This window comes from Lactuca sativa, chromosome 6 (genome assembly GCF_002870075.4).
Source record: "Lactuca sativa cultivar Salinas chromosome 6, Lsat_Salinas_v11, whole genome shotgun sequence".
NCBI lineage: Eukaryota > Viridiplantae > Streptophyta > Magnoliopsida > Asterales > Asteraceae > Lactuca > Lactuca sativa.
In genome coordinates this window covers 163,130,481-163,202,569 of record NC_056628.2, presented here as the reverse complement: position 1 = coordinate 163,202,569, position 72,089 = coordinate 163,130,481, and the positions used below count along the sequence as shown (strand labels likewise).

At 35.5% G+C, this 72,089-nt stretch overlaps 4 protein-coding genes and 1 long non-coding RNA gene across 5 annotated transcripts; 2 read left to right on the top strand and 3 right to left on the bottom strand.

The window, feature by feature from the left end:
• Window positions 1-34,844: 34,844 nt before the first annotated feature.
• LOC128126915 (protodermal factor 1-like) lies at window positions 34,845-37,195 on the top strand. The gene is made up of 2 exons (XM_052765088.1): window positions 34,845-35,395; window positions 37,183-37,195. Exons 1-2 carry the CDS (start codon window positions 34,845-34,847, stop codon window positions 37,193-37,195), a joined length of 564 nt encoding a protein of 187 aa, XP_052621048.1.
• Window positions 37,196-46,615: 9,420 nt separating this feature from the next.
• Window positions 46,616-50,071, bottom strand: LOC111921783 (uncharacterized). Its single transcript, XM_052765087.1, has 3 exons — window positions 49,675-50,071; window positions 48,376-49,593; window positions 46,616-48,273 (listed from the first exon to the last, which is right to left on the bottom strand). The coding sequence occupies exons 1-3, from the start codon at window positions 50,069-50,071 to the stop codon at window positions 46,616-46,618; spliced, it is 3,273 nt and encodes a 1,090-aa protein (XP_052621047.1).
• Window positions 50,072-53,513: 3,442 nt separating this feature from the next.
• LOC122194629 (uncharacterized) lies at window positions 53,514-54,730 on the top strand. Its single transcript, XR_006183988.2, has 3 exons — window positions 53,514-53,750; window positions 54,196-54,413; window positions 54,500-54,730. It is a non-coding gene; the product is annotated as an uncharacterized LOC122194629 (long non-coding RNA).
• A 990-nt stretch (window positions 54,731-55,720) lies between these two features.
• On the bottom strand, window positions 55,721-57,431 carry LOC122194628 (uncharacterized). Its single transcript, XM_052764494.1, has 3 exons — window positions 57,300-57,431; window positions 56,359-57,220; window positions 55,721-56,225 (listed from the first exon to the last, which is right to left on the bottom strand). Exons 2-3 carry the CDS (start codon window positions 56,422-56,424, stop codon window positions 55,974-55,976), a joined length of 318 nt encoding a protein of 105 aa, XP_052620454.1. The 5' UTR covers window positions 56,425-57,220; window positions 57,300-57,431; the 3' UTR covers window positions 55,721-55,973.
• Window positions 57,432-57,433: 2 nt separating this feature from the next.
• Window positions 57,434-60,245, bottom strand: LOC111921782 (uncharacterized). The gene is made up of 6 exons (XM_042895599.2): window positions 59,991-60,245; window positions 58,494-58,626; window positions 58,111-58,378; window positions 57,915-58,005; window positions 57,719-57,840; window positions 57,434-57,617 (listed from the first exon to the last, which is right to left on the bottom strand). Exons 2-6 carry the CDS (start codon window positions 58,620-58,622, stop codon window positions 57,511-57,513), a joined length of 717 nt encoding a protein of 238 aa, XP_042751533.1. The 5' UTR covers window positions 58,623-58,626; window positions 59,991-60,245; the 3' UTR covers window positions 57,434-57,510.
• Between the last annotated feature and the right edge of the window lie 11,844 nt (window positions 60,246-72,089).

The following is a 72,089-nucleotide window of genomic DNA, read 5'->3' as shown; positions in this document are numbered from 1 at the left end:
ATCGGGAAACAAACTGCTAGATAATGAGTAAGACATTGTTCCATGTAATTGTCTGGCTGATATCTAGAACAGAGGATTATATGATCACTTATCTGAAATGGCGTATCAACATCTTCTTAGTTCCGAGAGACCTTGAAAGAGCTACGATTGCCGATTGGTTCCTAAAGTAATGCAGTTATAGTTATTAGACTTATCCAAGTGGGAGACTGTTGGATAAGGTGTCTAAGTCCATAACTATTTCTGGTAAGTACTTGACCCGACCCGGCATGGTCCATTTGGGTTGCATGGCACCATGCAATTAGATAAACTAAATGAGAGAAATAACACATATGGATTATTAATATATTATAAGTTCTAATATATTAATAATATTATTTAATTAGTTTTGTTCAAGAATTAATTTAGAATTAATTAAGTGATCAAAAGATAACTAATTAAATATATGGGTAGATTATGTAAATCTTCCATATCTTATATAGTGGGCTAAGAGGCTCCATGGATTATCAAGTTGGGCTCCAACTATAAGATGCTCCATGGATGCTCCATGGAGTTAACCCATGGATCAAGAAATGAAGAGTCATGGAACATTAGGGTTTACCTAATGTCACACACTATATAAGCAATGTAACTCTCCCCAAAATCGGCTACACAAAAGAAATAAGAGGGCTTGGCCGATTTTGCATGTGTTAGAGTATTCTCTCAAGTTTATTCTTTGGATTTGGTGTTGTGTGAAGCATTTGAGGCATCACACTTGAGGTGCTAGGCTCACAAGGTTTCAAGGAACACTTTCACCAACAAGGGATGTAGTTCTATCTTTTATACAAAGAAAATTGTACCCCATGTATGCTAGATAGGTTCATAACTTTGGAAAACAACTTTGCATGATTATTAGACAAACATATATCCAAGGTTATTAGGGTTGCATGTACACTTAGGAAGTGTTAGAATGCTCAAAACCCATCATGTCGGCCCACTAGTTCATTATGTAGTATGATGATTGTCTTCGTGACAACTGTCAGTTAGGCCTGTATTTGCTTGATGACTTTGCGATTCTTTGTTATGATATTTTATGGTAGTAGTAAGGGGAGAAATAGACATGGTGTCTAGTTGAAATAGACCGAAGGGGATTGCAAGCACCCAGATATGCTTGATAGTATCCGCTTGAAATAGACCAAATGGGATTGCAAGCACCCAGTAATGCTTGATATAATTCGGTTGAAAAAGACCAAAGGGGATTGCAATCACTCAGATATGCTTGATAGTATCTTGTTGAAATAGACCAAAGGGGATTCCAAGCACCCAGATATGCTTGATAGGATCCGGTTGAAATAGACCGATGGGGATTACAAGCACCCATATATGCTTGGTTGTGTGTTTGTATGGTGTGTGGTATTTTGGGGAACTCACTAAGCTTTGTGCTTACGATTTTCGGTTTATGTTTCAGGTACTTTTGTTTCGAAAAGGAAGAGCTTGGGATGACTGCATTGGACACACCACATTGTTCTGCATATTACATGACTTTGGCGTACTTAGATGTTTATTTATACACTTTGATTCACTATGGTTTTCATGATATTGTTTTGGATAATGGTTTTCTTAATTTAAAAATCAAAATTTTTAGACTTAGTTTTTGGGATGTTACAAGTTGGTATCAATGCCTTAGTTTGAGTGATTCGAGCATATTCTCAATTGTTTCTGAACACAAACTGAGGTTTTGGTAGATTTTTCAACAAGAAATGTTTTATAAAAAGGGTTTTCTAATAAAATAAAAGGGTGTGGTGCTTGCAATCAACCGAGCTCAAGTAAGTTTTCCCAATGTACCCATGCATGTTTTATGATATGATTTGACTTGTGAATCTGTGAATCAAATGCTAGTTAGGGCTAAGGATCAGCTTAGGATTTGCATGATAGAATGCTAGGAGAGATGCCTTTTTATGCCTATTATATGATCTTGTAGAATTTCATGCTAGTATTGATTAGTCAGTGATAAGATGGCATGTTTAGGTTATGCTTGTTCCGATTACTCAATGCTCGAATGCTGCTTGCTTTATGCTTTTAGGAGTTTCCATTTGAAGGGTTTTGAGCATTCTAACACTCCTAAGGTGTGCATGCAACCCTAGAAACCTTGGATCTATGTTTTCTCTATTATACATGCAAACATTCATTTTTCCAAGGTTTAATCCTAACTAGCATACCATGAAGTATATGTAATACAAAAATCTAGTAGAATGACATACCTTTTCTTGTAGCTTGATTCCTTGGACCTTTAAGAGCCTAGCACCCCAAGTGTGATGCCTCAAATGCTTCACAAAACACCACCAACAAATGGAATGACTAGAGAGAAGAATCATTGTACTCAAAATCAGCTAGCCCTCTTTTCCTATCACTTAGGTGCCAATTTTGGTAGCCTTAGGGTCTCTTATATAGTGTGGCAAACTAGGGTTACACATGTAAACCCTAATGACCTTCCATATCCCTCATGCTCCTCCATGGAGTATCCATGGGTCACCACATGGGTTTAGCCCAACATCAAGAACTATGGATCATTAGCCCACTTTATAAGAATGAATGATTTACCAAATCAGCCCCTTATATTTAATTAGTCTCTTTTGATCACAAAATTAATTCCAAACTAATTCTTGATCAATACTTATTAAATAATATGATTTCATATTAATATATTAGAACTTATAATATATTAATAAATCATCAATATCCTCTTCTTAAAAGTCCATCCTTCAGATTGTTTTGGTGTCATGCAACCCAAATGGACCATGCTACTCTCGGGTCAAGTACATACCAATTATAGTTATAGGCTTAGACACTAAATCCAACACCATTAACCTCAGCTAACTAGTGAGCGAGTATATTAAGTTACATATTTTTGAGACTAGATAATTTTAGAAGGTTAGTTTTTAACTCTATTCCACAACTCTTGTTTGAGTCTAACCATTGTAGTGTGAGACCTTCCATTCGAAGAATTATCTGGTGTCGATGATATTTAATTGTATTCGTGAGCTAGTTAGAGGATGTTAGGGGGAGTTCCTTATGTAGCTGATGGCAAGGAGTAGTGTGGTGGTTGCCTTAAGTACATCGGTCCTTTTTAGGGTTTTGGCCTGGGTGAGTCGGGTTTCTTATCGCCTGGATTTTCCCGAGTTGTTTAGTTAGATCCATAGTGCTTTTCACGTCTCTCAGTTACGGAAATGTTTGGTGGATGGATTGGCCTGATATATGATGCTTTATAGCCTAAAAGGAATTGGATGTGATGCTAGATTTGAAATCTTTCTTGGTAGGAAGTGAGATTGTAACACCCATAAAAATCATGCCAATTTTAAACTATTAAAACATTTCAAATAGTAAAAGTTAGTACAAAAACGTTTCCAAATACTTTCATATCAGATTATCCCAGAATCCAAATCAAAATATGAGGGAGTGTACAGTCACGCATTCGCCTTCCCGCAATCATCCGTTGTACCTGAAACAATAATCGACAATTGTAAGCTCGAAGGCTTATTGAGTTACCCCCAAAATACCAACCTCATACAACCATAAACATATCATATAACAAACACAGAATAGCCATGCATCTCGAGTCTTCAGTGTGACTGGACCGCCTGCACTGGGCCTTCAGTCCACCTAGTCCACTCTTTGAGTCTACAGTATGACTGGACCGCCCGCACCGGGCCTTCAGTCTATCTGGACCACTCTCCAAGCCTCGGCACGTATGGATCGCCCTCTCGGGGCCTTCAGCCTATCCGGACCGCTCGTCGGGCCTTCAGCCTAACTATGTGCCCTCCTGGGCCTATAGTCTATCCAGTCCACCCTGGGTATGTTAGCCTACAGCACGAAGCAGGATCTGCCTCAACCCAACCCCCATACCAATTAAACAATCATGTGCACATAAATATCATATGCTAGTATGTATATAATAGATAATCATATCGATCTAACAGATCACTAACACAACAACTATTCTATAACTAGGATACTGACCTAACCGGTCACTAACATAACATCATCTTATATACCAGGATACTGACCTAAACCAGGTCACTAACATAATACCATCCTAACTACCAGGATGCAGATCTAGCAAATCAATAAACATATCAATCAAATACCTGGATACAAATATGATAAAGGTTCGGCCTTGGTGCCTTAGACCCTGTTGATATAGTGAGGATAACTCACCTCGCAATGCCGGTATGAACTGAATTATCGACTCCCGAAGTGCTGTCTCACCGAAACTTCTATACTATCCAAAATAACAAATGTTGAGTCAACATATGGGCTATCAATCCTGACTAAGGGTCCATATAGTCCATTTTTTCTTTTCTCTAATTTGGGCCAAGGCCCAATACCAAAATAAAACCCAACACTAGGTAGGCTTTCCAAACCCACTAATGGCCCAATTAGCTAAATTGGGCCCAATCCCCCTAATGGGCCTTACCCTAAGCCCAAACATCTTCTTGGCCCGCATTATCTGACTTCTGATGGCCCACTAAGGCCCAAAGAACTAAAATCCCTTGCATTACCCAAACCGAAGCCCAAAACTCGCAAGGCCCATATTTGATGAGTACGTTGGGTGTACTCCTATGTACGTTGGGCGTACTAGCTAAATGGTGAGTATGATGGGTGTACCTGCATGTACGCTCAGCGTACTCCCCTATTAAGTCACTTTCCCATTTAGTACTTAATACTCCAATCCAGAAGCTATAATCACAGATCCAAGTCCTTTTCAACGTCTTAATCCATAAAGTCACTGACTTTGTGACTTTGCATGACCCTACTAAGCCCAAACTCCAAAATAGCATTCCATTCTCATAGAAATGATCTTAACTCATTCATGAATCCAATAAGACATTCAAGATGGCAAATTTCTGCCTTAGGGACTCATTTTGAACTGAGAGTGGCAACTCTAAGTCCAAAAATCGGATTTGAACCATAAAGTTCTATACTTGGGACCAAAATGACATCAAAAACACACTACACTAGATCTAAGCATTCTTGAAGAAAGTTATGAACTTTATACATCCAAAGAGTCTGAAATGATAATGCTATTCCAGATCTATGAGCTCAAACTTCCCAAGTCCTTCCTTGCCAATTTATTCTTTCCTCTTCCAAGCTTAAAAAATCACCAAGATGGGATTCTCAAGATTAAAATCACACAAGAATGAAGGGATGAGACGTTCTAGGGTTTGTCTGAGGTTGGGGAGGCTGATAAGGGGCTAGGGTTCAAGTCCTCATTTTCTTTATATAGTGTTTGACCCTAAAAATAGGGTTTAGTGTCACTGAGCATACGTTGGGCGTACGCCTCCAACACTCGCGACCATTTAGCCTTCTACGATGGGCATACCCCAGCTTATGTTGGGCGTATTCACCCAGCTGCCACCTTTCCCATGCATGGTCCTTCCTTGCCACTTCCTTCCAACCAAGGGCCAAAAATGAAATAATTAAAATCTGAGGGATGAATTTGAAGCTACTTGAAAAATGGGAAGTTATAGAGATTGATATGTCCTCTATTTGGCTGTGACTCGTAGTGTTATTACATGAATGTTGGTTGCTTTGTGCTTTGTGGGACTCATAATGATGTGAGTTAACTATTAAGTGAATATGCTAAGTCACATATGGCATAGGTTAAATAATCTCAGAGTGACGGATTTGAACCTACTACATAGCTCTCGTTTGAGTTTAACCATTGTAGGGATGAGACTTTCACTCGAAGAATTATCTAAGCTTTGATGCATGTGATTGTATTCATTAAGTAGTTAATTGACATTATTGGGAGTTCTTCAGCAGCGTGAGGTAGGGAACCTAGGATGTGTTGTAGTGGGTTAGCCTATGTTGTTTAGCGATGGTATTTATTTGAGAATGGGTGTATAAGAATGGATAGGACAGATACGTAAAGGAGTAGTTACTTAGAGGGACCGAGATGATTCTCAAGGAAAGTATGGATAAGTTTGGACGGTAGTATTAGGCCTGTACTACTACAAGCACAGGATCCATACTCGACTAGAGGAAATTTTGGGGGATTCTAAGGAACTAGTTAAGGAAGGTGGCATGGTTTGGCACCATGATTCGTTGCAGTGTATTTCCACCTTTATCGGTTTATCGGGTATGATCGTCCAGGTTGAGGATGGGTCAGATGATTGTTCGAGCCTCAGTGGCCATGTCTATTGGGTGTCAATAGTGAAGAAACGTGGAAGGTAGTTGATTTCAAGGTCTGGATGGCCTTGCTCAAGTAGTGACAGTTGAGTTGCGGGACTGAAGAAGGAAGGGAGTGTAAAGAGTGGCTCGAGGATTATAGACGGAGATTAAGTGATTGGCAGATGGATTGGAATGTCACTATCATCGACAAGGGTTATGTACTTCCAGCTTTCCGCAATAGGAGGAAAGAGAGAGTCGTCATGTGATTTTCAGGGATGGGATGTAGTCTCGACATGAGTCTAGAAGATTTTGGTTTTCAAGTCGGTGGGTATGGCAGCATAAGAATGCACAAAAAGGTTTTTATGGTGCAGTTGCTTTGAGATGCGATTTGGGTTCTGCTTTCTTGAAATTATTTAGGTCAGGTGATAGTTGATTGTTTCAGGAACAAAAGGAAGTGAATCAGCAAGAGCAACTTGTGTTGTCTCTGATGTGTCCTAACTAAGAGAATGATGCTTCTTATAATTATGAGTAATGCTTATGATAATTTTTTTGTTGGGGAATTAGGCGAGGCGTATGTAGTTCATTTATTTCTAAATGGAGAATTGGTGTCATGAGTGGACAAAATTATTGTTGGTGCATCTTCATGAGATTCTAATATTAGAGGTGGTTGTGATTGGTATGTTTTCGAGGTTTCCATCTGAGATTCGGGATAACTTTGTGTTCGATTGGTCATTAACTAGAAGATCGATTTGAAATATGGTATGTCTGCAACGTCATTTGGTGGTAGTTCGAACCCTAAGTGGGGGAGAACAGGTTATTTTGGTTGAAGGATCATTGCTATGATTGATTTTATGATTTCAGTAGAATGGGTCATAGGGATTTGCGGTTCGGGTATACGGAACATCATTTCTGGATTTGGTCAGGACGGAGGTGTGGAGCAAGTTATCATTAGATGTATGTGTTTAGGAATTCAAGAGTCATATTCGTGGAAAGAAGATGTTGGATAAGGAGCTTGTTGTAGCCAGTGGTTCCTTTAAGAAGGTCGTTGAATACATTAAGAGGCGTTTGGGATGCTCAGGTTGAGCATCGAGTGTTGATAGATTCCTCGACTTGTGTATAGATTGATATCCCTGTTCTAGGGTGGGTAGTATTGATTGGTAAATCAGCTTCTGATTTTGGTATGTTTAGTTTCACAGGGGTATTGTGCAAGCAGCGGATTGGGTTATTGGGTTAGTTGTCAATGCAGTCTCGATCGTTGGTCTTTTCGTTCATCATCAAAAGTGGAGGTTCTTCGAAAGTTTCAAGTTGTGTTAGTTGAAGTTCAATTGATGTGTCGACCTACCATCAATTTCCGTGTGTTTTATATGTTCTTTGGTTTCTAGGTATGTTTAATTGTAGTGTGGAATTTTTGTGCATGCAGGCTCAGGTTTTGGTAGCATTTATATATCACCTTGGGAGTTTTCTCGAGCTAGTTACGAATTGGTGGAATATGTTCGGTTTCAATCTAGGTGTGGGATCTTGTATCGATCGTTCATGAGGATGTTTCTATTAATGGATGAGGTTTTCCATTTCGTTAAATCTGTTAGTACCTCACCCTTTGGGTAAGGTTTTAAGGATGAGAGAATGCAGTAGATCCAGGGTTGGGTATGTATCTCCCCTTGGGGGTATATTGTAGTAGTGCCTCGATTATGGACATGAGGGGTACAAGTGGACTGAGTAAGATAACTTGAGACCTCTCGATTAGTATTGTTAGCATGGTGATTATTTGGGTTATAACCTTCAAATCAGAACAAGAGTATGACTGTCTATCTCCTCATCTGGTTGTATGCGACCATGTTTTCGTCTAGTTTTACGTTGATATCTGTTTGTTCTGTGTAAGGAATTATGCATGATAAAAGAGTATGGCACATGTTATGTTCAGATAGCATTGAGAGGGATGTTGTTTGGGTTCTTACAATTCGGTGGACTATTGGTTGGGTATCTTTAGGTCCCCGTGGAGCTGGTCGCTATCATTCAGGCTATGGATGTGGTTTCGGCAAGATCGGTTTAGTATCGTGAGCTTATCATGTTGTGGATAGTAGGTGTCATGATGTATCATGAACCAGTGGTTGTATGATTTATATGGGTAAGACCCGATGGTCATCTGATTGAGACTCTTGGGTCTCAGATTTTTAGCCATGTTGGCATGGTAGGGTGGTAAGACAATTTAGGGAGCCAGGAGACTCAATAGCCAGTTGGGTTGGACCATGCGAATAGTGATTGTTGTTTTGTTGGATGTATTAATTATTCATCAAAAGCCACTGGTTGAGTGTTGCAATTGTGGGTTGTTATTAGGGTTGGTTACCAATGTTGAGTTTTGGATTTGGAACTTCGAGTCATGAAGTTTGTTGTTATGTCTCGAATGATTTGTCAAGTGGCCATGCACTTGAGCTAATGAGGATTTAGGATGCAGCATGGGATTTTTGGTTTAACCATTATTACGCTCGTGGGAGTAGTGGGTTAGTAACCACTTGTCAGGAAGTCAAGTGGTTATTTTAATCCTTTGGAAAAAATTTCAGATTTGGGATTGGTTAAAACGCACGATTGGGATATTTTGAGTGTTCTTTCTATATGTTTTGGTGATGTTCCTAGTCAGGAACTAGGGACACGTAAGATGAATGGATGGGCATCGGTCTTAAGGTATGGTTTTTGAAGTTTAGACTGATGGGTTCCCGGTTTTGGTGAACGTTTTGGTGGATTTGGTTGTGGTTGTAGTCTTGAGAGTTCACGGTTTATGTGGTTTCCATCGAAAGTTGGTCTTACAGTTAGGAAAGCAAAGGTGGTTGTGGCGATTGAGTATTTCATGTTATGGGGTTGTTTGTCGGTAGCGGTGGTTTCTGATAGGCCTCTCAACTTCTCAGTATAGATATTTTGATTTCGAAGTGGTTAGAAGGAGCTTGAGGAATACATCGACATTGATTTTAGAGATTCTAACAAAGATAGATTTCAAGGAAGAAATCTAAATTAAGTGGGGGAGAGTTGTAACGCCCTATTTCGGATTGTGTAGTGATTCGTATTCGTGGACCGTGATTTATTTATATGTTATATTTAGGGCTTTTAAAGAAGTAAGGTTTAGGCTTTATTGAAAGATGTTATTGCTGGTAATGGGATCGAGGCCTATGAAACGTGTATTTGGAACTGAGGATGGACTGGGAAAGTTACGTGGCATGCGGCTTGCAAGGGTTAAGGTTTTATGTTGGACATGTGGCGAGCCAAAAGTATCGATATAGAAGTGTAGAGCTCTTCAAGACCTTTATGTGGATATCAAGAACGTCGAATTCGAAGTTGAAACGAAGAAGTTTTGATTGTTCGAAGTTGGAGAGGATTTGGGGGGAAACTGAGCTCACGACGTGAGCAGTTAGAGAACATGACGTGAGAAGTGATTAAAGGTAAATGTTGATTTAAACTGTGCTCACGGGGTAAGCATTAGGAGCTTACAACATGAGAATTGTGCAGCCCAAGCCCACGAGTTTTAGGGTTTTCAACATATATAAGGGTTGGTTCTGTGTTTTTTGGGCATTTTATGAGCCCCCGTCATATCTAGATCATCTTGAGAGAAACCCTAGCCTCCCTTTCACCATTTTCAGCCTCCCTTATCCTCTTCCATCCATTTATGAAGGTTTTGGTGCTTTAAAAAAGAAAATGTTCTTGGTTCTTAGATCCAACAAGCAAGTTCCCTCACCACCATAAAGGTCATACATTGGACCATGGTAAGTCCTCAAGTTCCAACATTTATGTGTTATTCTTCTAGATCTAGAATTTTATGCCTTTTTCTTAATGTTGGAGGTGGTTTGAGTGGTTGGATTCCATAAAGTTGGCAACTTTACGGATCCATGAGATCCCTTTGAGGTTTGGTGTGCTAGATCTATGGTTTAGTTGATTTTTGGTCCCAAGAAAGAGATTTGGATCTCATTTTCACCATTTTGACCTAATCAAGTTCAATACATGCATTAGACATGCATGTCCATAAACCAAAGATTTTTATGTTGCTTTTAGTTTATAAAAGCCCTCTGGAAAGTTGGAATGGATGACTTAATGGATTAAGGACTCAAGACATTAGGATTTAGCATCATACGTGGCTCACAATGTGATAGAAGGAGTGCCACGATGTAAGAGTGGTTTTTACGCGATTTTTTCGACTAACTGAGCTCGTGACGTGACCAAGGAACGTTCACGTCGTTAGGTATGCTGAGTAGGCCATCCGGGACCGATTTGAATGATTTAAAGCAAGGTTGGAATATGGTCGAGTGTGCTCTCACGACGTGACCAAGGACTGGTCACGACATGAGTGTCAAGTGATGGAAATGTTGACTTTGACTTTGACCGTTAGTTTTGAGTGTTGACTTTTAGTCAAATTTGCTAGTTTTAGAAGGTGGACTAAGGGTTTAACTTATATGGTTTGTTAGGAGGTGTATGTCACCCATTTGTTGATTGTGTGAGTTGTTAGCTGGGGATTTTGTCGACAAGATAAGTTTCCTTCACTGTATCTGTGGGTCGAAAGCACCAATGTTATCCCACTAGTTCATTATGTAGTATGATGATTTTCTTTGTGACAACTATCAGTTATGCATGTATTTTCTTGATGACTGTAACACCCTGTTTATTTATTACATAAATAAATAAAGTAATGAACGAATAGTAGCCCAAAAATATATATTTGAAAGTTTAGGGGGGTTAAAAATATAATTTTCGAATTAGTTATAATGAATTTTTGAAGTCAAGGGCTCCGTGGTAATTATTGGAACTTAAGTTGAAAAGAATGTGAGGAGGAGGGACTAAAAATGTTAACATGGCTGTATTTTGATCATTCGGACCTAATTTGTAAAGGGTTTTAGATGGTGGGGTTCAAATGGTAACTTATGGACTGATTGTGAAAGGATTTTGGATATCGGGGGGCTGCTTTGTAAATTATGGCCTAATATTGAAAGGAACTTGGAGGGGAGGGACCTATCTTGTCATTATGGAAAACTTATATGTGGGATCGGGTATAAAGCGTTATGAAACCCTAACCCTAAAAGAAAACCCTCCAGCCATCACCCCTAATACCTCTCGTTTACAGCCGCCACCTCTCCATCACCTTATGCCCCCTACGTCGTCGGTGTTGTTACCACCCAACTCCAACCCGTTTCCGACCAGCAACGATGGCAAGCAACCACGGGATGGCCGCCACCCTCATCTCCTTTCCTCCACTACTTGTAGTCTTGCTGTCGGACGTCTTGCACGAACGAAGAACCACAGAGAGCGACTTCCAGGTGGCGTTTATCCTGCTCCGCCTTCAGCCGACGTCGCTAAGGTTGTCCAACGTCGCCACTTTATAGCCGGTATCGAAGTCACAGCCTCCCTGGTCATCGACGCCGCCGCTGCCACTCTGTTGAAGACCAAGATTCGCCGCCATCACCGCCTGCTGACGTTGCTACTGCTATTTCCGTTGAAGTCGATTCGTTCCCAGTCGTGGGTTAAATGCCCGTGTGTTTTGTAGTTGCTGCTTGGTTGGGAAGCAAAAGATACCACCGCCACCACCGTGAGGTGGTAGCTTCCATCAATAAATCATTGTTGTCGCCGCCATGATCCATCAGGTGGGTGGCTGGAGTGAATAGTGCAACCTGAAGTGTGTATGAGTGTTTAGTGTAGCTGGAAGACTGAGAGCCGCCACTGCCACCACCATGAGGTGGTGACTGCCGCCATGCGCCACCGTCGGCCACCATTAGGTAGTTGTGTGTGTATGTGTTTTTAATTAGATTAGTGTATGTGTGTGTGTTAATCGGATTGGATTTGTAAATTGTAACCAAAATGGAATAAGAGAAATCTCAAACCACCACCGTAGGGTGTTGGCTGCCGCCACCAGCCGCCGTGTCGGGTGGCGGTGTGCTTGCCTCGTTGAGTTCGATCTGTTTAGGGTACTTGAAGCCCTAATGGGCGCAGTGAAGCCTAATGGGCTAAGTGAAAACCCTAATGGGCTTAATGATATCCTGGTGGGCCTAATAGGCCCAATAAAGCCCTAATTGACCTAAAAGCCCAACAAATTGATAAATGGGCTAGTATTTGGGTTGAAACCCCTAATTAGGGTTTGGAAAACCCTAATGCCAATAAAACCCTAATTTGGGGAATTAACCGGGACGCATGGAAATTATTTGATAACTTGAAATATTAAATAATAAACATTGGCAAAAATTAATCTATGTAGTATTGGAGTTAATGGATTAAGCCCTTAATGGGTTAAGTAGGAAACTTAACCCTAATCATCATTTTATGTGAAACCCTAATTTCACTTGGGCCTCAAGTTGGGCCTTTCTATTGGGACTTGATGATTAGGTTGTTAATGGGCCATCCAAAGTCAAGCACTTGGACTAGAATAATTTAATAGGCCTAGGGCAAGGCCCATGTAATGGGTTTGGGCCCAATTTGGAAAATTAGGTCATAGTTTGGGCTTTAATGATTAAATGGTATTGGGCCATTAGAGTGCCAAATGTTTGGACTGGACTAAATGGTCGGGCCTTTAAATGAGACCATGTAAAGGTTGGGCCCAATTTGGAAAATTGGGCCATATGTTGGGCTTTGGTCCATGGTTTGACTTTTGGGCCTTTAGATTGGGCTTTGGATTAAATAAAGCTAAGTTAGGGTAAAGTAGTCTTTTACCCCAAGTATGGAGTTGTGGTTATGCATTGGGAACCAACTATTAATTGGGTATTGTTTGATGTTGACAGTTCGGGAACCTGTCAACCAGCACTGGGGTTTTATCTGCGGGACTTCAGCAGTGTCGGGTGAGTCTCCTCACCATACCAATGGGTCTAAGGCACCAAGGCCGACCCATTATGCATTATTTGATATGCTAGTTGATTTCATGTTATGTGGTATGCTAGTTGATTATGTGGTATGTGATATGCTAGTTGTTTCTGTGTATTGTGTATGGAAGACCTCGGGGGGTTCCTGAGGCACTTAGGTGTAAGACCTTGGAGGGTTTCCTTGGCTTCCTAGGTTAAAGACCTCGGGGGATTCCCGAGGCACTTAGGTATAAGACCTTGGAGGGTTTCCTTGGCTTCCTAGGTTAAAGACCCCGGCGGGTTCCTGAGGCATTGGGCTAAGACCATGTGGGGGTTCCCATGGTACCCGGAGTAAGACCCTGGAGGGTTTCCAGGGCTTCCTTATGTGTTGTTTTGCATGGCTTATGTGTTATCTATTGCTGTTTAGCTAGCATGATATGTTGTACGTGTTTGTGTGTGGGTATGCTCTAGGGAACTCACTGAGCTTTGTGCTTATGGTTTACAGTTTTGGTTTCAGGTGTAACGTTTCAAAAGAAAGGGGTCAGCTTGGTCGCAGCGCGTCACACTATGTTTTATGCACATGAGAATGTTTTTATACTAATATTTTATATAATAACTTAACTAAAAATGAAATTTTTGGTCTTGAATTTTGGGTCGTTACAAGTTGGTATCAGAGCCCTGGTTTGAGGGATTCGGGCACACTTTCGTCAGTTCGTGTATGGCTGAACTCAAACTAAGGACTTGGTATGAAAATTTTCAAAAGTAAAACCCTTTTATAAAAGAAGTTTGAAAAGAATTTGAAAAGAGAACGGAACTTTGAAAAGAACAAAGTGTGTGACGCGTGCAATCAGTTGAGCTCAAGTAAGTTTCCCAGAATGCCCATATATGTTGTCTATTATGATTTGATTATGAATATGTGAGTTGCATGCTAGGTAGGGCTAGGGGAGATGTATGTGTATGTTGTATGAGCTGGTAGACTTGCATGCTAGTGTTGAGTAGTCAACGATAGGTTGGCCTGATATGTGATTCTTACAGCCGCAAGAATATTGGATGTCATGCTGGAATGAGAATGATAATTGGTATTTGTAACTGCTATGTGTATGCTTTTAAAATTGTATACAGTTAGGATCTTATAGCCTTAGAATAATTGATTTTGCTTTTTTTCCTGTTCCTTGTTTGGTTGTGGTCCTAGGGTAGAGTCTATTATTCGACAGTCTATTAGATCTTGTTATGTGTATAATTTGCATGCATAAGGCAACCGACAGCGAGGATGGATGGAGGTGGATAGCATGAGTTGTGGTATGTGGGCTGAATTTCTGATGATAATTCTTTGGATTGGAGTGCTACTGCACGAATGCTGCTTGCTTTGTGCTTTGTGGAACTCTTGAGTGATGGGAGTCAGCTACTAAGTATATATGACAATATCCAGGAGGTGGATGGCTGGCATCATGGAGAGTTCTTCAGCATCTGATGGCAGGGCGAGGTTGGGAACCTAGGAAAGCCTAGGATATGCTTCAGCAGGTTACTAGTGAGGATTAGTGAGACTTGGGTGCATCAATTGGAGGAAGTGACTTGGAGGATTCGGGAGGATTGTCGAGGAAACTATGGATAGGTGTAGAATGTAGTATTGGTCCCGTACTACTGAAAGCACAGGATCCATACTCGAATTAGTGAGAGTCTTGGAGAATCTGAGAAGCTTCAGGGAAAAGTTTGTGACCCAGTTTGGGGACAGAGGATGTTCCAGTTATTGCAGCTTAGCCATTGGCAAGTGAGCTAGTGAGCGTGGCAAGGTGTCAAACCCTGAAGGATATGATTTCCAAGAGGTTTCAGATGTGAGATCGATTTGGAGCACTTTGAGAAGAGAGGTTCGTACCAAGTGTGAATAGTAGAGGGTCCCGGGAAGAGACCCATGACTTCTGATCATCGGGTGAAAGGCCAGCAGGTCCTGAGTCAGTGCAGCACATACGGGAAATTGCATAAGTGAGTTGTCGCTCCAAGGGTTTAGGCTGCTATAAGTGTAGTGGGATTGGTCATGTCAGCAGAAGGTGAATAGTATTCCTCCAGATGTTGCGGGTATGTCATTTTCTACGGATATTAGGTGGATGTTGGGAATACGTATCGCTTTGGAATTGTGAGTGAGTTGGATAAGTCATATCTCGGGTTGGTTTTCTGCTAATGTTTGGGTTATCAAGGATCATATATGCCATTCTGCATGCCGAAAAGTCAGTGATGAACCCACAAAGGAACGCATCTTGTGAAGTAGGTTCCGCGTGTACCGTTATCATTCTGGATCTATGACGTGATTTGTGAAAGAGTATTATTAGAGAGATCCTTGGTCAGAATTAGTTGAAGGGTTCTCCAGCAAATTCAGAGTTCAGTGATTCTATCATTTGTTCGTATATGGTCGAAATTGTCTATGGATGAACTTTGGAGTTCAAGGCACTACTATTGCTAAGATAGGATTAGTAGCATGAAGATGGTGATGTCAGTTGCGGGTGTTAGATGCATAAGAGGTTGGTCATCGGATGTTCAAGAGAATTGTATTTTCGCATGGGTTGTGTACAGATAGAGCTCAGTGGTTCTACGATAATGGAAGTGGGAACGAGGACTCGTCAGCCAGAGTGAAGATTAGAGCCTCTAGTTGTCAGCATGGGAGGTGGATTGAGGTGTCAGACTGGACTATATTTCAAGAGTACTCATCAAGATTTCCGAGCATGGGTGATCTTAAGGTTTAATCAGTAATTAATCGCTAGCATTAGTAAGCTTAGGTTGTCATCAGTGGGATACTAGAAAGCGAGAAGGATTAGGAATTCTTCAATTCTCGCGTGCTGTGAAGACATAGTTGAATCTAAGTGGGGGAGATACTTTTTATAAAGTCCTCCAAATGTGAGTTCTGGTTGCGAAGGGTGCAATCTCTTAGGCACCTTGTCAATCAGAGGGGTATTCTAGTCGATCCGGCCAAGATAGAGGTCGTGATGCAATGGGAGATTCTGAGGTCTCCATCTGAGATTCGGAGTTTCCTGGGTCTAGGAGGCTATTACCGCATATTTATACGGGATTTCTCCGAGATTGCGATTCCTTTGACCCGACGGACCAAGAAAGTGGTGGCCTTTCGCTGGGGGCCAGAGCAGCAGGCAGCCTTCAAGACTCTCAGATAGTGGTGGTGCGAGGCATGGATTCTCACCCTGCCAAAGGGTGTATATGATTTTGCGGTTTACTGTGACGCTTTGATCACGGGCATGGGTGTGGTACAGATACAGTGGGGTCACGTGATATCAAGTTTCGGGAACCAGGTTAGAGTTTCGTTTAGGACTCAAGTTCAGTGGTGTGTTAGGTCGAGTGCGTGTTCGACCCGGTATGGAAAGTGTTGTAAGACTACGGGGGTAGCCGTAGCATTCACTAGTGGTCAATTAGCATGGGAAGTGTTGTGAGACTGTGGGTGTAGCCGTATCATTCATTAGGTTGGTAGATGGCATGTCATGATGCTACATGAGATTTGTAGATGAACGTTTAATGGTCGACGAACAATTAGGATTTTTGGTAGGAATATACGTCCTGTTTTTCAAAAGACTAGAGTTTTGCCTTGTGATTAGATTTCGATTCGATCATGTCTCAAATATAACAATCATATCGTCTGTATTTCGACATTGTTTGTTCGGTGATAGAGCGAACCAATTGTTGCAGTTATGTGAATTGGTACATTTATATTAAGCGTCACTTTTTATGACATTTTTTTGTTGGATATGGTTGCTTCATATGTTGTGTAATGGTCTTATGGCCCTTTTGGACGGGACAAAAGTACCTAAATAACACAGGAGTGGCTCTCACTCGACAAGGATTTCAGTGACTTAAATAGATAAGAAAGTTCAAATTAGAGTTTAAATGTTGCATGTTTAGTCCTTATTTTTTTAAAAAATTAATTCGGACCGTTTCTTATAATTTTAAATGTTGCACGCTTTGTCTCTAACGGACTTGAAATTACTATATTTTCCTTCTACAAATCTATTGAATAACTAAAGTCTAGAACCATCATCGGAAATTGCCACCTAGACCACCACCTAACCTTCTTAAGCAGATCACTGACGAGCCAAACACTCACTCACTTCTCCCTATATCTCGAGACTCAAATGATCCTCTGTCTCTCTCCTCTTAACTCTGGTCACCTGTCGACGACCCTATTTCAGCCGCACTGAAAATTAGGACAGCAACGACGGGGTAAAAGATGATGGCAGTGTAGATCCAAGACAATTCACTTGTTGATCTGTAACCATGCTCTATCTAACCCATCAAGATCATCTCTCTCCTACAACCATTATTACACACATCCCTTCATACCTCAATAAACATCCCAAAAGGAGGTTAGAGGTTCATCAAATTAAAAGTGAGAAACGTCAAAGGATTCATTTGGGTATCTGAGCTTTGATGATTTTGAGAGTGTGGTTGCAGTCTCAGGGGATTTGATACGGGTTTCTAAGATGCAATCAAGTTCTATAGGCCTGCAATCGAAAAATAGAATTTTCTTTTCAGGGGTTCTTCACATGGGTTTCATTTGATATTTATAGTGTTGTTAATTTATTCTTCCGGTGGATTTATTTTTCCTAATATATGTTTAAATTTTTTCTTTTATTTTGAAATTGGTCGGGTGGGAGAAGATGAAAGTGGTAATATGTCTAGTGTGACAATATATAGCTTAGGGTGGTTATACATTGTGGTGTGGTTGTACATAAGCATCTCTTTTTATTTTTGTTTTTTTGCATATAAACTTGATTTGCATTGGGTATTATGCAGGTTTGATTTTTTATTTTTGCATCTAGTTGCCGACAAAATTAGTGGTGATGGGATGAATACGAAGATGGGAGAATGGTGGATGTAGGTGTTGTCGGAGACCATGGTGGTGTCGGAAATCTGCAAGGGGAGGGGGGAGGGGAAGAAACGTTGATGGAGGATGAGAAGGGGGAATGGTACAAGGTCAAGGGAGTAGTGTAGGATGTGGGACCTATTTATTTTATAAATTATTTAAGTTTATTTTTATATTAGTAAATAAGAAAAAAAAACAAAACAAACTCGGAAGGGAAAATAGTCATTTTATATCCGCCTGGCAGTCCCGCTGGAAAAAAAACATTACATGGATGTAACATCCGGATTCCCAGGTATAATATTTTATTCTTTTATCTTAGGATGTTGTGAAGAGACTCGGCGAGTTGGTGTTTAAACTCGCCGAGTATGGTCGCGGATTCGTATCCGGGTTCATAGCCGGACTCGGCGAGTTCATTAGTGGACTCGGCGAGTCCACGCTGTTTAATGAACCCTAATTTTCGGGGTTTGGGGACCTATTTAAAGGCCCTTAAGGCCGTCATTTGCGGCTACCAAACCCCAGAGAGAAACCCTAAGAGATCTAGAGCGCTTGTGAGGAAGGAGAGGCCATTCTTGATCTTTTTGTGGGTGTTTTTGCAAGAATGAGGTGACCAAGGCAAGAGGAGGCTGAAGGAAGTGCGATTTTGGTGACTTCATAGTTCATAGAGTCCATATTGAGGTATTTATTCGGACCTTCTTCAGTTTTGGTATTGATTCTTAAAGTTAGGGTTTTCTAAACCCCTTTAGAGGATGGATAAGTGGAGCAATTGGTCCCTTCTCGAGTCTATGCTTTGGATCTGGACCCAAAGAGGTCTAGAGACCTTAACCCTTGGAGCTTTATGAGTTATTTTGGGAGCCATGAGCTTAGGATGTCATTTTTGGGGCTAAATTACCAAGTTAGACTATTTAGATGATATGTGAGTGTCAAGGTCTGAACTTTACATGATTATCATGCTTGGAAAGGCCAGATCTATGAATTAAAGGAACAGATCTGACCTCAGGAGGTCTGTGGATTTTGTGCATGGCATGAACTCGCCGAGTCCAAAGATCAGACTCGGTGAGTAGGATGAGGGTTTCCCATAAATCACACAGTGAGTAGACTTGCCGAGTTGGGGAAATAACTCGGTGATTCAGGGAGAGTTAGGGGACTAGAGTTCAAGGCGGAACTCGCTGAGTTGTTCTTGAGACTCGGCGAGTTGAGTCGGGGTGGCCCTACGATTCATGCCAGGTGTGACTCGTCGAGTAAGGGGAAGGACTCGACGTGCCAAGAGGGACTAAGAGAGTCAGTGGACACGTGTAGACTCGCCGAATCGCCCAAGTCCACTCGACGAGTCGGGTCAAAGTTGACTGTTGACTTTTGTTGACTTTTAGGGTTTGGTCAACAGTGAGGCCTTTAAGCCAAGAGAGGGGTAAAATGGTCTTTTACCCTTCTAAGGGTGTTAAGAAAGGTTTGAGTATAGTTATATTTATGAGAGTATTTACTTTATGTGATTAGGCGGAGGCTAGATCACATTTCTACCGAGTCAGAGACTTACAGAGACATCTGAGGTGAGTCTTCTCACTATACGTTACCTAGAGTGGTATTATGTGTTGACCATAGGGTCTTATGTGTTACGTATGAGATTATGTGCTATGTGATATATGTATGTTGTATGATGTTATAGACCGGACCGGAGGGTCCAACGAGCTATGACCGGACCAGAGGGTCCAACGAGCTACGGGACTGGAGGGTCCCGCTGAGACACATCGACCGGAGGGTCGTATTATAGCCTCGAGTGGCGTATGTGTTGTATGTGGTATTTTGGGGAACTCACTAAGCATTTATGCTTACCGTTGTTGTTTTATGTGTTTCAGGTACTAGCGAGGATCGTGGGAAGGCGTCGGCGTGACTCGTACACACTAGAGAGAGAGAGAGTGTTTGATTTTATGATCTTGGGATATGTTATGTTTCAAAAACTAAAATTGGAAATGTTTGAGAATGTTTTTATAAGAACTTGGTGGATGAAAAATGAAAAATTTGTTTTGAAATTTACGTTGTTATAATGGATGCTCCTTGTTAATTTTTAAAAATAAATATTAATTGTGCAATTTCACCCGCGATTAAAAATTATTTACTTTTATTATTTAATAAATATGTTTTTATACCACATGTATCCACTGGACAATTACTTATGGACTTATAGTCAGGGATGAGCATACGATCCGTTGAACCAGATCAGACCGGAAAAAAAAATTAGGACCGAACCGTACCGAACCGGATATACATGTTAGTGGTCAATTTTCGGGTTTTGTTTTTACCACTAATCGGGTTTCGGTTAGGACCAGACCATACCCGGAATACAAGATTTAACCAGGACCGGACCGGAAAACATTTTCACCTTAATTCCTTTTATAGATATCACCTACAAATATTTTGTACTAATCATTATCATTATCATTATCATTATATACTTATAAATGAAGCATTTTTCCTTTCACCGCATTCATTTGAAACTCCCATTCATTTTTCCTTTCACAACATTCATTTGAAACTCTCATGACTTTTCAATTTCTTTCTAATAATGATTATAAATTGGTTAATAAGGTTAAATAAATATAAAACCTAAAATGTAATTATATATAAACTAAATTTCAATATTAAAAGAATATATTTTCTTCTACTTATAAAGTTATGTTTTTAACTTTTAACATATTATACTTAATTTATTTGGTCTAATATGTTGTTGTATGTAAACTGTTATCATTTTAAAGCTACAACTTTTGAACATTCCTATGTGCACATACAAACCCTAATGCTTGGATCTAGGTTTCTCTAATTGAACATGCATTGAATCCAAGACTTCTAATGATAATTCTAGTATAACAACATAAGAAATCAGATTTAGAAGATTACCTTGAATCACTTGCTTGAATCTTCTTGTCCTTGGAGCTTTAGAGTCACAAGTGTCACTCCTCTAATGGCTTACAAACACCAACTAGCAAGAGGATGATTATAGAGAGAGGATAGAGGAGAAAGAAATCGGCCAGGGTTTCTTTAGAGACAAGACTGCCGATTTTCCTTAACCCTTAGGGTCTATTTATACTAGTGAGACTCCTAGGGTTTCACCCTTAAACCCTAATTGGATAACTTAAGCCCTAAGCAATCCAATCCCTTTATGATAAGCCCTTGGACGAATTCTAGGCTCTTCTAAACCCTAAATTCGTCCACCCCTTATCCTTAAGAGATTATAGCCCAAAGTACAACTATCATACAATTGACAGTTTATGCCCTTTTATTTAATTAATCTCTTTAAGGCACCAAATTAATTCCTAATTAATTTATGACTTATATTAATCAAATAACAATATTATTATTCCTTATATTATTCACATAATATATTAATAATATTTCTTCTCTCGTTATAAATCATCTTGTCAAGTTGCTAGGGTGAAGGCAACCCAAAAGGACCATGCACAACCGGGTCAAATACTTGTCTAATATAGTTGCAGCCTTAGACACTATTCCAATAGTCTCCCACTTGGATAAGTCTAGTAACTATATACAAGTATAATCCGATTAGCAATCGTAGCTCTCAAAGACGCTTTCAAACTCTGATCTTATCAGTCCTGTCCTTTAGATAAGGGATCGTACAGTCCTCTATTTAGATATCATGCTGACAATTCTATGGAACCAATTTTTCTAGCAATTGGTTTCTCGATCTTAGATTTATTTGACATAGAACTTAATCGAACACATCAATTCAGTTCTGACCGGGCCCGACACATAAGTCAAATCAAATCATCGAGCGGCTGAGATATCGCTTTTACCCTCTTAGGATAAAAGTAACAGATAAACTTCGACTTATATGCATTTACTTATTCATTAATCAACTATACACAACATTGTGTTTTATAACATCAAGTTACTGATGCGGTTTCGCATTATCAATGTACAACCAATTAACAAATAACAAACCATATATCTAGGTTTTAAGACCATATGATATTATCGTCTTGCGATCACCCTTTTTATCATATTCCATAAGGTGATTCCAGCAAGCGCGGGTTTGTTCCAATGCTCAAAAACTAGTTCATAAGCACTCATGAACGTTGCAGCAAACTTTTGCTATGTCTAATACCATTTAGACAATCTACACACCAATTCATGACAATCTTCATTCATACCTACTTCCAACATATGAACGATTGTGGATAATTTGAATAATTCGATTATTCTTAATAAACTCAATTATTCCGGAAGTCAAAACATGCAAAGTGAAACAATAGTTAAACAATTAACATAAGACAATAACATTACTCATAAATAATACTCCTTTATTTAATCATCAAATGTCAATTACATTTATCTATTACACGTTTCTAATACTATCTAATCTATACTAATATCATCCTTCAGCCCAATACTCCTAGCATGCTGCAACTGCTTAACCCTGCTCAGTCCCTTCGTAAGCGGATCTGTTGGGTTATCTTCTGATGATATCCTCTTAACCACGAGTTGTCCTTCTTCTACACGATGTCTAATAAAATGATATTTTCTATCGATATGTCTAGATCTACCATGATCCCTCGTTTCCTTGGTCAAGGCAATAACTCCTTCATTATCACAGAAAATTTCCATGGCCTCCTTTATGGCAGGTACAACTCCAAGATCATCGATGAAGTTCTTCAAACATATTGCCTCCTTCGACGCTTCGCTCGCTGCAATGTACTCTGATTCGCACGTTGAATCAGCTACGGTTTCCTGCTTGGAACTTTTCCAAGTCACTGCTCCTCCATTCAGGGTAAAGACCCAGCCCGACTGCGAACGGTAGTTGTCCCTATCGGTCTGAAAACTGGCGTCACTATACCCTCGCACCTTCAAGTCATCACTCCCTCCGAGGACTAAAAACCATTCCTTCGTCCTCCGAAGGTACTTAAGGATATTCTTGACCGCAATCCAATGGGCTCTGCCAGGGTTCCCTTGATATCTACTAACCATGCTCAAAGCAAAGGCTACATCAGAGCGAGTACAAGTCATAGCGTACATGATTGAGCCAACTGCGGAAGCGTATGGAACTCGGCTCATTTCTGCTATTTCAGCTTCGGTACTCGGACTTTGAGTCTTACTCAACTTGGAATTACTTTGTATCGGTAATTCTCCCTTCTTTGAGTTTTGCATACTAAAACGTTTCGGTACTTTATCTAAGTAAGTGTTCTGACTAAGTCCTATTAGTCTCTTACTTCGTTCTCTCACTATCCTTATTCCCAGAATATAGGAAGCCTCTCTGAGGTCCTTCATAGCGAAGCACTTCCCGAGCCAGGACTTAACCTCCTGTAGATTCGGTACGTCGTTTCCTATGAGTAGTATGTCGTCGACATACAAAACGAGGAAGCTTACTATACTCCCACTGGATTTGACATATACACATGATTCATCTTCGCTTCGTACAAATCCAAACTCTTTGACTTTCTCATCTACGAGATGCTTGCTTAAGTCCATAAATGGACTTCTCAAGCTTACACACTCTATTTGGATGCTTCGGATCAACAAAACCCTCTGGCTGAGCCATGTAAACATCCTCAGCCAACTTCCCTTTAAGGAAAGCGGTCTTAACATCCATTTGTGTCACACCCCCAAACCAAGGATGGCGGAAACGTCCAGGGGTGGAGGACTTCATGTACAGTATCACAACAACATGTATAATAGTGCACAAAGTAAATACAACCATCATAAATATAATTGAAAAAGTTACACCAAGTATATGTTTACATGTTTCAAAATCAATTACATTATGATGACAAAAATAAATTGCTGACGGTTTAACGTCCCATCCTCAAAGCGCTGAAGTTTTCCTGTTTCACTGATTCCCTGAGAATACAAGTAGTTTTGAAAGAGTGTCAACAATTAAGTTGGTGAGTTCATAAGAGTTTTGTTTGGAGTAGAAACCGTTTTCCTTTTAAAATCGATAGAGTTTGATCTCCAAAAAATCCAATATTTTCTTAGTTAAGTGTAAACAGAATATTCCTATATAATGTGTTGATGAACCCTAGATTGACCCGTAGATTTCCCCTATGATCGTCCAGCGTATATAAGTTATAAAAGATTTAAGTTAGATAAAACGTTGAATATAGTGGGTCTGCCCTAGGTCCACAACCCAACGAGGAACAGGAGATGAGGCGGGCACCACCAATTCTAAGCCAATCCAGACTAAATTCTTGTATGACTCAAGCATATACGCTCAACGATTATAGTTGAAGTCTAACAATGCGAAAATTTAATGTGGACTTTAATCCAAAAACCGGAACCAATCCTGGTGTAGTGCACGAAATAGTAATAGTGACTGTGATCATAACCTATGCATACTATAGTTTACCAAAAGTGGTGGTGATGGTGAATATAACCTATACATATCATAGTTCATCGGAGAGTATTAGTGATTAGTGAACCTGAACTATGCATATTATAGCTTATCAAAAGTGGTGGTGATGGTGAATATAACCTATACATATCATAGTTCATCGGAGAGTATTAGTGATTAGTGAACCTGAACTATGCATATTATAGCTTATCAAAAGTGGTGGTGAATTCCTTTCTTGTAATTAAGTTCATAGGGTAGATGAAACATAAACTATACCTATTATAGTTTATCACTTTGTTTGTAATATATATTTACCATAACTATACCGATTATAACTAGCGTGTTCGTTTGTGGGGGTATAATGGCTTAACTATACTTATTATAGTTTATCATAATTATCCATAGTGGTAATAACTCTTTTGTATGTGTAAAACCTTTAATAATGTGTTTGTTATGTAAAATAACCCTAAACTATACCTATTATAGTTTATTAGTTATTTGTGTGGGTAGAGAGCATAAGCCTTACTTGTCATAATTTACCAATGTTTATATTTTAATGGATATAGCCTTGTAATATCATTTATATATTTACCATACTTGTGGAGATATAAATCCATTTGTTTTCTGAAGTATGTCTATATAAGAACACAAAATTGTCATATATTGCAACAACACTCACATAATGATGTATACCTTGCTCAACATGTTACAAGGTGAAATGAAATTTTTAGTGTTTTTCTGTTAATAACATTTTCTGTAACTGTTATTGGAAAAATTGTAGAAAAATCATAAAATGTCCAAATCAAGTTCTGTAACTTCTGATAGTTTGGAAAATGAGTCTAGTTTGTACATAATTTTTATTATAATTTTTAATGACTTCTTACTTGTGTGAAAAAATCCATAATCACAGACTGGTCTAGATTGATGTTTGAAATGATAGGCAGTTTTGTAAAAATCACCATAAATTGTAGAAAAAATCGTATGGAGATGTGCAAGTAGTCATTTTAAAGCTAAGAAGTGGAACTACATGCACCTAAAACAGTTTTGAAAACAAAAATGTTTAAGATGTCCAAAACAGTCCGTGAATGGAGTTGAACTTTTCTGATGAAGGCTGTTAGAAAAGTGTAGTTATGTTCTTAGTGTTTTAACTTGTATTCCCCCCCCCCCCCCTCCCCCCCCCCCCCCCTAAAAACTTGAGAAAACATGAAAATATGGGGGTATGAACTCACCTTAAGTGTTTTCAGTAGGTAAGTGTTGAAGAAGAGAAGTGTTCAACCCAAGAACACTTGAAGAATCACTTGAAGATTCGAAGATCTAACACAATTATGAGAGAGTTTGTGTAAGATATCAATGATTCGAGTGGAAATAATTGAGATAATCATAAAGAGAATGGATTATTCTTACCAAATGTGGAGGAAAATCCCAAGATCAGCCCTCAAATCTCGAGTTCTAGAGAGGGAAAATGAGAGAGAGAAAAGTGTTTGCTCCTTTTGGTGAAAAGAGAGAAAATGAGAGAAATGAGGAGAGAGGATGAATATTCAGCTCTCAAAAACGTGGGAAGGAGTGATGATTGAGTGGAAAGGACATTGATGTGACCTAGGTAAGGTGGGGAGGTGTGGCTGGTCATAGAGTGGGTGTGGGAGTGGTTGCTTGTGTCATAAAGTAAAGCAAAGTCAACACTCCACCTCTTTGTACTTTACCCACTTGCTTTTATTATTTAAATAAAGATTTTTATGAAAATATGATTAAATTTTGAATATTTAGGGTTTATTATGTTAAAATATGATTTTGGGTGAAAACCCCGCGTTAAAATAATTAAAAACGGGCCTTAAACGTAAAACTATGCGAAAACCGGGAGAAAATGAGTTCCCAGCGAGACCTCTCGGTCCTAGGCCGAGGTTCGGTCCCTAGGCCGAGGCTCGGTCCATGCTGATGCTGAGTCGGAAACGAAAGGCGCGAGCCAGAAGCGAGAAGCAAGGGCGAGGGTCCGTCCGAAGGTTCGGTCCGAAGTCAGAAGCGAAGGTCAGAAGGGAAGCTTCGGTTCGGAGATGGAAGGCAAGAATGTTAGAACCGAATGAACTGTAGTGAACAATAGTGAACAGTACCTTCGGGTTCGGTTAGTGAACAGTACCTTCGGTTCGGTTCAGCAGCCTTCTTCATCAGGAGGGTTCGGTTCCTAAGAGGGGTTTCGGTTCCTAAGGTCCGTTTTTCGCGTAGACTTCCGTTTTTGGGCTGTTTTCGCCAAATTCGAGGCTCGGGATGCCCCGAGTGATTATAGAAAGTTGGGAGAGATTTCGAGAGAGATTTGAGAGAGATTCCACATACTCAAAGAGATTTGGGAGAGATTTGACATTCTTGGAGAGATTTCACATACAAAGAGATATTTGGGAGAGATTTCACATACTTAGAGAGATTTGGGAGAGATTTGACATACTTGGAGAGATTTCACATACAGAGAGATATTTGGGAGAGATTTCACATACTTAGAGAGATTTGGGAGAGATTTGACATTCTTGGAGAGATTTCACATACAAAGAGATATTTGGGAGAGATTTCACATACTTAGAGAGATTTGGGAGAGATTTGACATACTTGGAGAGATTTCACATACAGAGAGATATTTGGGAGAGATTTCACATACTTAGAGAGATTTGGGAGAGATTTCACATACTTAGAGAGATTTGGGAGAGATTTGACATACTTGGAGAGATTTCACATACAGAGAGATATTTGGGAGAGATTTCACATACTTAGAGAGATTTGGGAGAGATTTGACATTCTTGGAGAGATTTCACATACAAAGAGATATTTGGGAGAGATTTCACATACTTAGAGAGATTTGGGAGAGATTTGACATACTTGGAGAGATTTCACATACAGAGAGATATTTGGGAGAGATTTCACATACTTAGAGAGATTTGGGAGAGATTTGACATACTTGGAGAGATTTCACATACAGAGAGATATTTGGGAGAGATTTCACATACTTAAAGAGATTTGGGAGAGATTTCTCATAGAGAGAGATATAAAGTGAAAACGATTGAGGGAGGTTTCATTGGTGACCTTTTTGAGTGTTCGGCTTTGCAATGCAGGGTCCGTAAGCCCCGTTAAGCCTTGTTTAAGGATCTTGCATACTCCCGATGAGTATGCAACATTGTTTTATCGGTTTGGCTCGCCACATACCACAGTTTTAGGTTAAGGAGATCTAGATGTACGCACTTTTCAATTTATGATTTCTCAATAGAGTAGAGAGTTGTTTAGAAATTACATAACGTAAACTCTAATACTCATGGCAAATTGGGTTGACCGGTTTGACTTGTTGACTTTAGTTGACTTTGACTTGACCGAAAATTGACGGTTGTCACAATTTGCCAAATCTCATAATCATGAAATGCGGCAATTGCTAGCATCACTCTAATAGATTTTATCTTCGCAACTGGTGAGAAGGTCTCATCATAGTCAACTCCGGGAGTTTGAGTAAAGCCCTTTGCAACCAATCGCGCCTTATATGTGTGTACGTTTCCATCCACGTCGGTCTTCTTCTTGAAGATCCATTTGCACCCAACGGTCTTACGTCCGGGCACATTATCAACCAAATTCCAAACTTGGTTATCATACATGGATTGGATCTCGCTGTCTATTGCCTCATTCCATTTTGCAGACTCCGGGCCTGCCATGGCTTCCTTATAGCTATTAGATTCATCTAGATTTATTAGTGTACCATCACTAATATACGTGTCCCCTTCGGTAGTAATATGAAAACCATAAAACTAGGGTTGAACTCTAACTCTTTCAGAACGTCTAAGAGGTAATGACTCGTCAATCGATTCAACCGGAGTTTCCTCCTCGGGTTGAGCGCCAGCGGTAGAGGTTCCTTCATCAATTGACTCTTGAATCTCTTCAAGCTCGATTTGCCTCCCACTGTCTCCTTGGCTTATGAGTTCTCGCTCTCGGAAAACTCCTCTCCTCGCAACAAAGACAACATTGTCCTTCGGTCTATAGAAGAGATATCCAAAGGATTTCCGCGGGTAGCCGATGAAAATACATCGCTCACTACGAGGTTCAAGCTTGTCGTGAGTATCTCGTCTTACGAAAGCCTCGCAACCCCAAACCTTGATATGTGCTAACGAGGGAGCTTCCCCTGTCCACATCTCGTGAGGTGTTTTGGCAACCTTCTTAGTAGGGACTCGGTTAAGGATATGGGCGGCAGTCTCTAAGGCATACCCCTAGAATGAGATAGGTAGTGAAGCACGACTCATCATAGAGCGGACCATGTCTAACAAGGTTCGATTACGCCTTTTTGCCACACCATTCAACTGTGGTGTCCTAGGTGGCATCAATTGTGAAACTATTCCACACTCCTTGAGATAATCTTGGAATTCAAGACTTAGGTACTATCCTCCTCGATTCGATCGAAGCATCTTGATTTTCCTGCCCAATTGATTCTCCACTTCATTCTTGAACTCTTTGAACTTTTCAAACGTTTCTGACTTTTGCTTGATTAAGTAGATATACCCATATTTACTATAGTCATCGGTAAAAGTCACATAGAAGCGGTTCCCATCCTTTGTGGTTGATCTAAACGGTCCACATACATCGGTATGTATGAGGTCCAATAGACCCTCACCCTTTTCACATGTGCTAGTGAAGGGTGACTTGGTCATCTTTCCAAGTAAACAAGACTCGTATGTGTCATCTTCCATAAGGTCGAATGACTCCAACACTCCATCCTTTTGGAGTTGGGCTATGCGATTCTTGTTGACATGTCCAAGACGACAATGCCACGAGGATGCTTTATCCATACTATTGGAAGAATCCATGCATAAAACATCATTTCCTAGGTTATCTACAATCATAATAGTTTCATAAATTCCATTACATGGTATTGCTTCAAAATATAAGACACCATTTAGATAAGCATAAATAGAACCATTCTCATTATTAAAAGAAAATCTAAATCCTTGTCTAAGCAAACCATGAAATGAAATGATGTTTCTTGCCATTTCTGGCGAATAGCAACAATTATTCAAATCTAAACATAAACCATTCCTAAGCACTAAAGAATACACTCCAATCTTGGTCACAGGCGACGATCTTCTGCTCCCCATGATTAGATTTATTCTTCCATGCTCCACATCCCTATTTCTTCTTAGTCCCTGCAATTCAGAACAAATGTGGTAACCACACCCGGTATCGAGGGCCCAAGAAATAGCATGAGATGAATCGTTAGATTTAATTGTGTATATACCTACGAAAGACGGCTTGATCTTTCCTTCCCTGATGGCTTGCAGGTAGTCTGCGCAGCTTCTCTTCCAATGCCCTATTTTAGGGCAATGGTGGCACTCTGCCTCCTTTGGGTTAAGGTTAGGTTTAGCGGGATCAACTTTGGTCCCACTAGAAGAGGAACCATCTCGGTACTTTCCCTTGCGGTAGCTCTTAGATGGAGCCTTCCTCTTCTTACCCCTACCTTGCCCAATTGCCAAAACAGGAGCAGCTGGTGGATTGGGAGTTGGTGCAACAGACTTGTCCTTGAGGTTGCTCTCAACAACCCTAAGGAGACCTTGGAGCTTACTTATGGTGACCTCCTCCTTTTTCATGTGGTAGATCATCCTAAATTGATTGCAACACGAAGGCAAGGAGTGAAGCACCATGTCGATAGCCAAGTCTTCCCCAAAGTCAACATTCAACTTGCGAAGACGATCGACATACCTTTGCATCTTTTGCAGGTGCACGGTTAGAGATTCTCCATGACCCATTTTAGCGGAGATCATGTTAGTGAAGATCTCGTAACGTTCCTGTCTCGCGTTTTGATGGTATCTCTCCAACAAGTCTTGGTGCATTTCGTACGGATACATGTCCTCGTAGAACTTTTGGAATTCGGCGTTCATTGTGGCTATCATGATTCAATGAACCTTTGTCGCATCACGTTCATGAGTCTCAAAAGCAGTCATTTCAGCCGGAGTAGCGATTTCTGGGTTGATCTTCTCGAGCTTCTCATCGAGGACATACTCCTTGTCCTCGTAGCGAGCAATTGTGCGAATGTATCTTATCCATTTGCTAAAGTTCGTCCCATCGAAAGTCACATTTTGGCAAAGGCTCATCAATGTGAACGAGCTAGCAGCAGCGTTGTTCGCGTTCGACATCTACAAATAGAAAGGACAAAGATAGACTAGAATTTGAATCCCTAATTATCACCCAATAAGAAAAAATTAGGGCTAGGATCCAACAACAATATTTACATATTAGAAAAGGGATGTTGTGATCTAACATGCAAACAATTTGAAGGTAAGTGAATGACGATTCACTAATTCTCCACCATAAAAACATAACCTTAAGTTCTAAATGTATTGATAATTCCTAGGTTTGGATGAGATTCATTGAACTTGTTAATGGCATGTTTAAATCTCGATATGCCCTTCTCGTTTGTGACTGGGATACCGAGGATCACAAAGTGGGTGTGAATTACCATGCAAATTCACATGGTGCCTTCATTGTAACAATCACCTATTCGATGTGCCGGTAAACCACACACGCTCCATCGAACTATGATAAACAATGAATCACCCTTTGCCACATATGCTTAGAACCAATTAGTGTGCCGGTAAGCCACACACGCTCCACTAACTTCTTAGCAAGGGTGCAAAGTGTAATTTCATGGGATTGCATCAATTCACTTTTCCTAAAGTAACAAGGATTGGGAATTTTTGAAAAACATGTAGTTACTTTGTATTTCATATTATACTTTTAATGAGGAGATGAGGTTGCCCTATCCTACCCGTTCGGCTAACGACCCTCCACCGATCAAGCAAGCGGTGGGTGTGAGTGTACACCCATTAAGCGTCATTTTATAGGTCGCAACCTTATACCCACCTTATAGACCGGCTTCGTGAATGAGGTCTACTAACAGTAAGACTAGCATTTTAATTATACATACATATATATATATATATATATATATATATATATATATATATATATATATATATATATTAATCTTGTAATATTATATTAGTATAGGGTTGAATTTTAAACTTGTAAAATTCTAGGGTTTGAAATTTAAATTGTCTAAATTAAACTTTTAATCACAAAACATAAATTTCAAAACTTGAGGGCAAGTTTTAAACTTTTTAAAACATAGGGGATCAAATAACAAATAATCCAAATTAACATTTAATCACATAATTATCCATATTTGATTTATTTAATTATTTCTTGCAAAACAATTTACCAATTTAATTAAAATAATTAATCAATTATCACATAAGGAAATTAATATTCAATTAATTGATAAATATCTTTAATTAGGTCAAGAATATACTCAAATATATATTAAAATCGGATTTATATTTACCTATTAAGATTAAGGTAAGCTCCCAAAAGATAAACAGCAAGAAATCCCGAAATTAGCTATTTCTGACGCTCGAACTCGCCGAGTACCACAATGGACTCGCCGAGTCCACTATGGAACTCGCTGAGTTCATCAGGCAGAATGACAAAATTCGAATTTTCAAGCAACAAACAAGAAACCAATGCATCAATTCAATAGAAACCAATCAAGGCTGTGATACCACTGATGGGTTTTAGCCATATAAACATTCCTATGTGAACATACAAACCCTAATGCTTGGATCTAGGTTTCTCTAATTGAACATGCATTGAATCCAAGACTTCTAATGATAATTCTAGTATAATAATATAAGAAATCAGATTTAGAAGATTACCTTGAATCACTTGCTTGAATCTTCTTGTCCTTGGAGCTTTAGAGTCACAAGTGTCACTCTTCTAATGGCTTAAAAACACCAACTAGCAAGAGGATGATTATAGAGAGAGGAGAGAGGAGAAAGAAATCGGCCAGGCTTTCTTTAGAGACAAGAGTGTCGATTTTCCTTAACCCTTAGGGTCTATTTATACTAGTGAGGCTCCTAGGGTTTCACCCTTAAACCCTAATTGGATAACTTAAGCCCTAAGCAATCCAATCCCTTTATGATAAGCCCTTGGACGAATTCTAGGCTCTTCTAAACCCTAAATTCGTCCACCCCTTATCCTTAAGAGATTATAGCCCAAAGTACAACTATCATACAATTGACAGTTTATGCCCTTTTATTTAATTAATTTCTTTAAGTTACCAAATTAATTCCTAATTAATTTATGACTTATATTAATCAAATAACAATATTATTATTCCTTATATTATTCTCATAATATATTAATAATATTTCTTCTCTCATTATAAATCATCCTGTCAAGTTGATATGGTGAAGGCAACCCAAAAGGACCATGCACAACCGGGTCAAATACTTGCCTAATATAGTTGCAGCCTTAGACACTATTCCAACAAAAGTTATGTCTTTAACTTTTAATATATTATACTTAATTTATTAGATTCAATATGTTGTTATATGTAAACTATTATCAGTTTAAACTTTAAAGCTACAACTTTTGAACAGTTTGGATAAAATACTTAAAATTTTAATTTAAAGATAACATTATAGGATCAGCTTGAATATAAATTTTAGTTCCATTTAAAAAACCCAAAGAATATTTCTTGAATAGTTAAAAGTGATAAATTATAGTGCTAAATGCAAAAACTAAATTGTAATATCCATTTAACTAAAATATTTCTTAAAGATATTTTTATAAGCGTTAAAAGTTTTCAAATAAGTAGCTTAAAATAACTTCCAATAACAATAGTTAAAAATAATGCTACATAAATGATTATATCGTTACCTTTAAAATCAAAAAAATTGTTTAATGTTTTAAATAATTACAATGATAGAAATTAAAACATTAAACAAATAAATTTAAAAAAAATAATTAACAATAACAACAACTATAAATAATGTTAAACCGTATATTATATTTAATTTTATTCATGAGTAACGCGCGGGTAGAGGTCATTCAAAAGATTGAGATTATACAGTTTTAATAGATGTATATATATTATCAGATAATTCAAAATAATCAATATATTATATCAACTTTGTATACAAGTTATTATATCAAATTTAAAAACAACATTATTGTTATATTTAAAAAAACATATATTTATAAAAATTTCGGCTATATAGATGTTTCTGCACAACGCGCACACATTCAACTAGTCTAATCTTAAGGATCCATGACACTTGTTATCGTCTTCTAATGATTATAAAACTCAAATAAGAATTTTTCAGGTGAGCATGAAGTTAGTGAAATATGTAATAAAAAATATATGATTAATTGATTATAATAATACATTATTTTTTTTTTACCAAAATATATTGTATTTGTTTTGAAGAACACAACATAAAATTTATAACATTTATTTCATTATAGTACAACGAGTAACTTATAATTTTACGAGACATCGAGTTAAAAAATAAAATAAATTGATATAATATTACCTATTACATTTGCATTCATCTTTTCTTATATATTTTTTTAGTTGAATTATGCAAAAAAAACAAAGATACAAATAATGGATGTTACGTAGTAATATTATAATTTGAAATGGTATGCTAGAGACTACATGACAAACAAAACTCTAAACTGTAAACAACAAAGATACGAAACTCAGTTTGGTGCCCGGAACAGAACCAGATCGAAACCATAAACAACACTACTAAAGTCTAATTCGGTCCAAAGTTCAAAACCCGATTTAGGAACCGAACCCAGACAGGACCGAACCCGAACCCGATACACCCAAAAATGGTATGGTTTTCAGGTAAGGTAATTCATGATTTTCGGTCTTCGAGTTTTCGATTTTCGGGCTAGTCCGGTCCGAATCCGACATGTTGCTCATCCCTACTTATAGTTACATGAAAATGCATGTTTTTTAAAGAAACTAGAAGATTATGTAAAAAGGAATATCATTGCCTTGAATACATTGTACCACACAACTTTGACAATTAATCGGCGATTAATCGTAGACTAATCGTTTGGCGTTCTCCAACCGTCGAGGATTAGGGTATTAATCAGAAATTTATGATGAATCGGGTTTGGCAAGATTAATCGATCTTGGCATATTAATCGGTCAACAAAAGTCAAAAAAAAATTAAAAAAAATCAACTTTTCTTTTACTCCAAAATTTTCAAATTTTCAAAATTTCAAATATTATACCAAAATATTCATATTTTCGTATTTTCAAATTTTCAAATTACAAAATTTCTTATTTTCCAATTTCGAAGTACTTGATTTTTTAAGATATATTAATATCTGATTAATTTTAATATTTTATTAATAATCTATGGTCCCCTATTAATCCACGATTAAACCCCGCCAAGACCGATTAATCCATTAACACAAGTCGACCGTCGAGCAACCGTCGAACGATTTTTACAACATATATATATATATATATATATATATATATATATATATATATATATATATATATATAGAGAGAGAGAGAGAGGGGGGGGCGTTCAATCGAGAACATTTCTTATTGCGATAACAATTGAGAACAAATTTGGACTACACAATTTTTTTTAATTAAAATATAAAATCATATTCATATAAATCAAAAAATGGTTACAAACAATTAAAAACTCACTTACCAACACTACCCACCACAACTACCTACCACCCACCTCCACCACCCATCACCACTACTAACCACCATCCACCACTACCACCTACCACCACCAACCTCCACCACCACCACCACCCCTACTCACCACCCACCAAAACCACCACCTACCACCACCAACCAACACTACCACCCACCATGACCACCTATCAATACCACCCGTCACCATCACCCCCACCCACCTCTATCACCCATCACTACCACTCGCCACGACCAACAACCACCCATGACCACGACCACCACCCATCACTACTTTCCGTCACCACCACCTGCATCCACTATCCACCAAAATCAACACCTACAACCACCGCCACCACCCAACCACCACTCGCCACCGTCTCCGACCTACACCACCCATCACAACCACCTGCCGCCCCCACCCACACCTACACCCATCATCTATCACTGCCACCAACCACCACCCACTACCCACCACCCCTACCTACTGCCCACCAAAACCACCACCCACCACCATCACTACCACCCGCCACCACTAACCACCGCCACCCATCACTACATACCACCACCACCTACCACCACAACCCATCGCTACCATCTACCTCCACCACCCCCACCCGCCATCCACCAAAACCACCACCCACTATTATTACTACCACTCGCCACCACCGACCCACCACCACCACCCATCACCACCATCTCGCCTCCACTACATACAAAAACCACCACCCGTTATCACCAACCACCACCTACCACCATCACCATTACCACCACCCACCACAACCACCACTCACCCACCTCCACCACTCATCACTACTACCCACCCACTACCCACCATTATGAACACCACCAACCACTACCACTGCCTACCCACGACCACCACCAATCACCATCACCTATCACCACCACCCCACCCACAACCATCAACCCCCACCACCTACCCCCACTACCCACCACCACCACCCATCACCACACCACCTTCATCACCACCACTCATCACCATCACTCGCCTCTACCACCCGCCACCACCCACCCATCACCACTACCCACCACCCATTTTCACTACCACTCCTCACCACCACCACCCACCCACCCACTAACATCATCACCACCCACCACCCACCACCAATATTATCACATACAACCACCACCCTACATCACCCACCCATCAACACCACCACCAATCCACCCATACATGTTACCCCCACCACCTACAACCACCATAAACCAACTATCACCCATGATCCCCATCACCACCACCCTCCCCTACTCATCTCTACCATACCACCACCACCTACTATTTGCAACCGAATGATTAAATATATTTAGACACATATGATTTATATGAAAAAAAACAAATCTTGTCTATATAAATCATATGTGATTAGATACATAGAATCAATGTGATTATATACACGAGAACAACAATTAAATCAAGAACATGAAAAAAATTATTTTCCGCATAAATCATATGTGATTAAATATATATAGTCACATGTGATTAAATACAAAAGACCAATTATTAAATCGAAAACGTGAAAATGAATATTGCCTACATAAATCATATGTGATTAAATACATATAATCACATATGATTATATGTATGTAATCACATATGATTTGTATAGACAATATCCTTTTTTCCAACTTAAATCATGTGTGATTAGATACATAAAATCACAGGTGATTATATGTATTCAATCACATATGATTTATGTGGGCAATATTTATTTTTCACATTTTCGATTTAATAGTTGGTCTTGTGTATTTAATCACATGTGACTATATATATTTAATGACATATGCTTTATGTGAAAAATATTTGTTTTCATGTTCATGATTTAATTGTTGTTCTCATGTATATAATCACATGTGTTTCAATGTATCTAATCACATATGATTTATATTGACAAGATTTTTTTCATATAAATCATATGTGTTTAGATACGTATAATCATATGTGATTAAGTGCATTTAATTACATAACTACATATAATCTTGTGCGCATAAATCATATGTGACTAAAGACATATAACCACATCTGCTTAAATACATATAAACATATGTGATTTGATATATATAATCACATGTGATTAAATACATGATAAAAATGTTGAATATAAAAGGTGAAAATGAATATTGTCTATATAAATCATATATGATTAGAGATATCATACATATAGTCACATGTGATTATATACACGAGAACAACTATCGAATCAAAAACGCAAAAAAACAAATATTTTGCACATGCATCATATGTGATTATATGCATATAATCACATTTGATTATTTACACAAGAACAACTATTAAATCAATGACGTGAAAAAAAAATTGTCTATATAAATCATATATGATTAAATACATACAAATCTTCATTTTCGCATTCTCGATTCAATAAGTGTTTTCATGTACTTAATCACATGTGATTATATGCATTTAATCATATATGATTTATATGGACAAAATTTATTTATTTTTTTTCGATTTAATATTTGATCTTATGTATTTAATCAGATACATAGTATAATAAACATATAAATTCTATATAATCAAATAAGCAAATTTTGAAATCAAAATTAGTTATACAATTAAGTAATTCAAGTTTTATAGTAATTCGATTTACAAATAACAATGTAACTAAATTTATTAATTAATTCAATTTATATATATTAAGTAGTTCAATTTACATGTACTTAATCACATGTGATTATATGTATTTAATCATATATGATTTATATGGACAAAATTTATTTTTGTTTTTTCGATTTAATATTTGATCTTGTGTATTTAATCAGATACATAGTATAATAAACGTACAAATTTTATATAATCAAATAAGCAAATTTTGAAATCAAAATTAGTTATACAATTAAGTAATTCAAGTTTTATAGTAATTTGATTTACAAATAACAACGTAACTAAATTTATTAATTAATTCAATTTATATATTAAGTAGTTCAATTTACAAATAACAATATAGGTGTTGTAATAGATGCTAATATGTTCTGCCACAAGCCACTCAAGTAAAAGAAACAATAAATTAATTGGAAATGAATGGAAGAGAGCCACCGTATATGTACTTCCATATGAAGTAAATTAAATAATTAATATAAACTAAAGTGAGTACGCAAACTGTAACACTTGATTCCTGGTACATATTTAATTCAAGAATCTCATGTATTTTTCTCTGGGACTCGACGAGCTAGTGGCCCAACTTGTCGAGTAGAGTCGTGATCCGTGGACAGTTTAATTGACCTACTCGATGAGTCAGGGGACCCACTCGGCGAGTAGGTGGTGTTTAAGTGAAACCCTAAATTTGAGGGTTTGCATCCTATTTAAACAACTTATCTCAGCCTCCATCGTCCCTTATGCTCCCAAAAGACATCATATCGAAACCCTAGCCTTGTTTGAGTATTATAAGGCCATTTTGGTGCATTTTGGTGGATTGTGAAGCTTGAGAAGAGGAAAGGAGCTTGGGAGTTCAATTAGGAGCTTGGAGATCCAAAGATTGTGTTCCATTTCCAGCTCATTTAAGGTAAAAAGCTCCTGCCTTGATCTTCCATGTGTTATTCATCTTTAGGGCTTGGATTTTGGGTATATTTAGGGCTTTCTAAGCCATTTTTGGGTTGTGAAGTGTTATAGGGAGTATTGACTTCAGATATGGGTCATTGGAGGGGTCTCGTTGCATAAAGGTGACAACTTTATGGCCATGAGAGCCCCATGCATCTTTTAGACATCATTTGTAGTCCTTTAGGGCTAAAAGACCCATGCATGGACGTAAAGTTTGTGGCTTCACGTGCTATATCGCCCCTAGGAGGTCAGATCTATCCTTTGGATGAGATGAGCTTAACAGAAATCGAGTTTATGGACATGGAATTTAGTGGACTCGGCGAGTTGTTCTTGGGACTCGACGAGTCGGGTAGTGGTTCTCCAACTCTTGTTGTTTTGGGGGTCTGGTTGAGTCTAGAGAAGGACTCAACAGAGATGGACGAGATTATAGACCTGGGAATCATGGGACTCGACGAGTGTTTGAGAAGACTCGGCGAGTCTAAGGCAATCTCCCAATCTTTGAAGATGGACTCGACGAGTTGTTCATATAACGTGGCGAGTCATAGACTAGACACATTCTTATGAGGGGGATGAACTCGACGAGTTCAAGGTCGAACTCGTCGAGTCAAATGAAGATGGTCCCGATGGTATGATTGAAGAAGAACCTGTTGGGTTCTTTCTAGACTCGACGAGTAGAGACGGGGATTGGTTTGGGTTAGGGAAGTATGGACTCGACGAGTTGGTAGACCAACTCGGCGAGTCAACTCAACTGGATGTTGACTTTGACCAGATTTGAGTTGACCCTGGTTAGGGTTGCAAGTTCAAGTGGATAACTTGGATGGGGTTGTCGTGTAGGGATTGAGGATTCGAGGAGAGTCGGTTTTCACGCCGATGACAGTTCAGACACTACACGACTTTGAAGTGAGTCTTCTCCTAGTAGGGGTGGGTACGGCCATAATGTCGGCCCACAAGTAAGAGTATTGGTTAGATGATTGTCTTTGTGATAATTATCTGGGACTTGATATGTGTTATGCTTACTGTGCTTGATATGGTTATGATTGTTATGCTTATTGTGCTTATTATGTGTTAGCAGTAGGAGGGGTGAAATAGTCCCTGGTTACCGGTTGAAAGATACCGAAGGGGAGGGTAGTTCCCAGATACCGGTTGAAAGATACTGAAGGGAGGGTAGTTCCCGGTTACCGGTTGAAAGATACCGAGGGGGATTCCAGCTCCCGGTTATGTTTGACAGTTACCGGTTAAAAGATACCGAGGGTCATGTATTATTTTGGTATGGGTATCATGGGGGAACTCACTAAGCTTCGTGCTTACAGATCTAGTTTTGGTTTCAGGTACATCTTCGTCTAAGGGGAAGGAGTCGGCGGGGTAGTAGCACATCACACACACATGGTTTACGCATTGAGTTTCTGGGATTGTACTCTAATTTTCACTACTTCTGATGATAGGGTTTTGAGACAAGACATTATGGTTTTTATAAGTTGATGTAATATTGACCATGTTTTGGTGAACCGTTTTATGAATTGCTTAATTAAAAATGAAAATCTTTGGCCTCGAAATTTGCGATGTTACACAAACACTTTATTTTTTTTATTTATAATATAATTTCTAATATTACCTGCAACCTCCATCGATGTATCTTCTAGCTACATGATAGAAGATACATCACTTTAGCTTAAAATCCAAATCGCTCCCAAAAGCCACAATCATTTTCAAAGGAACCAGAATCAACATCCTATCTACACCTGTCATTCAAGTAACCGGAAAAAATAGACGACTGTGATGAAGATGACGGAAAGGGTAACAATGTGAGTAGTTCGGAGGATAGAGATAGATAGAGTTTGGAGTATAACATTTAGTATTGTCAAGGCATTTAATGTGTGGTAAATGGTGATTATGATAGTAATGCTTCAGTATCAAAATTTGGGTTTCTTCTTCATGAGTTACTGACTGACCTCTGATTCCTATAATACCTTGTGGTATTAGTCCCACTTCATTGCTCAATTCACCAATCATGCTCCCTAATTGTCAGGTAATCAAAAGTGATTATCTAATTTAACCCGATTAAATTCTAAAACTAAACCTAATTGTTGGAGAGTTTTGGCCTCCATTGTAACATCCCAAAAATACATACCAAAAATTTCATTTTTAAATACGTCATTATAAAACCAACAGTGTAATAAAACATTTGTAATATCATGTCATGTCAAAACCAAAGTAGAAATAATCAAACGTGTTATCATAGAATAATATCAGAGTGTAATCCCAAAGATCTCATGTGCGGAAAACCATAGTGTGATGTGTTGCGATCAAGCTAGCTCCTTTCCTTTAAACACAAAGTACCTGAAAACAAAACTGAAAATCGTAAGCACGAAGCTTAGTGAGTTCTCCCATCATACCACATACCATACAATCACATATCATACATACTGTCGGGCAATTCTGGGGTGCCCGACCTACCCGGTACGGCCATTCTGGGGTGACGACCTACCCGTGTCAAGCCGTTTTGGGGTGATGACTACCCATGTCAAGCCATTCTGGGGTGCTGACTACCCATCGGTCCTAACAACTGATCCTCGGGGACTATTTCACCCCCTACTGCTACTAGCACATATATCATAACATAACATATTATCAGACATATCTGGGGTGTCCGATCTACCCTTCGGTCCTAACGACCGAACTTGGGGACTATTCCCCTCCTACTATCACTATCACATATAACATATCATGCCAGCATATAAACATATCATCACATACTGTCAGACATATCTGGGGTGTCTGACCTACCCTTCGGTCCTAACAACCGAGCTCTACTACTATCACATATACATATCATGCCATCATATAACATATCAGGTAGTAGCAAACCTAGATGATATCACAAAGACAATCATCTAACATACAACTCCTACTGGTGGGTCGGCATTGTGGCCGTAGACCCACCGCTACTGGAAGGTAACTCACCTCACACTGCTGAAGTCCCGTAGACACAATCCCACACTACTGAAGTCCCGCAGACTCAACCCCAGCTGCTGGATGACAGATTCACGATCTGTCAATATCAAAACATCACCCAATTAATGATTGGGTCCCACTACATAACCATAAACACTTACTTTGGATAATTACATTACCCCAAGCTTTGGCTTATTCAAGCCCAAGGCCCAATCTGTAGGCCCAAAGTCAACTAAGAATCAAAGCCCAACACATGGCCCAATTTTCCAAATTGGGCCTAGGCCTATACATGGTCTCATTCTAAGGCCCAACATCATATACTCATTAAGGCCCAAACTATGGCCTAATTTTCCAAATTGGGCCCAAGCCCCTTACATGGGCCTTACCCTAGGCCCATTAAATTACTCTAGACTATTTGTTTGATCTTGGATAGTCCATTTAATAACCCAAATCATCAAGACCCAACAGAAAGGCCCAACAATAAACCCAAGTGAAATTAGGGTTTCACATAAAATGATGATTAGGGTTAAGTTTCCTACTTAACCCATTAAGGACTTAATCCAGTAAGGACATAATCCATTAAGTCCAATATTACTTAGATTAATTCCCGCCAATGATTATTAATTAATATTCCAAGTTATTAAATAATTCTCGTGTGTCACGCTTAATTCCCCAAATTAAGATTTATTGGCATTAGGGTTTTTCCAACACAAATACTAGCCCATTATTAATTTGTTGGACTTTTAGGCTAGTTAGGGCTTTATTGGGCCTACCAAGCCCACTAGAATATCATTGAGCCCATTAGGGTTTTATTGGGTCAATTAGAGTCCATTAGGCTCATTAGGGCTTTCACTAAGCCTATTTGGCTTCATTGGGCCCATTAGGCTAACAAGGCCCATTAGGGTTTCTAGCATCCCCAACTGAGTCAACTCACAAGACAAGCACACCGCCACCCGACACAGCGGCCGGTGGCGGCAGCCACCACCCTAAGGTGGTGGTTTTCAATTTCTTTTATTATTCCAAGTTGTAATTTACATTTTACAATGCTAAATATCACAATAACACACACTAAACAAATAAGCACACATACACACAACCACCTTGTGGTGGCCGGCGGCGGCAAAAACGGTGGCAGCCACCACCTTGAGGTGGTGGCGGTGGGTTTTCCGACCAAGATCTCTCCAATAATCCTCACAATACAACAATTACATGAACACCCGACTACATACCCATGAAATAACGCACACTACTTGGACTCGAACTCATGAGAAACACGGACATGGCAGTCCTTTGGGGCGATAAATGATGACCGAAGCACATGAGAATTGCACAGGAGGCGGCAGTGAGTCGTGACTACGTGAAGCACCGAAGATCTGAGAAGAGAGAATGAAACGATCAACAGTAACATCAGCAACGGAGGAGGGCGTCGGCGAGATGTAGAAATTTTCTTAACAAAAGTAGCAAGATCCGGCAGCTGCGGCGGCGTGAGGTGGTGGCAACGGTGGCGCGTACCACGTCCAACATCTCGAGGGAAACGAAAATACGAGATGAGGTTGATCTTACCAGGGGATTATGGTTGCTCGCAACCTTCTCTTCGTCGTTCACAGCTCAAACTTCAATCTCGATGGTCCTCTTGGTCGTTCACGGTGTCACCGGCAACAGAGATGTGGTGGTCGGCTCGGGCTCGCAACCTCCTTGGCTTCGCCGGCAAGGAGACCGATGGCAGCTGGAAGGTCTCTCATGGTGGCGGCTAGTGAAGCATTAGGGTTAGGCGTGTTTATAGAAAACTGGAGGGAAGGGAATGACGGGTTTAAGTCCCGTGTTCCTTTCAAACTTATGCTTACTTAACACATTTAGTCCCTCCCCATGCGATCTTTCCCAATTCAAGGTTGCAATTTACAAAACAGCCCCCAACATTCAAGATTCATAACAATTCAAGTCCCCATAAGTTACCATATAGCCCCTATCTTCTAAAATCTTTACAAAGCTAATCCAGAACTCACCCTTCAGCCCTCCACTTCTAAATTTATGACAATTAGCCCCTCGAGACCATCCATTGATATATAATTATTTATTTTAGGGATACTATTCGCTCATTATTTTATTTATTGATTTAATAAATAAATGGGGCTTTACATCCATGGTTGTGTTCTGGTGCTTGCAAAGTAAACTATTGTACGGAGCAATTTTATATAAAAGTACACCGAAAAACATGTAATGTCATGAAGATGTTCGTCGGTGTATCGAGGAACCAAGAAGAGCGAATATCGGCGATGAAAGTGTCTCTCTCGGTGAGTTGTTGTCAGGGGTTGGAGATCTAGAAACCAGATTTAGTGTTCCTATGAAACAAGATTGGGGAAAACGAGATATTATGGTCGGTGAAACGAGATCTGGTAGCGATTCAGGAAGAAGAGAGATGGAGGAGAAGGTTTCTGATGGTGGTAAGCGGAGGGTGGTGACGAGCAAACAGGTCTAGGGAGTGGGAAGATGCACTCGTCTAGTGGTTTCGGCGATGTTAGGGTGGTATCGGTGATGTTAGGGTGGTTCCGGCAGCGGCCCGGTGAAAGTGAAGGTGGTTGACATTACCTTTAAGATATTAGAGATATGTAGAGAGAGAGAAACAGTAAAGAGATATTTAGAGAGAGATGTAGAGAGAGAAAGAGGAGAGAGAAATTGAAGTCACATTTATCAAACGGTTAAAATTTCAACATTTAAAACTAATGGTCCAAATTTGTTATCATATGTTCTCAATCTAAAAACTGTTCTCGTTCGAATATATATATATATATATATATATATATATATATATATATATATATATATATATATATATATATATATATATATATATATATATATATATATACTAGGTTATAACCCGTGTACTACACGGTATACAAACTAAAATACCATTGAAACTTTAGAGAAGTAATATTAGTCATAGGTTTGGAAGCAATCATTATTTTAATTTCATTAAAACAAAAACTGACCATGACTTAAAATGTTATACTGGAATTTTTGTAAAGTTATCATAGGTTTCTTTCTGTGAGTATATATTGTTGTATCCATGAATGAAAAGTGAAAAATTACCTGTGAAAAATGGGTAATATTAATATATTATGAAATTGAAGTCCACTTAAATTTATAAATGTAATAGAGAATTTCACCCTAAAAATGTAACTTAAGCATAAGCATTAAAAAAATATTTGATGTACAACCCAAGACGCATCTAACCCCTAATCTGTGTGTATCAAAAGGTTTTATTAATTATGACTTTTATTAATAAATAGATAAGTAGCACATATTTTCCACATTCAATTCCAAATTTTATTCTTTTTAAGTGGAATGTTTGGAATTAATTTATTATTTTTAAGTGGAACGTTTCGTAAAGCCTGGCCAAATTTTACATGATCTAAAATGCAAGGAAACTCATATATGAAAAAAATGTTTCAAAATTTATGAAAAAATATTACATTTTTGTTATGAGAAAATCAAATATTATCCTACATTTTCTTCTTACAATACAATTTAGACCAAAGCAAATGTTATAACAAACACCATTATACCAAATGTGCATATAACCAAAGCGAAAAGATATCGACTTGACGCAAATTAATCAATTTACTTTGATAGACCAAAATCATTCAGCATAACCCGATCAAAATTTACATAAATCTATTTATATGATAATAAATGATACTGAGTTTATGAGGGAATGGAAATTACATGCGTTTCCATAAACATCAGTGAGTATGATTTCAGGTTTAAGATCTCGATCCATGATTCCAATAAAAAGTTACATCTTACCCTAAAAATGAAAAAAGGAATCCATTAGCACATATAGACAGATCAGATCATTAAACAAAGATAGCTTCTTATACAGTTCTAGACTTAAAATATCAATGTAAAAATACAAAACGAAGAAAGAGCATGCAAACATCAAAAAAACAAATTTAGATACAATGTTATTATTTATGCCTAGAGGAAATAGAAGTACAATCCTATTATGGGTTACATAATATTATTACGGGTAAAATACAAAAATGCATTGTTATTGTGGGTAAGATGTAACTTTTTATTGGAATCTTGGAACCCTAAAGTATGTTTAAAATTACAATTTAATATTATTATGGTATATATCTATTTTAACAAGTGAAAGTTTTTTTTACCACATGTCGCATTCTTATTCAATTTGCAAAATGTAATTTTGTGGTTATTTTAAATTAATTTTTTTCCACATGTTATTTTATGAGTTTTTTATTTTAACAAAATTCCGCATAATACTTTAATGTAATATAATTACAATAAATGTAGTAATAAATGAATATAAATTTCATTAATAGACTTATTTTTTATTTCAAAATTCTCAAATTAAAGCTCATTAGTTTATTTTGTATATTTATTTAAATTTAAAAGATAAAAAAATCAATTTTAATAATTCATTATTTTTTTATTTTCTTATAAATCCAAAATTTTAAATATTTAGACTTTATATTTAATTTTTTTTAATTAACTCATATAACACATGGGTCTTACACCTAGTATAGTATTAAATAATTAATGTTTTAATTTTCATTTGCTTGGAGTGGATTCGGGAGATGTTTTCGTACTGTCGAGAAGGACCTGTATGTCACGATAGAAGTAAAAGTCCTAGGATAGAAACATGGTGGTAATTGATATGGGTTGATCCTTTATACCAAACATCATTTTTAAACTTTTAACATGTGTTTTTATATGTTATAGACAAGACAATCTCGACTCATTCACATATAAATATGTCCTTTTGGATTAGAATTTATACCTAATTCGTCAGATAAGTAAATTAAATTTAGTTAAAAAATTAAGTTGAAAGCCTATAAGGGAAGCATGCGATTGTGGATTTGAGTGGCAGATCATAATCCATATACCTTTTATCTTGCCTTTTATCTCTTCTTCTTTCCTAGTAAATCTAATAAAAATCAAATATAAGGAAAGCAATCGACGAGGTGGAGATCAAATTGGCCATGAAGTAAGTATTGGAAAACATATATATATATATATATATATATATATATATATATATATATATATATATATATATATATATATATATATATATATATATATATATATATATATATACTAGGTGTGAGACCCGTGTAATATACGGGTTTTTTAAAAAAAAATTAATATATTTTGTTAAACATTACATGTTTTGTAGTATTAATTTAACATAAAGACAAAAAATATATAAACAATAAATTAACTATTTAGAAGTATAAATAAATAAAAAAAACGTACGTATTTATAAAATGATGATGACAATAATGTTATAAACATTTAACATTGATTAAATAAAAATTGCTAAATATAAAAAACAAAATGATGAATAAGTAGGTAAGATAATAAAAACAAACATCGAAATAACGAGACTTATTTTTATGAATTACAAATTTCCAAAGACTTCTTTGAATACAACATTAGATGTCTTATTGGTAAGTTTACCATCTTTATCTAAAATTAATATTTTTAATCCATCTTTACTCTTCACTCTCGACAATGCAACATACAACTGGCCATGAGTAAATACTGGTTGTCTCAAAAACAACCCCACCTTCGATAGTGATTGTCCTTGACTTTTATTTATTGTCATCGCAAAACATACAGCCAACGGGAATTGTCGTCTTTGAAATATGAAAGGAATCCTTTTATCCGAAGGCGTCAAAGACATTCTTGGAATAAACGTACGGTTTCCGATATTACTTCCAGATATTATCTCAGCTTCTATAACACGTTTGCCCAATGCAATAACCCGTAGCCTTGTTCCATTGCACAATCCAGATTTTTGATCAATATTTCTTAGTAACATAACTGGAACACCGACTTTTAATACCAACTTATGAATTGGCATACCTGAAGGTCTAAGACCATTTAGAACATCAGGGGAGTATAAAGTTTCATCGATGTTATCATGAACAAAATCTGCATGTGAAAGACTATCTGAACTTAAATACTCCTGTTGTGCTCCTAGAAATAATTTTAACAAACGCTCGTTAATCTCTTGAACGACTTCATTTTTCGGTGCAAGGATTGCTCTTTCTTGAAAATAAATCGGATTCTTGGCATTTTCAACGATAGAAGGATAGACAAATTCAATTAATGAACCAATAGGATCAGTAGAATCAACAATGAGAAGATCATCAGGAATATCAATAGTTGTCTCTCCATCATTTAAACCACCAACCTTTCCTTCTCCTATATCCAAAATCCATTTTGCAAAAGTTGTCGTTTCTTGAATATTGGATGCGAGAACACTTAACCTCATGTTTTTTGTCAATGTTAACACTTTGCAATTTGACCAAATGTAAGAGGAACATAATGAAGCATTAACAATCTCTTGCCTGCTTCCGTTAGGAATAACAAGTAGAATTTGTCTAAAATCTCCTCCAAAAACAATTGTTTTTCCTCCAAACGGCAACTTTGAGTTGGTACGAAGATCACAAGTGAATACATCTTTCATAGAACGATCCAAGGCTTCAAATGCATGCTTATGAATCATAGGTGCCTCGTCCCATATAATCAATGATGTTTTTTTTAACAATTCGGCTACATCACTGTCTTTCCCAAAAGAACAAAAAGAATCCTCTGTAAGATTTAGAGGAATTATAAAGCATGAGTGTGCTGTTCTACCTCCTGTTAGTAACAACGAAGCAATACCACTTGAAGCAACATTTAGGACGATATCACCTTTAGATCTTAAAGATGCAGATAAAGTCTTCCAAAGGAAAGTTTTACCAGTACCTCCATAGCCATAAACAAAAAACACTCTTCCTTTTTTCTGTTTAACAGCTGTCATGATTTCATCAAAAATTGAGCGTTGTTCAATTGTTAATGACTCAAGTAGCTGATGAGATTCTTTTTGTAGAATCGTTATATAAAAATCTAACTCCTCAGTAATTAAACGATTGTTTGTAGAAGATACCAAATCATGATCAGGGTAAGGCATCCCAACAAAATCTCTTAGGCTTGAACTATTTTGGAGTAGAATTTTTTCAATCTCATATAGCGTCAAGTTTTTAATCTGATCATCATTAAGTGATAAACCTGTACAATAGTAAAGTTAATTTAAAAATAATTGTATAATTATTCATATGAAAAATATATAAATAACGTGTGTAATGTAAATAATGGAAAAAATAATAATACCTGGAGTCTTTAATCTTATTCGTTGATTGTAGAGAATTCCATCAGATAAGTATTGCCAAGTATTTTCCCAGACATAATATGGTCTAGACAAACTATTAGACTTTAGCATAGTTGCAAATAGAAACCGTAAATAATAACCAGATCCTGAGTGACTTGCTTCCTCGATGGCATCAATATATTCTCTATCATCTTCTAAAAGTCCAAGCGCATAACATGCATCTCTAAAAGTAGGACAGACTTGTCCATTAACCTTGCGAATATCTTCAAATGATTTTGGCCCTTTGACTTTATTTAAAAGAATTCTCAAGAAATATGCTTCACCCAAATTAGGCGAGACTGTGTGAATTCTTCCAATAGAAAACCCTTGTTTTCTTGGCTCCCAACAACGATCTTCCTGTTTCCATACAAATTTTGTAGGAAACTCAACATAAGAAAGTTTTCGTGCATCAGCATTATGTTCATTACAGCTCATCCAAGATAAGAACATCGAAGAAGAAACCGATTGTTTATTGACGACATCTTCAATATCATCGTCTGCTCCATATACAATATTTTGTTTTCCAGGAAGATGGAATGGAAGCCTTACAACAGAAGGATATATGTAATGAACATCAAATGCAAATATACGCCATGAAGCTTCACATGCAGACAAATACCTACAATCATAGTAGTTTTGTATTTCATCAACAGAAACATCATCATTATCATCTTCGTTGTTTTGAACAACTGCAACAGTAGCCCGATCAGGACCCTTGTTAATATATTTAAACAAATATTTGATGGAAGCCGCTTGATTGCACCACTCAACATTAATGTGAGCCTGATATCTTTTCAAAAGGGCTTTATGATATGGAACGACACTTCTGTTGTCTAACCTAACACCAGACTTTTCAACAAAAGATCCATCATTACGTCTCCTATATATAGGATAACCATCAGAATCGACTGAGGTATTTTCTAAGAATGACTTTGGGAAATTTTTTGAACACTTTTTGTCAATCATGCATGGGCATTTAGGATTATCAGAACCACATGGACCATGCATCATAAACTCACTGACAAGTGCATACAATTCTGGATCATTTTCTTTGTTTGGAATTTCAGCCGAAATAACTCGATCAATATGTTCAATAGTTGGGAGTTTGTAATCAGAATGCATGAATAAACATATATGTGCATGAGGCAGACCGCGCTTTTGAAACTCCACAGTATAAACAACTGTAAATTATTAAAATAAATATAATATTATAATATAATAAAAAACATGATGATAAAAAGTATTGTTGTATTATAAGGTACCTGCTTGGACCTGACCCAATAACGCTTTTTTCTTTAAGTCTTTAATCAAAGAATTCAACTTGATTTTGAATAATCTGGAAAGGATATCAGGCCTATCTTCGGGATTAAGTGTGGTGTCAGCAAGAAACCTTTTAATTTCAGGCCACTTTGGATTGCATGTTACGGTTATGAAAAAATCTGGGTATCCAAACCACTTACAAAGCGACATGGCATCTAAATAGTTTTGCATCATGTAGCGTGCACCACCCGTAAATGAAGAAGGAAAGATAACACGTTTTCCGATGTTGGAAATATCAGTACGACCATCACTTTGTACGTTTCGTAATGTTTCATACGATTCACATCTAAGAACTTTTTGCTGATTACGTATGTAATATAGTCTCTCAGTTTCAATCATCGTATAAGCATCAACCAAAAATTGTTGAAAAAGCCTTCGTGAATTAAGAATTAATGAAAAAACATTAACTCTGTCTTGAATTCTATAAGAAAAGAATTCTCTCATTGTACAGTTACGACGTTTGCTATTCGTTGAATCATCAAAATCTCCGTGAGGGATGTCAACTCTATATCCATCATCCCCTTATGGAAATAGTAGTGGATACTGAAGAGCAAGGTACGAAGGATGTAATTCGTTTATACGTTGTAGACTTCCTGATTTAGTTGTTACGATGATATCTTTGTTATCAATTGCATCACCAATATCACCAACAATTAAAGCAGCAACTTCAGAAGCAGAAGGTAAGTTATATGTCCTTCCATCTTGTTGCCTTCTTCCTATAAGACGTAACTTTACATCTATATGAGGATTTTCATCAAAACAATCTCTGACCATTCTATAACACTTAACCAACTCATTCGTTGAATCCAACATGTCCTTCAAAAACTGTATAATTTCGATATCAAAAGAATGAGAAGTTGATGTGCACCCTTCTTTTTGTGTACTGTTAAGAATAACGGTTATATGTAAAATTTAGCAAGTTAATAATTATATGAAATATATAAAATTAATGGTTTATAAAAAACGTATAAAGAAATAAATGAACGCTTGTTGTCGATTTGAAACTTCATTTTCAGTATCATATATGTATAATTGCGAAAACTTTGGTTTCGATCCATCTATAGGTAGAAGACTTCCCATGCAATGATAATTTTGACCACTAAGTCTAAAAACATATGGAGCATTGCCTTTGTTAATTGAAGAATCAACTTTTCCACCCATTGAAGTAAAGGAAAACATCGAATTGAATCGACGGATGTTCTTCATGAAATTTTTTCCTTTTGGATCAACAACACGAAAGAGATTTTCATAATTTTTAGGCGGTTCTTTTAGTTGAGGAAGCTCGACCTTTCCATTGCCACAACAAAGGGAAAAAGAAGTTTTCTTTCCAGAAGCATTGCCTTTACGTGCTTCATTCCTCCATAACTGTGCATGACACATCGTACACACAAAAGTCTGATCACCATGGTCCAAGTAATCTGTTTAATAAAAATGTATGATAAAGTTTGAACTAAATTAATGTTTAGATGAGTAATAGTTTATAAAGAAAGGTGGATGATAAATTTAAATTAAATGTTACCTTTTGTGGCACCTGAAGTTAAAGTTAGTTTATGGATTTGTTGATCACGAAACTCTTCTTCTGACGTTAGGTCGAAAATGGGTATGTGAGTAGTATTTAGAAACTTCCTTTTTTTATTTATATTTTTGCGCAATAAATTGTTGGAATAGTCTCGAGTGATTGAAGATGAAGTCATAGGTCTCATGTCACGACACAAGACTGAACATTCTCCGTTGACTAAAAATAAAAGTATGATATTTAGTATTAAATTTATAAAGTAAATTGATAAAAATGAAAAAATAAAAATGCATACATATTATAATAATATGTATACCATATATAGTAAGAAACAATATGCTGGATAAAAGCGTAGTTATACCATTGGTAATGTTGGACAACAGAGTTCTTGTAGTAAAATTAGAAGCGTCTTCAAAACGTTCTTGATGACGACCATTATTACCTATAATTGTAATATATGTTAATATAAATATGTATTAATTATGGAATAATAAAGAAACACATATAAGAACATAATATTTATTAAAATATTTATAATAACTATAGATGGATAAAATAAAAGAAGTAAGATGATATATATGATATACCGATTGGCATGGTGGATATGTGATTGGATTTTCTTTTATCCAAATAATTTTTCCTTTCTTTTCGTTTGTCTTTGGCGTTGTGTGATAATGGACTATCGATATAGATATTGGAAGTAGATTGAACACGTGTTTGTTGATATCCATATGAAGAAGTTGTGGTGACATTTTGATTGTTACCACCATGATATGCCAACTTGTTTGATGATGGTGTTTGAATGTTGGTAGTTATATTAGAAATGACTGTAAAAAAATAAAGAATATGTAAGTTATAGTACACATAACATTTATTTTAAGATAAGATAAATAAGAAAAATATAAAAAAATAAATGTAATCATATAATTACACCTACTATATAAGGGATTTATGAAATACCAATGTAAAAAAAATTGAAATAAATTTTGACCGTGCTAGGTATTAGGTGTGAAATTATAACAATATCTTAATGAAATATAAATTGTAATGTATAGAAGAGTATAGGTAAAAGACAATAGGATTTCAGAATTTGGGGAATGTGTATAAAATAAAATATGTTTAAAATGCAATAAAAACCGGTGTCATAGGAATAAAAAGACATACCAGACGGCGTTGTGGATAAATGATTGGATCTTTTCTTATCCAAATATAATTTTCTAAGTTTTCTGTTCTCTTTGGCAGCAACAGACAATGGATTCTTAATATTAAAAGTTGAAGTAGATTGGAAATTCGTATGTTGATATGCATATGATATATTTGGACATTTTCATTATCGATGCGAACATATGTAGAATTGGTTGAACGGGGTGAATGTTGTTGAGGAATACCTACAATGTATATATAATATTAAGAATGCGTTATTACATGATGTGATAGTTATGTGATATAATACATCATAAGATATAAAATAATATTTGCACAACATAAGTCAAATATAAAACATGATTGAAAATAAAAGTAAATTGGGCTATATATAAAAAATTACCAATTGACGTGGTGGACATAAGATTGGATCTTCTATTTTCCAAATATAATTTTCTATGTCTTCGTTTATCTTTATGCTCATTTGAATTCATATCGTCTGTGTAGCTTAAGAACAAAAAGCAATTTATGTAATAAAAAATTATATTGACCATAATATTCAACAAAAAGATAGAAATAGAAAGATAGTTATACAGAGTGATAATGAGATCGAGAAAGATAGAAAAACTTTACTAATAATAATCGACAAAGCACAAATTAGGCAAGGGCAAAGAGGATAGAGGGATTGATGAGCACTCCGGTGGTAGCAACGCTGTTAACCGGTGACAATTTCAGTAATTTCACGACCCTGTTGGTGACAACGGCGATATTAGGATTCAAAGTCACATGTGTCTTAATTGAATGACGTATAAAAATAAACGACTTATAAAATTTTAGTGATGTAATCGGGCTGTCAATAATGAACTTAATGCAACTATAACATAACAATGATAAAAAAAATTAATATATTATAATAAATGGGTTGCAAGCAAATACTCGTAATTATCACCCAGCTTTAATTGCGAAATAAACCAACCCAACATCATATACAAACTAAATAAATAAAATATTTATATTTTATTTCCGTGTATAAATTATTTATTCAAAGTATTTTACTCCAATAGATAATAGGCTTTTTGACCGATAGATTACAATTGCTTTATTTTATAAGGAATACATTAAATGATTAAATACTAAAACAGAGAGAAAATGAGAGTATGAGAATAACACCTGTAAATAAAAGACACGGGAGGAGACACGGTAGGAGGAAGCCGTCTCCGATACAATGAAATGGAAGAACTGGTCAGGTGTAGCAGAAGTGTACTAAACTGCAGGATGATGTTGAGCACCGAGGTGGTGCCGACAAACTAATCGGAGCGGAGATGGGTTTAGCAACAATGTCATTGACGAAAACAAAAGGTATTTTTTGTTTAATTAGGGTTTCATCTTTTTTCTTCGAGATTAGCTTCTCAAATTTTCTGATCATCGATTATTGTTAAGTTTAGGGCTTAATATTTTATGAAGTATTGCGTAAATAGAAAGTAAAATACGACATTATTTTGGGTTTATTTGTAGAGATTTAGTTTCTAAAAATCACGAATTGGTTTTGATTTTTTCAGTTAATTTTCATGAGATTGTGATGCATAGTTGTATGATTCGCTTTTTATTAATGATAAAATGATAAATGGAGGGTCCATAAAGTTAGCAAGATATGTGGGATGGTGCTAATCCGTCGGTATGGCTAAATTTATTTGGGTTAAAGGGCTTTGTTCTAGGGTTTGTGAGTAATAATGTCGATTTAGTTATGTGTATAATAATTATACTGATAAGTTATAGACAATGGTAACCAACTTTGTCGATTTAGGTATGTATTTATGCCATGTGGAATAAATTTCCACATACGATTACTGCCATGTGTATTTGGAGTACCTTGCTACAAGGGCATAAATTTCCACACAGATAAAGCAGCATCAACTGCACCCCTTCCTTGCTACAACTTTGGAGTACCTAGCTACAACTTTGGGGTCCCGCAAACAGCTGGCGATTGCAGAATTTGATGAGTGATTGTTGATAATTCCAAAGGTTTTTATTAGTATTATTAAAATTTGAAAAATATATAATTAAATTTCGTATGAATGGTGATAATTTTATTTTTTGATAATGCTCAGGATCTTGCTGTGAATGTTGTAAAGGATGCGACTGATTTGGTGGCTAAGTAGCATGCATATCACCACAGTGCACAAACTAAGAAAATTCATCAATTTTATAATGTACAATATGAAAAAAATTTGTAAAGAAGAAATTCTATTATGTACAATATGAAAATACTCTGTAAATTTAATTAATATGGTGTAATGGAATTATTATTTTGTAAAATAAAGTTGTAATTTAGTTGGGTATTGTTTTGTATTTAAACCGGATGAAGATGCAAAGTGAAAATGAAGAATGTATCATATATTATCAAAAACATATTGCCACATGTTTGTAGTTTTCTTTTGTTATGTTGGAAAAAAAAGGGCCGCATAAAGCCTTGAACTAACACACACTGTACGTCTAAATTCGTAATATTAAGAATTTTGCAGTTTATATATGCAATATTATATGAGTTATTTTGTAGATTATTAGGTCAAAATTATGTGATATAATTTTTATAATTTGATGGCAGAGAAAAAACCAAAACAAAAAAGTATTTATACACGGAAATTCAACATTCTTTCTCCCTCATTTGCATACCGTAAATTTAATAAAATACCGTTGTGAAGATTTGCCAAAGACAGTAAGGACAGTTCTGTTAATAAAGCTAATAAAAGGGAAATTACGTAAAATTGTATAGGATGACACTGTGACTTATTAAAAATATTAAATTTATAGCTTACATATAATATGACATAATTAGGAAATTAGATGCTATAGTATACATATAAATTTAATAAAATGATAGATATTTAAATATGAGTTTTGATTCTGAAAGCATCAAAATAATGTGTAGGCTGCTATTAAATGAAAGTAGGTTGCTATAAACGCAATTTTTTATAATAAAAGGGTAATTAGGTAAATTTCAGTTTCCATTAATGTAGTTACATTTCCCTTTCACATACAATATCATATGCAGGTCTAAAATGGACATTTATGCCCTTGATTCCATTTTTCACAGATTTTATACAAATTTATTTACAAAAAGGTCATAAATGGAAATAATCATGAAGTCAATACCGTTGTAGATATTTTCATTGCCAAAATGAGAACACCTCAACATACAAAAGGATTCAAATAGTAGAGTTATATAATCAGGGACAAATGCAGCAAAAAGATAAAAAATATATATAAACTTTGCATTGATTCAACAATAAACTGCTTTGCAAAATAAGGTAATCATTAAACCAAAATGGATCAAACCATATATTGTTATGAACAAACACAAAGAAAACAATACTGCTGTTTAGTAGAAGCTACCACAAGGAAACATCCAAACCCCAATTCCGATATTCAATTAAAAAAGTAAAAGATAACACAAATGAGTATTCATAGTTTACCAAACACAAAATTTAGAAATCCAAAATAATATGCAAGTAAAAGAAGGAAATATAAAAAAAATATCTTAAAAGAAAGCAATGATTAGCAAAGAACGATTGTTGTTTAGGATCATTTTTCCACCTTAGGAATCAACAATTTGGTTGTTATTCCAGCTTTGTCATTGTCAACACAGGATGCATTAGGTTTTGTTGCAGATTCATAAACATCATCATCAAGATCATAAATATCTACGAGTTTACGTTTGACACTTGTAGGTGGAGAATTGAGGTTGTTGGTGGCGGTTACTGATGATGGACTTGTACTATTACCAGATGGAATATTTGACACAGGAGTATTATCATCAGTGTGGGAATTAACATCCTAAAATTAAAAAGAGAAAATAAGATAAATTATTAATGAAAATGATATATATATATATATATATATATATATATATATATATATATATATATATATATATATATATATATATAAACATAAAAGTGTTGATTACCTTACAACCCACTGTGTCTTGAGATGCAAATTCTGAGCCAACTGCATTAACAGAATCATTATCCATATCCTATAATATTATGGGTAAAAAAAATTGTTACATTAAGGATTCTATGAAATATTATGTAGTAAAGTAATCAAATTATGGTGTATTTTTACCTATTCAATGATATTCTTTTTCTCAATGTTTTCCAAAGCAACAATAATGTCGAAATTATCTGTTATCTTGGAAATGTTGTAATAACGACCAAATTTTGAGGAATTCAAAGTCTTGACAACGATCTTAAAAGCCAATTTTTTATTGAGCATGGCGTTCAACTCATTTGGAAAGTCACTTGGGTTGTCGAACTAAAAAAATTAGTAGTAAACAATATGAATTAAATAAATGTTTAAAAAACAACATTAATTTAGCAATATGGTATTGATTATAAAATACATATACCCTTTCATATTTTGATATTAATTCAGCAACATATATTTTCAGAAGGTTTCTTACTTCACGATCAAACATTGTAAGACCACTCCAACTAAACCTTGAACTCGAACTTTGATCATGTAACTTAAAAAGAACATATATAAACATAAATTTGTAACATTAAAAATAAATTTAAAATCATTGAATTAGAATATATTAAGTTTTTATTTGTTACATACCTTGGTTCAGCAATAACATCTTTGCCTTTGCAATCTTTTTTTGGACAAAACATCATCTTTTTCTCTTCAAAGCGGTCCAAGTCATTGAACGCCTCATTTGGAACATCCATTAAAATAACCTTTGACTTGCATTTTATACACGCATTATAGTACCAAGTCCGCATATCTTCAAACATCTTTATTGTTCCAAGAATTACCGCACAATTTCCCTATGATAGTAGGTGTATATGGGGTTGATTAATATTATAGTATTGGATTAATTAAATTAATAGGGGATGAATTATGTACCTCATTCAATTCGTGAATAGTGGATATTTTGTAAAAGAAGTTCTTTTGAAGAAAATCATCATGTAGTGAATACATGGTTGATGATCCCGATGCACGTGAGACCGAAGAACACGAAGAGGTTTTTCTTGCTTGTAAACTATTTTTTTAGAATTTTAATAAATATTATATATCATAAATAAGAGTTAATAAAATATTGAATTGAAATGAGAAATCATTTGGAAAATTCATGAAACCTTTTTTTGAAAGCAGTTATCTCGTCAATGTTGTCCTCAATAAAAAGCTTTGTAGCTAAGTAGGTTTTGTTGACATATGGACGCTCTGAAATGGATATTTTAATTTTTGTATGAATGTTAACAATTTCATAAAACCAAGATTTTGATAATAGAAATATTACAAATTAGTATCATGGTAATACGTACCTCGGATATTCTTGAATTTAGCAAGTTGAATAATCATTACAAAATGACCATGATGCTTTGAAACATATGCAACAATTTCATCTGCATAACGTCCCCATAGAGTAACAAAAACTTCATGTCCTCTGTAAAAAGAAATAAAATTAAAAAACAAAGCATCATTACAATATTAAATATATTTATAAATAATGAAACTCACTCTAAATCCTCCATTTTTAGTGTGATTTTCTGCTCCTGTTTGTCTTTTGGAGGTTCCAATGGAAAACATTGGAAAACGTTTCCTATAATATCTATATTATATAAAATGAAAAGTGTAAGGATGTATCTGTTATTGTGTAAAAATTAAAGTTAGATAAGTTAATCCATTAGCAAAGGCATTTTAGGAATACACTAACCAAATGACAAATTGGCTTGGATCGAATTAGAATGAAGTTGTTTGAAATCAATGAAAGCAAAGGAATTCCGGGGGCCACAAAAGTCTTTGCATTTAATAACCTTAGTGCTATACTGGAAATAGAGTTTATGTGGACCATCAACAAACTTTATAACACCATTATTTAACCCTATTGTGGGTTTTTGAATGTAGTAATCACCGTATTCTTCCAAATTATTTCCTTGTAGGTATGAAAATGGTTTATCCACATTACATTCAATTTTGGCGCCCTATAAATAGATGAAAAAAATATAATAATAAGTTATACTATACATAAAAAGAATTATAACTTAACATGTATAAAGTAATAATATTAAAACAAAAAACTAAAAAAATCCATAATACCCTTTCGTCCATCAATATCATTCCAATCATACGAATCTGTTTCCACAGACGAATGATTCGAACCTTGATCGTGTAGTCATCTTGTGCAAGTGTCAAGTCACTGATCATGGTAACGTTGGTGTTTTCCATTACGCTGTAAACCAAATGTAGTAACGAAGATAAGTTGTTATATAATAGAGAACTACTATAAATAATTGATAAAAATAATTTTAAAAAGCATCAAAATAATGTGTAGGCTGCTATTAAATGAAAGTAGGTTGCTATAAACGCAATTTTTTATAATAAAAGGGTAATTAGGTAAATTTCAGTTTCCATTAATGTAGTTACATTTCCCTTTCACATACAATATCATATGCAGGTCTAAAATGGACATTTATGCCCTTGATTCCATTTTTCACAGATTTTATACAAATTTATTTACAAAAAGGTCATAAATGGAAAGAATCATGAAGTCAATACCGTTGTACATATAAATCTAATAAAATGGTAGATATGTAAATATCTGTTTTGATTCTTAAAGCATGAAAATAATGTAAATATCAGTTTATTTGAATCACGAGACTGTTTTTCTTCTACAGATGTAGTAACCTCTACATATGTAGTAAACTGAACCATTCCTAGTTTAAGGGCTAAGTATCTGTAATTCTGCATATCATATATGCTTTTTAAAAAACCTATTATCTGTTTGGATTCGATTATTGCCAGAAAAACATATATCCAACTGAAACTCTAAAATTAAAGCTTATAATATCTCTCAACAAATTAAACTTTGATCATCTGTATTAATTTAGCATCTATATAAACTTGAACTAAAGCATTTGAAATTTTTTGAAAAATGGAAAAAGGAACAAAGAATATGTTAAAATCTTCAACAAACTACTCTATGAAAAGATTGATCAATTTCGAACAGAAAATATAATTTGTTATCCGAACTTAACAGTACCCATTATTTATGTTGATAAAAAAAAGTAGAGAAACAAAAAAATAATAACAATACTTGAGATAGGATCTTAAACAGATAAGTTTTTAACTTCGACAAAAGATCTAAATCTCATCCACTTTCAAAGATTCAAACAAAAAGATAAAAAAAAATGCAGGAAAAAGATAAAAAAAAAAAATACACAAAATTTGCATTGATTCAACAATAAACTGCTTTGCAAACTAAGGTAATCATTAAACCATAATGATTTGTCAATGTTGTAAAGATGTTTCTGTAGTCGATTTTGATAATGAAAAACTAAATGTTTGAAGAAAAACCATATGAATTCGAATTCAGCAAGTAAAACTAAAAAAAAAAAAAAAAAATCTTTGAGACATTTAATCAAACAGCTTATATGCAGTGAAACATGAGTAAATATTTAGTACATAAATCTCTACAATTCGATATTATCATGGAAAGGAGAAGTTTAAAACATGAAATCTTCAAATATTCAAATAAAAAAGAATCAAATCATAATCCACAGAACACTAATTGTACCGATAATTAAATTTGCTAACCTGATGAAGATATTGTCGATAATGAACTATGATGATGAACGTGGTGATGCTGTAAATCTTCAATCTCTCAATAAAAGTCGACATATGAAGGAGATTGTAGCTGTATATATTTTTCAAAATTGAATTTGGAAAGGATATGAATATGAATAATAGAATGAATTGAAATTTGTTAAGTTTCTGCAATTAAAAATCAATTTGGGTGGTGATTTCCGAGAATTATGTATGTAATTTACGAAGAGATATTTGGATTTAATGTGTTTTTTGACAAAACCGTGAGGGATATTCATGTTTCCTTTTTATTTGTATATAAGAAGACGCAGAGATGGTATACGTTTTTTTAGTAGTATTAATTTATGATATTTTTTAATTTAATAGAATAGCAAAAAATCCACAATTTGCCAAGTGGAAATAAACTTAATTGAAAAAATTATCAAAATGCCATGTGTCATATTGAATGAGAAGGTGACACATGGCAGAAAACCTTCATTTATTAAGGGATATATATATATATATATATATATATATATATATATATATATATATATATATATATATATATATATTAGTTTATAACCCGTGGGAACCACGGTTATACAATTAATTAAAATTTTAAAATAAAAACTAAAAATTATTAATCAATTATTTTAAATAAATTATTAATTAAGAGATTTTTTTAGTTATATAAATTTTAATCATTAATTTAATTAAATAAATATGTGAAAGTTATATCACTTTATAATTTGTATTAAGATTATTTTAATTTTTATTCTAATGTTATTAATTTAATGTAATTAGAGTGAGAAATTTAAAATGGAGAATCAATAGGTTTACAAATGACATGCATTAATTAGGAGATATATTATGGTGACACATGGCGAAAGAAGAATAAAATATGCATTAATTAGGAGGCCTAATAAGATAACACGTGTCAGAAGGAGAATAAAACTATTCTTTTATTAGATAGGGATATATATATATATATATATATATATATATATATATATATATATATATATATATATATATATATATATATATATATATATATATATATATATATATATATATATATATATAACAAATCATATGACCTTGGGAGGAGATACATAATACGGTGGAGTAGGGGAAGCAAATCGAAAGTAGAAGATCTTATCGGTGCATATCAAGAACAAATAGGAGGCAACAAATAACAAGAAAGAAATGGAGGGAAGAAGATCGAGTAGCATAGACTAGGAAGTGTTTGTTTTTGAAGATGTAAATAACTAAATACTAACTGAGGAATAAGATGTCTTCATAAAAAATATTTGTATTTAAAAGTCTTCAAAAAAAAACACCGTGGTGTCGGATTTTTGGAGCATTACACGGTCTTCTTCAAGTGATCAGACAGAGAGGAAAACGGTGTCCAGTTGAGCTGAAATTTTACAGGTAAATTTCTAACTCGTTGCTTCGATCACTGAATATGAGTGGATTTGGATGTCGTTTGGTCGGGTTTTTGGCCTCATTAATAGCACCATATAAGGCTGTCCAGCAGCCCATTTTTTCAATAAAAAAGCCCATTTTGTGATTTGCTTGGTAGCCCATATCTTTTTACTACAACCCAAATGAATAAAAGTAAAAGCCCATCGGTCTTATGAGGGTGCTGGAGAAAAAAAACAGCTTGTCAGCTTTCGGCATTAGGTATTATTATTATTATTATTATTATTATTATTATTATTATTATTATTATTATTACATCCTTTATCTTTATGGATTAGTTATTTTAGTTGATGTTAATTAGAGTGTGTTTAGTGTGTTGATATTTTGATTGTGAGATGAACTGCTCCTAACAACAAGAGGTTTTTTATCATCTTCGTTTTGCAATTGGTATCGATATTATTATTATTATTATTATTATTATTATTATTAATAAGGATAGTTAGTTGTTATTTGCAATATTGGATGAATGAATAAAATACTTGGGTTGATTGTAGTAATCTTGTTTAAGTTTAATTGTATTTTATAAACTAGGTGTGAAACTCATGTATTATACGGGTTGATTAAAAAAATTATATATGAAGATATAAACTTTAAATATGTTTTTTAAAGAAAACATTAAATATCAAAGTGTAAACATTAAGTATTTTTTAAAATAAAATTTCAAAATATATATACAAACAAAATGATGAATAAATAAATAATTCAATTTATATTAATAAAACAAACTACAAAAAAATATATATATTTTGACCATATAATATATTTTTTAGTTTGTCAATAAAAAACAACAAAGTTTGATTATTTTTTTATATAGACCATTTTGCTTAAAATAACAAAAAACTTTAAAAGAAACATGTCAATTTTGAATTATATATATTGAAGGAAACATATTAAAATTTGAAAATATAAGAAAACAAATTAATGATACATTAATTACTTTCTATAACCTAAAAACTAGATAGTTAATTAAGAAAATCAAAAATTACCACAATATGACAAATGAAAATTAATTTTTAAGAATTAACCACAAAATTATATGTGTCCAAATACATAAGAAATTGACAAGTGGCAAAAAGTTTTTTATTTATAAGGAAAGATGAGATTTCTACTTGAATTTCTAATTTGTTTTGTGTTTTTATTTCGTTAGTTTAAATGCCTTAACGACATTTGGTAACAAATGATTTTTATGGATGTTTAGTAATGGATTTTAAAACAATCGTTAACAAATGGTTTATATGGATGTTTCATTTTATTTTAAATAATAAATCTTCAAAGTAATTATATAATCCCAGTGACCTTAAAAATAATAAAGTTTTTATATTTCATACTTTTGTCACATTTTTTTGTCTGTTTTAAGAGTTTTAGTCCCTTAAATAATTTTTTTTTTCATTTTCGACCCAACATTTGTCGACTTCCGACTATGTCGCTGACTCATCAACGTTCTCCGTTTTTTTACCTCAATTTGTTTAGTCATCCACTTTTGTTCACATTTCTTTGCATGTTTTGACGGTTTTAGTTCCTAAAATAATAAATTTTTCTTTTTTCTGCCTTTTTACCCCAACATTTTACAAAACAACCAATAATGAACATAAAAAACAAATCAACGATCATCAAACATACAAGTTACCATTTCCCGACACATTAAACTGTTTTAAATCCGCAATGTGCGGGGATTTATACTAATTAGTATCAAAACAATTATTAACCAGCCATATATATATATATATATATATATATATATATATATATATATATATATATATATATATATATATATATATATATATATATATATATATATATATATATATATATACCAGGGTCCGCTTTACCCTTTGCAAAACTAAGCAAAGGTTTAGTGTCCCAATTTTGAAGTTTATATATATATATATATATATATATATATATATATATATATATATATATATATATATATATATATATATATATATATATATATATATATATATATATATATATTTCTTGGGTAATAACGACAAGTTGAAGTTTGGCGTGGTGGTAAAAGCATTGGTTTATAAAACTAAAAGTTACATGTTCGAAACTGTTTGCTTACTTTAAGGGCCCCAACTTTTTTGTTTGTTTAGAGCCCCCAAATTGGTTGAGTCGCCTCTAATATATATATATATATATATATATATATATATATATATATATATATATATATATATATATATATAAACAGGATTAAGTTCAAATGAGAACACTATTTAATGTGAGAACGTGAGAACACTACTTTATGTTACTATTCTACTATGATTTAATATATATAGTATTGTAGTAATTATAATATGAATATATTCAATTTTATATTGCTATTCTAGTATAAAATTTATATATATATATATATATATATATATATATATATATATATATATATATATATATATATATATAGTAATTTAGTAAATTCTAATGTGAATGTTAAATATGTGATTGTTCATATATTCGGTGATGAATAATGTCATAAAGTTGTACATACAAAATTTTAATGTGAATATTAATTTATGATTGTTCGTATATTTGTTGATGAATAATGTCATATCGTTGTATATACAAAATTCATAGTAGAATAGTAACATAAAGTAGTGTTCTCACGTTATCACATTAAATAATGTTCTCATTTGAACTTAACCCTATATATATATATATATATATATATATATATATATATATATATATATAAGATTAGGTTATTGTCTTCTAACTATCTATTATGTGCATGTAGGATTGATTGTGGACCAATCATTTTAGTTATTTTAATAAAGTAATTAAAGCATATTACATGTTGAAGATATAATGAGTATTAATTAAATACTCAACATTTAATATGCATTAATTACTTTCTTAAAATAACTAAAATGATTGGTACATAATCAATCGGACATGCACACAATAGATAGTAGAAATATTTGAACATAATTCTCTCTCTCTTTCGCTCTTTGTTCAAAAGCTACCATACCTTCCTTTCGTTCACTAATTGATACCTTAAGAATTTTCATATAAACCCTTTTAGTTTCCTCATTCACTTTTATTTTAATCTTATTTAACTTATATTTCACTTTAGTTCCCTTATTACACTTAACTGTAAATTCAAATATAATTTTAAAATGGGTTATTGATATGAAAGTTCTTAACTTTTACAATTTTTATTGGTTTTGTCTCTACAATGATTTTAGGTTTGATAATGCCTAATATTTTGGAAAACTTGTTCATTTTTTCCCTTTAACCTTTTACAACATGTCCCATATGTGTTGACTGGGTCTTCATGTTGACGTAGATGTGGTTGCCACGTCGGTGTTACTTCTTACTAAAAAGAATCATTGTATGCATAGAGAGATGTAGGCGAGGAATCAAACCCACGACATCATACACTCAATATAGCCGCCACTGAGTCGGATATAAACTTATGAATATATTGTTGACAAATAGCTTATATATTAGAAAAATGCAAGAATAAGAAGAAAAGGGGTTGGAGGATTTCAAACTCCTGATCTTCAATTCTTAAACAGAGAGTCTTAACCACTAACTAAATTAATCTGTATGTCTTAAAACCTAACTTATTATATAAAATATGTATTATTCTAGAAAAATCGAATTATATATATATATATATATATATATATATATATATATATAGTATCCCTGGGGTGTGGTTGACGATTTCCAGAATTAATATGGAGTTTGCTAATTGGAATATTTCTTTGGAATCGTTATTTGAGAGACGCTTAGGTGCTGGAAATATAACTTACTTCTGGATAGACAATTGGCATGGAGACTTGGTTCTGAAAGATACGTTTCCAGAACTTTATGCTATTTAGTTTAATAAAAATTGTAGGGTGACAGATAGGATTGGAGGTCTAGAAGAGGTTGCTGGTCAGTGGGAGTGGAGAAGACAAACACGAAGAGGAAAGGAATCGACTGCCTTGGATAGCTTGTGTGATATTGTTGTCAATGTAAAGCTATCTGCAGTTCCTGGAAAATGGGTTTGGAAACCAAATGCTTCAGGTTTGTTTTATGTTAGTTCCTTGTGTTTGTTAATTGCAAACTCGATGGTGGAAGAAGTAAATTCGGCTTTCGCTTAGGTTAACTAGGTGCCGATTAAAGTAAACTGTTTTGCTTGGAGGGTGGTCATGAATAGAGTTCCTATTGCGTGCAATATGATGTTAAGAGGGGTAAAGTTGTCTTGTATTTTGTGTCGCTTTTGCTTGGAAGCCGATGAATACATTAATCACCTCTTTTTTAGTTGCTATTTTTCAGGTGCTATTTGGAGATGGTTCAATTCTTGGAGTGTTGTCTTGATTCCTGTAAACATAATTGAGTTGTTTTACCAGGTTAAATTACGTTGCTTCTGGAAGAAAAAAAAAGGAATGCAATCTGATGTTGAGTCTAATTTATTCGGTGTTTTGGGTGATTTGGAGAGCCAATAATTCTGTTATTTTCAAAAAGATTAAATGCAATCCTTTGAAGACGGCAGCCGATATACAACTCACGGCTTACGAGTGGATTAAGCACAAGGCTAAGTTGAATTCTTTGGATTTGAATGATTGATGTTGTTCTACTATTTTTGTCTTGTAATTTGTAATGTTTTTTTAATTGTTCTTTGTACTGTTTCTAGCCTCTTGCTAGCTTTTAATATATTTCGCCGTTCAAAAAAACATATTTATATGTTTAAAATCGCACTTATATCTTTAAAAATATATAATGATACTTCATAATCTATAAATAAGTCTGTAAAGATATATAAAAATATGTGTACGTATTTATTCATTTTAAAAATATGTGTATACATATTTATATGCATTTATATATTTTAAGAATGTATTCATATGTTATCATAAAGGTATTTACACACACACACACACACATATATATATATATATATATATATATATATATATTAAACATAATTATACGTATTTATATATTTTATACACATGTTTCTAAATATGTTTGAGATAAATACGATTATATATTTATAAGTAGATTGTTATTGTTGGAAAGTCATGATGTGATTGTGTAGATGGTGTAGCGTGATGGTCGAAGTTATGATCAATTGAAGTCAACGACTAGGTAGCAGCGCAAGTGTTTATTGTCACGATCTGACGGGGTATCTGATGTTAGACACGTGCTCATAGGAGGAGACATGTATTAAGTGAGTGAGACACGTGGCAACGGGAGACGACACATGGCATATGACAAAGATGTGTAGCGTTAGTCATGGTACGAGGGCCTTGTACATGTGGCACGATTGATTAGAATTTTGGTGCATATAAATAGGATCTTGTGTTCATTTAGAGGGTTTGAACACATATAGATCAGAGAGAAGGAGAGAAAGAGAAAAAAAACTAGAGGGAGATGGTTCTTGGGATGATGTTCGGAGAGTCAGTGCCAGAACACAAGGGTACGAGTCGTCGACCGGGCTGAAGTATCCTCTTGTTCTATTATTATGTTTTCGTGTTTTACGACATATTGGAACCCAAGTTAGTTGTTAGAAGTCATAATATAGTGTTATTATGAACTTTGTTGTAAATCTAAAAAGTGAGTTCTACCGAATGGTTGATATGGGTTATAAACCCTAACTTGTGGAATTGCTAGAAATATGAGATTTAGCAAATAACTTACAGGTTTAAGTTATTTAGCATTTATTTTTAGGAAGTAAAGTGGATAACTAGCAATACTATAAGCACACAAGACACAGTATTTACATGGTTCGGTCAAGGTGACCTGCGTCCACGGACATAAGGGGGTATTCTTTTATTTCAAAGCTCTTAAACAGAGGTTAAAAGTACAATTACACATAGATTCACCTATCATTCTATAATTCAAAATACAAAATGACCTAGCATGCATCCCTATTTATACTTGAGGGATAAGACCTAAAACCCCAATGAGCCAAGCCTATTGCCCCATAGGCCCATGATAGGTGGCAACGAATCATATTTTGCCATGAAGCATCTTCTAGAACATTCTTCCATGTCATACAACCCATGAGCATCAGCAACACACTTAATGGAGCGCCTTGTGTCATAGTAGATCATCATGTTGTACAAGTGGTACATCATGAACACTAATGGCCCAACATCCATCATGGTGGCACAACATGGTGTAATCCTTGAGCAATACCAACTTCAGAGCATCCTTGAACAATCTTAAGCATCGTAGAGGACTTCATAGCATACTTGGCGTATCAGGGACCAAGATGGTCCATCTTACGCCATGATGGCGCAACATGAACATGGATAGCGGAAGTGGCATCAAGTGTGACACAAAAACTTATAGGTTCGAATAACAACACCATATTGGCACAACCATAACATGCATGGCACAACAAGACCATGCTTAACGCAACAACATACTCCATGACGCAAAAAGAGTATCACATGGCGTAAGAAGGATACCCCATGGTGCAAGAGGGAGTACCTTGGCGCAAGAAGGAGTACCCTTGGTGCAACTGATGGGTTTTGGTCCTAAGAACATCCTATGTGCTCATACAAACCCTAATGCTTGGATCTAGGTTTCTCTATTGTACATGCAAGTTATCCAAGACTATAAACCCTAATTCTAGCATACAAGTAATCATATTAACATGAGAATAGGTTTATAATATTACCTTGATTGTTATGTAGCAATAACAATCCAATTCCTCCTTGTATTGACTTTAGAAAGCATAGAGTCACAATTGTCACTCCTCTAATGGTTCACAAACACCATAAGCAAGAGGATGAAGAGGAGAGAGGTTAGAGGCTGCCCAAAAACGTGTGAAACCCTAGAACAAGTCTTAGCCACGTTTTTGGGCCATAAGGGAACCATATATATAGGAGGCAATTAGGGTTATCTAACAAGGAAACCCTAATTTGGATGCTTAAGCCCTAAGCAACCCATGGAGCCCTTTCCATAAGGCCTTGGACGATTTCATATGGGCTTCCCCCATAGAATTCATCCACCTTATGATATAAGGCAATCCATGGCCCAAATTGCAATTATCTTATAATTACAATTTCAGTCCCTTAAGTTTAATTAATCTCTTTTAGTCACAAAACTAATTACCAATTAATTATTGACTAATATTAATTAAACAATATGATTTCTCCTTTAATATATTATTCTCATAATATATTAATAAATCATATTTAATCCTTTCTCTCCATAACTCATCCTATCAAGTTGCTTTGGTGAAGGCAACCCAAAAGGACCATGCACCATCGGGTCAAGTACATACCAAAATAGTTATGGACTTAGACACTAATCCAACAGCAACAACATCCTTCTTAGCCCATCCTTTCATCAGATGACACAACAAGGTCCCCTTGTTGCTCCATATCACTCCCAAGTTCTCCAAACCTCTTTCAGGTGCTCTAAACCCCTTTCTGTATGATCCGTTACTTTGGCACTTTATTTGTTCCTTTGTCAGACGATCCATTCCTTTCTCACATGATTCGTTCCTTTGTCACATGCTCCATGAACCCCAAGTGCTCCATTTAGTTCCAAGTGCTCTAAATGCTCCATGAGAATACTTCTAATGCTCAAGTCACATTTAGTAGCTATATTATAGAGTTGATTAGTTTGGTGACAAATAGTCATGAAGTTTAGCTTGTAGTAAGTTGTGACATGTTATGAGGAATTTTTTGTTTGTTGAATAGGTGTTAGTATATAGAAAACTAAGTGACAACGGAAGCTAGAGACCGAAGCATGAATTAGCCCTACTAAATAACCATGTGAGTAACTCTACTTTAACATCGGTTATTGTTGATGTGTTTTGTTGCACAATATGTAGATTAAGTATATTGTGATATTAATTTATATAATCGAGGATGATATGTTATAGTTTGGTGAAATAAGTAGCAGATGATAATTAGGGTGTTGACTTGGATGGAGTATATTCAAAGGAGTGCATAATGGTAGTGATGATTTTTTTCTTAGCCTTAACGGTGTTATAAAACAATAACAAATATATATGGTTTAATTAACATATTTGATGTGGTGTTTATTTGTTTATAATAAGTTGTTTTAATATCTAATGATATATGTTGTTATGTTGTTTTAATAGTTATCCATTAAGCTTTATAGCTTACAATATTTTCATTAATATTGTATTGCAGACTTGCAGGTTATGTTGATTGTAGTGCCCGACTCAAATTGTCACAACTGGTATTTTTGCTATGAAAATCTACTCTCATGTAATCATTCACCTAGTATAATAACTTGTACTCTAAGCGAATCTCCTACTCTATGCTCATGCAAATGCACCTCTCATGTACAACAAATAGTCTGAAAACCCCAAGAATCTCGGTTTAAGTCCATATTGGAGTAGGATCTCCTTATTGGGCCAAATGGACCAATAAGCTTCCGAATCGACTATTTTGGGCTTAGGGCCCTTAAATGGGCTCTAATTGGACCCACTTCCATAAATCTTAGCATTTTGGGCCATTTTGGGTCCAAAATAAATTAGTTTACCCTTAATGGGCCTTATTGGTCCATAACAACTCCAATTAACCCTAATGGACCATAAAACCCATTCTTTATACTATTTAGGTCGTGAACTACCCTAAAGGCCAAATGGGCCGAAAATTTTCTTTATGGGCTTCATAATTTCGAACCAAAGAAAGAATTGAGCCAAACTAATTCACCCTGCTTCCTCCTAGCCCAAATCTCGGCCCATGTTTAATAAATAAAAAAAAAGGAAAATAAGGGGATTAACTAGCATTAGACACCTCATTATTGTATAATGGACTTCCATGCAATTTACCCACTAAATAACTCATACATCTCATGCATCCAAGTACCCATCCCATCTTTACCTTCCTCTCCCATCTCTCCTTCTATTTACGACCAAGAGCAAGTATACACACACATCTTCAACTTTTCAAACACTCTCAAATCTCTCAAGAACAATTCCTTCTTCCATCAAATTTCGATATTTGTGAAGTGCTTCAAGAGGATCCTTCACCAATATCATCATCCTTGAGCCATCTAAGTTCTAAAGTTGTTCAAGAAGCTTGGTAGGACCAAAATCTCTTCACATCTTCACCAAAAACTAGGAACAACAAACAAATGTGAGTTCATACCCCCTATTTTCGATTTTTACTATGTTTTGGGGGAGACTACAAGTTGTGTTGTGTAGATCTATGTGTGTATGCATGAATATGTGTGTTTTTCATGATTTATTTGGTGGTTATGTGTTGTTTACTTCATAAACCTAAGAATATGTTAAGAACATGAAGTTTATCACTTAGATCTACATGAAAACCCTGAGAAAAGTATGTGTTATCACATCTAATACATATAAACAAGTAGATCTAGGAATTATACACTTAAAATAGTAAAAATGAGTGTTGTGTTCCAAGATCTATAAACTAAACTAAAAAATCAGCCTTTCACAGAAAAGTTTTGGTCCAATATTTTGACCACCTAAATGATGATATTTTTCAAAATTGTTTTACATGCAAAAACTTCAGTTTTATACCTTTAAAATGACTACTCTCACGTTTTCATACGATTTTTCTACAATTTTTGGCGAATTTTACAAAACTGCCTATCAGATTTGAAATAATTTCGGACCAGCCTGTGAAGGTGAGCAATTTCACACTTGTTAGAAGCCATTAAAAATTATGAGAAAAATAGACAACATTTCTAAACTTCCAGAATTTAAGGATCCAAATTTCGACTTAAGATGATTTTTCTATTAATTTTCCAACAACTAGGTCAGAAAAGCCCAAAACCAGAAAAATGTGTGTTTTCACAAAAATCAAGCCAAAAATAATATTTTTGACAAAAATGGGTTTAAAATGTTATTTTTACCACAAAATAGTCATCAACACAAGTTTTGAACAAAATGGAGACTAAGTGTTATTCTTACAAAAATTGGGCCTTAATTGTAAATTTTTGGCTCATTGGGCCAAGAACGTCATTTTTAAAAAAAGTGGGCTTTTATGCTATCTAGTGAATACTTGAACCAAAATCAACGATAAACTAACAAATGGATTAATTTAATCATGTTCTAGGTTATTGGGCCTTAGTGGCCCATTTATATGTTTGATAGGTCCTGTATACTACTTATATGTTTATTGGGCCTCATTGACCCATTAACATGTGCGACGGACCTTGGATACTATTTATATGCTATTTGGGCCTGTAAATACCTTACATGTGAAATGGGCTTTAGTTGTCCTTTCATATATATCTCGGGCCCATGTTATATAATCTCATTCCAACTGGGCCTTGAAATGATTTACATGTTTAGCGATGCCTTAGTGGTTCACTTACATGGTTTGTTGGGCCTGGAATGAGTTTATACTTTTCTTCGCGTAAATTCGATTAAGGATCTAGTGAGTTTTGTCGATTGGCACCTATTAAGTATACGATCGTAGCCTGTAGTTATAACCAGAGTCTCTTGGAGGGAGAGCGAGGATTTGTGTATAGATCTATACGGGGATGACACCCCACACTTGAGTTGTTCGCTACAGTTAGACTAACTCAGTCTAGGGTGACAAAAACCTTATAATCAAAACCGGTGTCCAACAACATCAAGACAGGCGAAATTGTCATTATTTAGTATGGTTATGACGACTCACTTAGAGGACTTAACGTTATGAAGTTTATGGA

Excerpts from the sequence above, each read along its gene's own strand:
- LOC111921782 (XM_042895599.2), bottom strand. The coding sequence starts at position 58,622 with ATGGAAAACACCAACGTTACCATGATCAGTGACTTGACACTTGCACAA. Across the intron at positions 58,379-58,493 it reads TGATATTGATGGACGAAAGG|GGCGCCAAAATTGAATGTAA; the intron begins GTATTATGGATT and ends ATCTATTTATAG. Across the intron at positions 57,841-57,914 it reads CTAAAAATGGAGGATTTAGA|AGGACATGAAGTTTTTGTTA; the intron begins GTGAGTTTCATT and ends TTCTTTTTACAG.
- LOC122194628 (XM_052764494.1), bottom strand. The coding sequence starts at position 56,424 with ATGGATAATGATTCTGTTAATGCAGTTGGCTCAGAATTTGCATCTCAA. Across the intron at positions 56,226-56,358 it reads AAGACACAGTGGGTTGTAAG|GATGTTAATTCCCACACTGA; the intron begins GTAATCAACACT and ends TTTTAATTTTAG.
- LOC128126915 (XM_052765088.1), top strand. The coding sequence starts at position 34,845 with ATGACCACCTATCAATACCACCCGTCACCATCACCCCCACCCACCTCT.
- LOC111921783 (XM_052765087.1), bottom strand. The coding sequence starts at position 50,071 with ATGATTGAAACTGAGAGACTATATTACATACGTAATCAGCAAAAAGTT. Across the intron at positions 49,594-49,674 it reads ATTGGGTCAGGTCCAAGCAG|TTGTTTATACTGTGGAGTTT; the intron begins GTACCTTATAAT and ends AATAATTTACAG. Across the intron at positions 48,274-48,375 it reads AATAAGATTAAAGACTCCAG|GTTTATCACTTAATGATGAT; the intron begins GTATTATTATTT and ends ACTATTGTACAG.